The sequence below is a fragment of the Zingiber officinale genome, chromosome 4B, assembly GCF_018446385.1.
Source record: "Zingiber officinale cultivar Zhangliang chromosome 4B, Zo_v1.1, whole genome shotgun sequence".
Classification (NCBI taxonomy): Eukaryota; Viridiplantae; Streptophyta; class Magnoliopsida; order Zingiberales; family Zingiberaceae; genus Zingiber; species Zingiber officinale.
Genome location: NC_055993.1, coordinates 3,248,317 through 3,320,405, shown reverse-complemented (window position 1 = coordinate 3,320,405; position 72,089 = coordinate 3,248,317). Strand labels below are relative to the sequence as shown.

At 41.2% G+C, this 72,089-nt stretch overlaps 2 protein-coding genes across 2 annotated transcripts; both read right to left on the bottom strand.

Moving 5' to 3' along the window:
- Window positions 1-39,126: 39,126 nt before the first annotated feature.
- LOC121977320 (flavonoid 3',5'-hydroxylase 1-like) lies at window positions 39,127-41,114 on the bottom strand. Its single transcript, XM_042529905.1, has 3 exons — window positions 40,380-41,114; window positions 40,108-40,296; window positions 39,127-39,984 (listed from the first exon to the last, which is right to left on the bottom strand). The coding sequence occupies exons 1-3, from the start codon at window positions 41,094-41,096 to the stop codon at window positions 39,346-39,348; spliced, it is 1,545 nt and encodes a 514-aa protein (XP_042385839.1). The 5' UTR covers window positions 41,097-41,114; the 3' UTR covers window positions 39,127-39,345.
- A 7,849-nt stretch (window positions 41,115-48,963) lies between these two features.
- On the bottom strand, window positions 48,964-52,612 carry LOC121974446 (hydroxyproline O-galactosyltransferase GALT3-like). The gene is made up of 7 exons (XM_042525510.1): window positions 51,840-52,612; window positions 51,480-51,715; window positions 51,125-51,400; window positions 50,799-50,927; window positions 49,780-49,956; window positions 49,575-49,682; window positions 48,964-49,477 (listed from the first exon to the last, which is right to left on the bottom strand). The coding sequence occupies exons 1-7, from the start codon at window positions 52,564-52,566 to the stop codon at window positions 49,271-49,273; spliced, it is 1,860 nt and encodes a 619-aa protein (XP_042381444.1). The 5' UTR covers window positions 52,567-52,612; the 3' UTR covers window positions 48,964-49,270.
- Between the last annotated feature and the right edge of the window lie 19,477 nt (window positions 52,613-72,089).

Here is a 72,089-nt window from a genome sequence, read left to right as displayed (position 1 = left end):
ACCTGGTTACAACCAAAAGGGTTGTTAATCCAGGGCAGTAAGAAGAGCGCAGTAGAAAAATCTCCTTTGCTGAAGGCGAAGAAGCCTTTTACACACTAACGACTCAGAACTATTGCTAGGAAGTTGTTACAGAGTTGAATGAATAATCGATATTGAATTCCTAGCTTCAGGGGCCTTTAAATAGCCTCTGGAAATCTGATCTCGAGGGTCCAGGGTGCCTCCAACAGGGGTCCAAGGCGCCTCCATCGAGTGGGTGGATAAAACTTTATCCAAAAGCTCAACGTTCAATTTTGTCGGGTCCGAGGCGCCTTCAATAGGGGTTGAAGGCACCCTCAAGCTGGAGGCGCCTCCATGCTGGCTGGCAGCTTTCCCAACTTGGTTGCTTCTTTGCTTCATCTTCTGAAGTCTCGTTCTTATGGGTGATTCTGGCCAACCGAAATAGGGCTCACCCGAACCCAATTTTCGGCCTTCTCCTCGAGCAGGCTTCCGTCTGGCTTCTCGTCCCTCGAACGCCGTACACGTTCTTCTCGTCCACCGGAGTACTCTTTGTTGGTGCAACCTTAGGTCAAGGTTGACCTGGTTGACCTGACTCGAGTTGACCTGACTCGAGTTGTATTTTGATGTTTGACTTAGGAAGATTGTCGGTGCAACCTTAGGTCAAGGTTGACCTAGTTGAGTTGTATTTTGATGTTTGACACTCGTGGAAGAGTTGTATTCTTGATAAGGGACAAGAATAGATGTTTGGGAGATTATTGGTGCAACCGTAGGTCAAGGTTGACCTGGTTGACCTGATTCGGGAAAAAGTCCAAGTATGGAGACTTGGCACTGGAAAAGTCCAAGCAGGGAGCTTGGCACGCGAAAAGTCCAAGTATGGAGACTTGGCACGGGAAAAGTCCAAGTATGGAGACTTGGCATCGAAAAGTCCAAGTATGGAGACTTGCACGGAAAAGTCCTAACTGGGATGTTAGGCGGTGTGGAAAGTCCCGGTGAGTGAAGCTGGGAAAGTCCTAACGGGATGTTAGGCGGTTGGAAAGTCCTGGTGAGTGAAGAAGAAAGTCCTAACTGCGATGTTAGGCGGTGAAAACCCTAGTGAGTGAAGCTAGGTGAAAGTCCCGTGAGTGAAGCCGGAAGGAAAATCCAGATGGATCAAGGGTGATCGGACATCCGGTGATGAGAAGTCCAAGTAGGTCATGGGTGACCGATACTTGGTACGGAGAGAAAAGTCTAAGTGGGTAAAAGGGATTGACCGGACACTTAGCGGGGAGTCCTAGCAGGTCAAGGAAGTGACCGGATGCTAGGCGCAATGTACCAACAGGTCAAGATTGACCAGATGTTGGTTTGGACTTGGTTTGGGCGAAAACCATGAGCTAGATCGATCTGGTGATCGATCCAGTGATACCGAGAATATTCTGATCGGTCTGGTGACCGATCAGTAACACATCAGTAGCATACTGTGTTAACTGATCGGTCTGGTGACCGATCAGGAGTCGATCAGGAGGGGCTGATCGGTCTGGGGACCGATCAGCACAAAGCCTGATCGGTCCCCGGACCGATCAGGGACGGAACAGAAGCGAAGGAGGAGGGAATGGATCGGTCTGTGGACCGATCCACATGGAGCCTGATCGGTCCACAGACCGATCCAGGCACTAGCCGTTGCGACGCAACGGCTAGATTTCTTCTGTGTTTCTTCGTTTTCTTCGCAGGTTATAAAAGGAGGGCTGCTGCTGCGAGCCTCCTTCTCTTCTTCTTCCTTCTTCCTGTTCTTGGAGCTGCTGCTGTGCTCTTGAGCTTTGTTGAGTTCCGAAGCTTCGTGTGAGCTTCTTCGACTGGGTTCCTGCTGTTGTAGGCGTCTCGTGAAGTTGCTGCTTCAACCAGTCGACGAGAAGGCAAGCGTGTTTGTTTTTACATTCATATTGTCTTGTGCTTCTTTGTATTTTGTGTACTTCTATCGCAAGAGTTATTGTGGCGAGGTTTCTCCACCCACAAGGAGTATATATTAGCCGGTTCTCCGGGGACTCATCCACCGACGGATTGATAGGCTTCGTCCACCTTACGGACACGCCGAGGAGTAGGAGTTTCATCTCCGAACTGTTAGAGTGTATACCTAAAAGAACAAATAGATTAAGTTTTGGATCAAACGTGTTAAGTTCCGCAGGCGATCCAAAATTTAATTTAAAAGAACACATGGTAGCTAAGTAATTTGATTGTTCTCTTTGGTTAACCTAAAGTTATTTTAGGAAATTAAATATTAGCTTTCCATAAAAGGTTTTGTCTAGTCGGTGGTGGTTGCTCCCATATCCAAGAAGGTCATGTGCCTCGCCACGTCAGTACTGGGAACCAATTATGGAAATTAATATTTAATGGAATTAATAACTTAAGGTGACTTGGGTCGAACGTGTTAAGTTCCGCAGGAGATCCAAGTCAAAACCTAAAAGAACAAATAGATTAAGTTTTGGATCAAACGTGTTAAGTTCCGCAGGCGATCCAAAATTTAATTTAAAAGAACACATGGTAGCTAGGAAAAGGTTCAGACCTTTGTACAAAATTTTTGTACAGTGGAACCTATAGGTTTTCCGAGTAGCAACCAACAATTGGTATCAGAGCTAGGGTTTTGCCTCTGTGTATTTAGTATTAGTTTAATTATGCACATGTCATACATAATTTAGGCAGGATAGTAGTAGGATGTGCTAACTTTGTGGATGCAGGATCCAACTATTATGGCTTATAGTTATTATGTGTGTGATTGGACCCTTGGACATGTCAAGGGCATTTTATTGTGTGTGCATGATTGTATTATAAAATACACAGAGCTGTATTTAGTTTTATTAGGATTTTATTTTTGATCTAGATACATGTACATTCCTTTTATGGAATATAGGATCAAAATGTAAAATTCTATTTATGTCGCCGATCGAATCTTGCAAAGCGTGGAACCTTCTATGGACCAGAGGCGCAGCGGAACTAGGAGCAAGATGGATGCGACAGCTAGACCCAGTGGCGGTGGCCAAATATGGCAGCAGCTTGGGATGACAACACACGGAAGACAACTAGAGATAAAAGCCATAATAGTTGAAAATTAGATTTTCTATTTATTGCTTTTATATTGTGTTGTGTGTGCATGTTAGTTTACAAGTTTAGTAGGCTAGTATAGTTAAAATTCCTCATTTATAAATAACTAAGTGGGAGAGGGATTTTTAAGTAAATCCCATGGTCTCCATTACTGGTTTGTAAGTGATGCAAACAAGCTTGCGCGTTGGCTCTGAGTGCCTTCCTCCATAACGGATGAGCTTGTTTGTGGATCACTAGAACAGACTTCCATTTTTGGATGACTATAGGAAGTTAATTAAGAGCGTGTGATCTTCCCCAACGGAAGGGGCATAATCTTATTAATGGACTTAGTGTCAAGAAATGGTATACACTTAGACACATCTAATAGTATCCTCCCCATCGGAGTCACTGCTATTATTTGTGTGACCAAATGAAACCAACTATTAATTTGTCATAAAACTAGGTTGACAAGATAATAAAATTAAAGGGTTAAAACCCACTTACAAATGATTGCTTTTGTATACGTCCACACTAACGTGGCATACAAAATTAACAGTGTTTGAGATAATTTTATTTGTCATAAAGATACGTTGACAAGATAGTTAATGGGTAAAACCCTCCTTTTACAAATGTTGAATTTGTATACGTCCACACTAACGTGGCATGCAAAATTCACGGTGTTTGAGGTGTTGGTAAATTTAAATAATATTGTTTGAGGAATCAATGTTATTTTAAATTCAAAGAGTTTTGACCAAATATTTGATCAAAGATAGATCAACTATTAATTTTATTCGTCATAAAGTAAAGTTGACGAGATAATAAAATTAATGAATAAAATCTCCTCTTCGATTTTGTATACACAAAATTCATGGAGATTTTAAGGAGTTGATCTTGACCAAATGTTTTTGTGATTCTTAGGATGTTTGTCAATCCCTAGTAGTCATACTATAGAAAAAGACTTAGTAGTCCCAATTGTAATGATTGGAAATAGGACTTGGACATTAAGGTAGACTGTCTTCTTAGAACTAAGAACAATTTAGGTGTATTTAATTCATTAGTTGAAACATGTCTAGTGGTGTTATCTACCAGAACCTGGAGTGTAGATACAAGATGTCATTAATCATGTCTGCAATTCATTGCAGGGTTCCAGGAAACCCGACAACTAAATGAAAGGTAAATCACCATCCACATGGGCACTACTGTAAAAGTGGTAACTGTTGCAGTGGGAGATGTTTATCCTTTGATAAGAATAAAATATGGATTTTAAGTAATTGTCTTTACGTACCAAGTTTAAAAAGAACCTGATTTCAGTTTCTAAACTATTATAGATATTATGTCTATTTTGATAACAAAGTTGTTATCAAGAAAAATAGACAAGTTATCGATTCTGGTATGTTGGTTGACAATTTATAATCCAATAACTCCCACGATGTAATAAATGGAAATTATAACACATCTTCTAACTTTAAGAGGAAGCAACCTTCGGAGATGAACCAATTATATCTTTGGCATCTAAAGCTAGGTTATATTAACTTAAGTAGGATTCATTGGTAGCTGATGAACTTTTGGGTTCATTAGTAGTGGAAATCTTTCCAACCTACGAGTCTTACTTGGAAGGAAAAATAACCAAGAAGCTTTTAAGTCAAAGGGGTATGGAGCCAAAGATATGATGGAATTGGTTCATTCTGATTTGTGTGATCCTATGACTATCCAGGCAAGAGGTAGTATCGAATATTTCATCTATTTTATAGATAACTATTCAAGATACAAATACATTTACTTAATGTGCCGCAAGACTAAGTACTTTGATTAGTTCAAAGAGTACAAGGCTGATGCGGAGAAATGTTAAAGTAAAAGTATTAAGTCACTATGGTAAGATCGTAGTGGCAAGTACCTCTTAGGATAATTTGGGAGTCACTTATCAGAAGTCGGGACTCAATCCCAACTAACTGCACCTGGTACACCCCAACAGAATGGTGTAGTAGAAAGAAGGTATAGGGCTCTTATGGAATAATTAGATCGATGATGAGTTATTACCAAATTTGTTTTAAGGATATACACTAGAAACAGAAGTGAACATAATACCTTCTAAAGTCAGAACTCTCTACTCCCATAGAATTGCAGAATGGGCATAAGCCTAGTATATTCGGATTTGGGTGGTCTAGCACATAAGAGACACTGATAAGTTGGGCAGGAGTTCACTTGTTTGTGAGTTATCCTAGAGAAACAAAAGTAGGTTTATAGTCTTAAAAATCAGAAGGTCATTATCAATGACCGATTTTTAGAATAGGACTATGTAATAAACCACATGCCCATAAGTAAATTTGTTCTTAAGGAAATAATAAAGGACATGTCTAATCTAGTACCAACTGTACAAGATGAAATATCACAAGAAACTGCAACACGTATCATAAAAGATACACAATTACAGATAGTGCCTCTTTGTAGTGGGAGGGTTGTCAAGCAACCTAAGAGATTCATGTTTTGGGAGAGTCTTTGGACTTGATCCCAAATGAACATGAGCCTGATCCCGGACATATGATGAAGCACTCCAAGATAAAGATTCAGCATCTTGGCAAAGAGTAATGAATAAAGAATTAGAATATATATATTCTAATAAAATCTGAAGCTTGTAGAACCACCAAATGGTGTAAAATCCTTTGGGTGTAAAAGGTCTATAATAGGAAAAGAGGATAGACAGGAAGGTGGAAACTTTCAAAGCAAGGCTTGATGAAAAAGGAAACTTTTTCACTGGTAGCCATGTTTAAGTCTATCCAGATTCTTTTATCTATTTGGCAAGTGGATGTCAAGACAGCATTCCTTAATGGAAGTCTTGAAGATAGCATCCACATAAAGCAAACCAGAAGGGTTCATTATAAAGGGCTAAGAGCATCTTGTGTGAAAGCTCAATCAGTCTATGGACTGAGGCAAAGCTTCAAGGTCTTGGAACATCCAGTTTATCAAAGTAATCCAGATCTTTGGATTTATTGAGTAAACGGATAAGTCTTGTGTATACAAATGGTGTGATGGAAACGTGGTGGTGTTTCTTGTACTATACGTAGATAACAATTTTGGTAGTTGGAAACAATATCAAAATGTTGTCAGAAGTAAGGGTATGGTTGTCCGAATAATTCGATATAAAGGACTTGGGAGAATGTATATATTTTTGTGATCAAAGTAATAAGGGATCGCAAGAAAAATATATATAGATATATCCCGAGTTTAATATATGAAAAAAAATCCTTACTCGTTTTTAGCATGCAAAACTCCTAGAAAGGTTTCTTACCTTTTAAGAATGGAGTGTTTTTATCTAAAGAGATGTCTTCGATGACATCAAAGGAGATTGAGGACATGTAGGTAGTTCTTTATGCTTCGGCAGTTAGACAACCTAATGTATGCTATGCACGAGATCAGAAATCTGTTTTGCCAAGGGCATAGTTAGCAGATATCAAAGTAATCCTAGACAAGGACATTGGACTGCAGTAAAGCATATAAGTACCTTAGAGGCACTAGAGATTATATGCTAGTTTACAAGGCAGTTATTTTGGTCCCTGTGGGTTGCATGGATTTTAACTTCCAATCGGATAGGGACAATATTAAGTCAACCTCGGGGTTTTGTGTTTACTTTAGGAGGTAAAGTCATAACTATGGAAGAGTGATAAGCATAGGTGTTTATCTGGACTCCACCATAGAAGCTTAGTATATGGCAAGCCTCTAAGATAGCCATAAAAGCTGAATGACTCAATAACCTCAAGATAGATTTAGATATGATTTCTGGTTTGTCCAAAGATTATTACAATTTATTGTAATAATGTTGGTGCAGTAACAAACTCGAAGAAACCATAAGTCTATAAGGCAAGTAAACACAATAGAGCGCAAGTACCACCCAATACGAGAAATCGTATAAACGAGGAGAAGTTGTTGCCGCCTAGATTGCATCGATGATAACCTAAGGTCCTTAAGGCAAGAGCTTTTGAAAGGCATGGGAATCGGATGTATGGCAGATATGGCAGCTTAGTCTTTTAGTATAAGTGGGAGATTGTTAGAGTGTATACTAAAAGCCTAGCTTTTGGTATAAATATTTATCTAGAAATAAGAATCACATTGGTCAAAAGTCTACATTTATGATAAATGTAGTTGCTCAATTAATTTATATTGTAGATAACATGGTGTGTGGTGTCACACACAGAAGATCATGTTATTGGTTCCTTATAAATTATAAACAGTAGCTCACGACCAAGATGGAAAGGAACAAACCATTGGAAGGTCGTAGTGTAATTAGGTATTAGTATATCTTAACTATATAATTACACTAGTACACTTAGAGTGTATTGAGTAGGACCATTTGAGGTCGTTCCTTTTATACTGACTTTATGAAGGAACAAAGACCTCAGTTATTATGGAAGTGTGTGCTCTTAATCCTAATATAATAACAAGCACATATATTTGATATTTATTTCTTTAATTTATCAATGGGTGAGATTTAGTTCGATGAATCAATAAGCCCGATAAATTGGGAAATGATATCACTTATAGTGTGTGTTGTTGATTATAGAAGGAAACTGTGTCCTAGTAATCTAGGTTGAGAATGTCCCCAAGAGGAGCTCATAAGGATTGTCATGTTAAACCCTGCAGGTGGACTTAGTCCGACATGACGATGAAGTTGAGTGGTACTACTCTTGGAGCTAGATATTAATTAAGTGAGTTGTCAGTAACTTACTTAATTAGTGGACATTTGTTATCTTAAACACAGGGAGACTAACACACTCATAATAAGAAGGAGCCCAAAATGTAATTTGGGATTGGTGCGGTAGTTCAATAATAGTTCTCTAGTGGAATGAATTATTATTGATAAAATTAAGTTGTGTGTTCGGGACGGGATGCTTAATTTTATCGGAGACCAAAACCAATTCCTCCTCTCGGTCCCTATCGTAGCCTCTAGTATATAGAGATTTATACCCACCGCATACCCACCTTCTTACCCATCCAATGGGGCCGGCCAAGCTAGCTTGGAACCTAAGCTAGGGCCGGCCAAGACCAAGTGGATGAGTTAAGTTGGTGGCCGGCCAAAGCTTGGGTCCCAAGCTTAGGTGGCTGGCCACTAGAATATTAAAAAGGATTTTTATTAAAATTATTTCTTATGTGGATATCATGTTTTTAAAAGAGAGTTTAAAAATTAAAAATTTCCTTTTATAGCTTTCTACAAAAGATTAAGAGAAGAGATTAATCTCTTTCCTTATTTGTAGTTTAAAAGGATGGTTTTAATTTTTAGTAAAAACTTTCCTTATTTGTAAATCATCTATATGTTTAAAAGAGAGTTTAAAATTTGAAATCTTTCCTTATTTGTTGATTAAAGGAGGATTTTAAATTTTAAGAAAACTTTCCTTTTTAAACATGTTCATGATTTAAAAGAAAGTTTAAAAATTAAATATTCTCTTTTATAAGTTTCTATAAGAGATTAAGAAAAGATTTGATATCTTTCCTTATTTGTAGATTAAAAGAGATTTTAATTTTTAGAGATAACTTTCTTTTTATCCACATGTTTAAAAGAAAGATTTTAATTTATTAAATTTCCTTTTTCATAAACCAATCATGAAGGGATAAAAATTATTGAGAAATTTTTATAAATTTCTGGAAGCAAATAAGGAAGTTTTAATTGGTGTTTAAAATTTTATTTGCTTGGAAATTCTATGGTGTGGCCGGCCAAATAAATTGGAGAAGAAAAATTATTTTTAATTAAATAATTTTTTCCTTTTCATGGCAAAAGAATTAAGGAAGTTTTTATTAAATTTTCCTTATTTGCCAAGACCAAGGATTATAAAAGAGGGGGTAGAGGAGGCTTCATAGTGAACAATCTATTTTTCTCTCCCTCTTTTCTTCTTCTTGTGGCCGGCCCTAGCCTTTCTCCTTTCTTCTCTTTTGGTGGCCGAACCATACTTCTCTTGGAGCTCTTGTTGGTGGCCGGACCTAGGAAGGAGAAGAAGAAGAGGAGGAAGCCTCATCTTGAAGATCCCTTGGAGTATTGGTGGTGATCAAGTTCTTCTTCCTTGGAGGTGGTTCTTCTTGTGGCCGAACCTTGCTTGGAGAAGAAGAAGGTGCGTGGTGGTTCTCGTCTCGGAAGATCGTCGCCCACACGACGTCCGGGATAAGAAGAGGAATACGGTAGAAGATCAAGAGGTTTTTCTAAAAGGTATAACTAGTAATTTTTCTTTCCGCATCATACTAGTTATTTTTGGAAATAATACTAAATACAAGAGGCTTACGTTCTAGTGTTTCGAATATGGTTTTTCGAAATTGTGTTCTTTTGTTTCTTTCTTTTCCTTGTGATTTGATTGTTCTCTTTGGTTAACCTAAAGTTATTTTAGGAAATTAAATATTAGCTTTCCATAAAAGGTTTTGTCTAGTCGGTGGTGGTTGCTCCCATATCCAAGAAGGCCATGTGCCTCGCCACGTCAGTACTGGGAACCAATTATGGAAATTAATATTTAATGGAATTAATAACTTAAGGTGACTTGGGTCGAACGTGTTAAGTTCCGCAGGAGATCCAAGTCAAAACCTAAAAGAACAAATAGATTAAGTTTTGGATCAAACGTGTTAAGTTCCGCAGGCGATCCAAAATTTAATTTAAAAGAACACATGGTAGCTAGGAAAAGGTTCAGACCTTTGTACAAAATTTTTGTACAGTGGAACCTCTAGGTTTTCCGAGTAGCAACCAACACGAACCTCGTTACATCGCTGCGTCTAAGGTTTGATTTCTCCATTTACGTTTCTGTTGTTATTTTTCCGCTGCGCTAACCTGATTTGTAGAAAGAAACGAGCGATTTGGGGCGGCTATTCACACCCCCCCTCTCTAGCCGAGTACGTAGGATCCTAACAAGTGGTATCAGAGCGAGGCCGCTCTTCGACGGATCAACACCCGGGGGAGCACGAGCTAGAGATGGATCTCTATGGAGAAGATATCACGATTCAACCCTTCTACGAGTCTCACGACAACTTCACGTATTGGAGGGTAAGGATGATGTATTTTCTTAGGACTAATATGTTAAATTGGTTTTGTGTACAAGAAGGGTTTTCCCCTCCGATGGATGAGGAAGGAAAACCTATCAAGAAGAAGGAGTGGACGAAAGAGCAAATCCGACAATCCGAAATCAATGACGAGGTAACAAAAATTATTGAATTTGCGTTACCTAATAATGTTTTGTGCAAGATAGATAGGTACAACAACGCCAAGGAATTGTGGGACAACTTGGCCAAGTTTCATGAGGAGAGCTCCACTTCAAGCCATGAAGAGGAGCCTAGTGAGCCAAGTAGCTCACATCATGGAGGGAGCGAATTGAGAGTTGAGGGCTACTCAACATCCAAGGAAGAAGAGGAGGAGAGTTCCTCTTGTTCAAGTTCGGAGCAAGAAGAAGAAGTTTCCACCTTCGGAAGGGTTGAAGAAGAAAGCTCATCTCCACCCTCAACCCTAGGTAACTCAAGCAATTTAAGTTCAATGAAATTACACATTATGTGCTTTGAGTGTAGGGAACATGGACATTACAAGAGTAAGTGTCCAAAGAGGGTAAGAAAGACTCCACCGGCGCCAAAGGTCAAGGAAGCCGGAGTCCCGAAACGCAAGGGCAAGGAGCACATCGTGTGCTTCCAATGCAAGCAAAGGGGACACTATAGGAGCCATTGTCCGAGGGGGAGGCAACCTCACAAGGGCAAGAGACCGGGCACAACGATAGGGGGAGCTAAGGCAAACCCTAAGGTAACCTCTAAGGTTCATTATTGCAATTCTAATAAAACTCATGCTAGTAGTTTTGTTGCAATTGTTAATAATGATAAGCATGTTAACTTTAGGAACCAATACATGTGCTTAGGAGCTAAACATGTTAGCCTAGGTAAGGATAACACTAGAAATATCAACCCTAGGATTAACGCTTCTAAAGTTAAGGAAAACCTAGGTAGAAATCCCAAGAAGACTAGACACATGCCTAGGAATATCTCAAGAGAAAATGACAAATTAAAACTTGAGGTATTAGAGAGAGAAAATCAAGTCTTGAGGTCAAGACTTGATAGTTTAGAAAAGGCTCTTAAAAACATGGAGAAGTCATCTCTAGGGTTTAAGAGTCAAAAACTCAAGTCCAAGGACAAGAAAGGTTTGGGTCACAAACCTAAGTCCCAAATGGTCAAGCCCACTTACCACAATGTTCCATTCGATTATGGAACAAAACCTAGGGCTAGGAATACCATTACCAAGGTTACAAGGGGAGTCACCCCTATAGTTGACCTTGATGAGACCCAAATGACCAAGGCTTTAAAGCCTAAGAGGGTCATTAGGAGGGTTGCTAGGGAAGTTATCCCTAGTGAATATTTAGTGAACCCAATGAGCTCTAATAGGTATTGGGTTCCTAGGAGCATCTTCTCTACCCCATAAATGGGTTAGAGAGTGTCAACTCCGATTAGAAGGGTAGTTAACCCAACTTTGAGGAAATTGACACTCAAGGAGCATTTTCAAGGTTTTGAGAACTTTTGAAAATGAAATGGAATTATCATTTACTCCTTTGAAGAGTTAAATGTGCCTAAAGATTGGAAATTTCATTTTTAATCTCAATTGGCACAATTTGGGAAAATCTAGAGAACTCTCGAGGAAAAATGAAACATGCCAAGTTTTGAGGATAAATTTGATCTTTAAGTGGCATGAATTAATTTAGAGTTCAAGAAGTGTCAAAATTAGGATTTTGGCATTTTGGGGCAATCTAGGATTAAATTTGAAGTTAGCCAAGTGGTTAAGGACACTTAGACAGGTAATCTAGGTATTTATGCTAAATCTTGCCATGATTGTTTGCCCTCACATGTCATGACATCATGTTTAATTTTATTATTATTTGAAATGTCATGATAATGCTTAGGCTAGTTTTTATGTCATGTTTATTTAAGTTTCAAACTTTATGCCATGACATCATGACATTGGCACATGTTTTCATTTATGATACCATTTTATGCCATGTCATCATCTCTTGCATTAATAATCAATTGAATTGATTTAAGGATGAAAAACACATTTTGATATTGAGATCAAATTTGTGTTTAGAAAATGCATGAGACCTTAGTCTAAGATACCTAAACCCATATCTCACATCAAAATTGCCATGGATGTGTTTGATACACTTTAGATGTGTGTGAGATATTAGGTTCATGAATTAGGATCAAGGTGCATAGTTCTTGTACCTAGATGAGCCTAATTCAAGAAATGGAGGATCATAGGGAAAGCTTGTGTACAAGTCATGTACATTTAGCCCTAAGATTATGGTCCTAAATTAAAAGGTTTAAAATCATTTTGAAATTGATTTGGAAAACCTTGATGAAGCCATCTTAGTGATTGCATTCATCATTGAACATTGTGATACAAAGTTGAGTTAAACTTGAACTATTTCAAAGTTTTTGAACTTTGTATCAAGATTGAAAAATGGAAGTTATTTTCATAGAAAACTATTTTTCCATGATAGTATATGTTATGAGGAATGTATCCTCAAAATTTCACAATTTTTCGAATTTTCTGGAATTTTCTAGGAGTTTCTGAATTTCGGGAAGGAAATTTCAGAAATTTGCCTATCAGAGTCCTGATCGGTCTGTGGACCGATCCAGTGAAGCATGGATCGGTCTGCAGACCGATCCAGTAAGAACCAGAGAGCTTGGTGCGATCTGGTGAAGGCCTGATCGGTCTGGGGACCGATCCATGGGGTTTCTGATCGGTCTGGGGACCGATCAGTGATTTTCAGCTGTTGGTCTGAAATTTCAGCTGGAAGTTGGGTTTTGTGGATTTCTAAAGGTTTGGAACTCACAAAGACATTGTTGGTGCAATGGTCAAGGGGGAGTTAACCTTTAGGGGGAGTTTTACCTAATTGTCAAGGGGGAGTTGACTGTTAGGGGGAGTTTTTACTCCTTAAGACTTTTAAGGATTAGTGATATGGGATTATCACTAATAGTGATATGAGTTTAGTATCAAGGGGGAAATTAAGAGTTTCAATGAAAAGTATGGGACTTTCATTAGGAAGAAACTCTTGACCTTGATACCCCTCTTTTTCTTTTTGATGTGTGTCAAAAAGGGGAGAGTGTTCATTGGAGAATTATTGGAGAACCCAAGTTAGGCTATCGGATTAACCTAAGCTAGGGGAAGAATGTCAAGGAATGTTCAAGGAAGAACATTGAAATTCTTTTTGATGTGTGTCAAAAAGGGGGAGAATTATTGGAGAACCCAAGTTAGGTTATCGGGTTAACCTAAGGGGAGAATGTCCAGAGAATGTTCAAGGAAAGAACATTGGACATTGGAAGATGGTTGGAAAACCTAAGTTAGGTTGTCGGGTTAACCTAACTTGATTATGGGTTTTGTCAAACATCAAAAAGGGGGAGATTGTTGGTGCAACCTTAGGTCAAGGTTGACCTGACTCGAGTTGACCTGACTCAAGTTGTATTTTGATGTTTGACTTAGGAAGATTATCGGTGCAACCTTAGGTCAAGGTTGACCTAGTTGAGTTGTATTTTGATGTTTGACACTCGTGGAAGAGTTGTATTCTTGATAAGGGACAAGAATAGATGTTTGGGAGATTATTGGTGCAACCGTAGGTCAAGGTTGACCTAGTTGACCTGATTCGGGAAAAAGTCCAAGTATGGAGACTTGGCACGGGAAAAGTCCAAGTATGGAGAATTGGCACTGGAAAAGTCCAAGTATGGAGACTTGGCACGGGAAAAGTCCAAGTATGGAGACTTGGCACTGGAAAAGTCCAAGTATGGAGACTTGGCACGGAAAAGTCCTAACTGGGATGTTAGGCAGTGTGGAAAGTCCTGGTGAGTGAAGCCAGGCAGTGGTAAAGTCCTAACTGGGATGTTAGGGTGTTGGAAAGTCCTGGTGAGTGAAGCCAGGCAGTAAGAAAGTCCTAACTGGGATGTTAGGCAGTGTGAAAACCCTAGTGAGTGAAGCTAGGTGAAAGTCCTGGTGAGTGAAGCCGGCAGGAAAATCCGGATGGATCAAGGGTGATCGGACATCCGGTGATGGGAAGTCCAAGTAGGTCATAGGAGTGACCGATACTTGGCACAAGGAGAAAAGTCTAAGTGGGTCAAAGGGATTGATCGACACTTGGCGGAGTCCTAGCAGTCAAGGAGTGACCGGATGCTAAGCGCAATGTACCAACAGTCAAGATTGACCGATGTTGGTTTGGATTTGGTTTGGGCGAAAACCATGAGCCGGATCGATCCGTGATCGATCCGGATACCGAGAATATTCTCGATCGGTGTGACCGATCGAATACATCGTAGCATATCAGGTTAACTCGATCGGTCCGGTGACCGATCGGTCGATCGAAGCCGAACAGAGCGAGGCGCGAGAGGGCTGATCGGTCCGGGACCGATCAGGAGATCCTGATCGGTCCCCGGACCGATCAGAGGTTCTGATCGGTCCATGGACCCATCAGGGAAAGGAGGAGGAATGGATCGGTTTGTGGACCGATCCATGAAGCCTGATCGGTCCACAGATCGTTCTAGTCGTTGCGACGCAACGGCTAGATTTCTTCCGTGTTTCTTCGCTTTCTTCGCAGTTATAAAGGCTGCTGCTGCGAGCCTACTTCTTCTTCCTCCTTCTTCCGCTTCTTTGAGCCGCCGTGTCTTGAGCTTTGTTGAGTTCAAGCTGGGGTCTTCAACAGTTGCTGCTGTATGGCTCGTGAAGTTGCTGCTTCAACCAGTCGACGAGAAGGCAAGCGTGTTTGTTTTTACATTCATATTGTCTTGTGCTTCTTTGTATTTTGTGTACTTCTATCGCAAGAGTTATTGTGGCGAGGTTTCTCCACCCACAAGGAGTATATATTAGCCGGTTCTCCGGGGACTCATCCACCGACGGATTGATAGGCTTCGTCCACCTTACGGACACGCCGAGGAGTAGGAGTTTCATCTCCGAACCTCGTTACATCGCTGCGTCTAAGGTTTGATTTCTCCATTTATGTTTCTGTTGTTATTTTTCCGCTGCGCTAACCTGATTTGTAGAAAGAAACGAGCGATTTGGGGCGGCTATTCACACCCCCCCTCTCTAGCCGAGTACGTAGGATCCTAACACTCTTCCGCAGCTGTCTCGTCCTTCGGATGCACCGAGCCCGTCGGCTTCCTTCCCGTGCCGCCCTTCTCGCTAGCTACGTCTTCCGCTCGACTTCCTGCGCTCCTAAGTTCCTGCACACTCAGACACAGGGATCAAACATAAAGCAGGACCTAACCAACTTGGTTGATCACATCAAAACACCCACGGAGACCAACAGTTTTAAGATCTTATTTATATATAGTTGACTTATGTACGAACATGATTTACGTGTGTCGAATGCCGAATTGATCGGGGTAAAATTTATTCAAGTTGAACAATTAATATTTTGTCACGAAAATCATTTTTTGATACTACTCAAGTATGGTAACAGAAGCATTATTTAAAAGTTAATGACGATTTTGTAACCTCCCGGATAGTAATAGTCCACCATTGATAGTTGGTGGTTGTCATAGGCATTGAATAATCATTACTTGGTCCTTTAACATAGTAGGGGAGTGTGCTCCTGTATAAGGAGACGAGATCTTGAGAAAGAAAATAAGCGAAGGCTATAACAAAGAAGAAAATCGTTATTCGATTGTGTTCCCCCTTGCTTTCATCCTCTCTATCGTACATCTTTTGCTCTGCAAAATACTTGTAATAGTATTTGGGTACTATCTTAGTTCGCGGCGACCACTAATACTTGGTGGAGATTAGAGGTTTATCGTTGGATCTTGAAAAACAAACGATCCACAATAACCTTGAAGCACCGCTGAATCTATTTTAAGAACACTACATCATACGCAAGCCTCAGCATCGTTATTCTCGATTTAAGTAGTCGGGTGATCTCATTCCCGACTTGACTGTGACATCGACTCAGGGTTACTTTCTGATCCTGTCCGAAAACATGAAGCTGGAAAGCTGGGAGGTGGCGGCTTCGCTGACCGAACGTGGACTTTACTCCGCTCTGCAAAACAAATGACGTTAGTGTTGGGCCAGGGAAGGGGTTCCCGACATTAGTCCTCCGACGCTCAAATCAGTCATCGGAATGTGGAGAAAAACGGAGCAACAGTAGCAATAGTAGAACTCAAGTATAATGTGTACCTCCACCGGTGATGAATTTCTCTTTATATAGAGCCCTAGTGGCCGACGCACACACTTCCTGAGGTATGGACACACTCTCCAATATGTTCTATGAAAGGACCTATCAGGAAAGTATCTTTGACACCATACCTTAACAGGGCATGCATATTCCTGATAAGACAGTAGAAGCTTCCGTCGTACAATCCGCCTGTCAACCATGTCTCATGTCAGTGGCACTACCTTCCAAAAGGATGTCGAGAGATACTACAGTGGTCTCGTTACTGGGCTGAGCAGGGTAGCCGCTCGGTCGGGACCCCGTTCCTTCCACGGCTAGGTCTCGTTGCTTGGTCGAGAGGGGTAACCGCTCAACTAGGACCTCTTTGCTCTGATGACCTAAGGTGGCTCTTTCGTGCGGTGATTCTGTAGTAATATGTCTTTACTCATTCGGACCGGTTATTCGGTCTCTCTCGATGTCCTGCTACTTCGTATTGAGCGTCGACTGTCTTACGTGTCATCCCGAGCTGGACAAGTGGTCTGCTTAGACATGTCTCCCGCTGGTCGAGCCCTGAGTGCCCGACCGGCCATTGCCATTGTCCTCTATTCGGCCCTCTAACATCCGGACGTTGACCACCTTAACTTTGACCTCCACCCTAACAATTGATCCCATATCAGGTAGGCCTCCCCCATCGCCGCATCACTTTCTAAGTACTCTGCATCTTTTGTTCTCTATTTGGTTGCACTCGGCAATGATTCAGGTGACTTGTGTTCTGACTCGGAATTCACTCAGGAGAACTCATCCCAACTCGCACTAGCATCTGCTCGCGTGATTTGCTTCCCGACTCGCGGTACTCAAAATCTACTCAGGAGAGTTCATCCTGACTCAACAGTACTTAGCAGTCAGACGGCTTAGTACTTGACAACTTGGATAAGTCGCTAATAAGCAATCAGGTGGCATCCTGATTCAAACTTGACACTCTGTTTTCCACTATGCTAAGACCACCAGAAGGTTGGCCGAACTGGCTGCACTGTTGGCGTCTTAAGAATATCCGCTTAAGTCTCTCCACAAATAAAACTAATTTAATTCTGAAATTTCAAATTTAATAATTTTCCTCTCTATCCCCCGTTACGAAAATTGTCCAAGATAGCGGTAAAAGACAGAATTTACTTATGAAATATTCTGTCTTAATAAAAAAATATATAATAATGATGAGTTTTTTTTTCTACAGTAGATCATTAATGATGAGGTTATTTCTGAGTGTAAATGAATCGAATCGAGTTAAATATGTAGAAAAATTTAAAGTTCGAATTCAACTAGAAATAGGTATATTTGAGTTCGAATTTGATTCGAAGTTTAAAAAATTTAAAATATTTGATTTGAGTTCGATTCGAGTTAGGGCTCGGATTCAAATTCGGCTCGAAATATTCGAACATGTTCATGAACTATTCGAATTATTGCTCGAAAATAAGTTCGAAAAGCTCGAAATTTATTTATTTAATATATATTTAACTGATATTAATAAATATTAAGGTTCCCGAGCGGCTCGAATAATATAATTTCGGCTCGAGTTCGGTTCGAAAAAAAGTTCAAGCATATTCGAGTTCGGCTCGAATTCGATAAATTCAAATATGAATTGAATATTTTTTGAACCGGTTTAAAAAACTTACGAGCCGACTCGATTCGTTTGCATCCCTAGACTTATATCTCTGCTAAACTTACTATTTTTTAATTCAAATGTTATTACTCTCTCAATGTCATGCAGAACTCCGAGAAATCTAAATGAAAATTTGTAAACAATACTGTAATAGCATTAGCAGACACCTCATTCCTATATGTATTTCTTTTGTCTTAACTTTGGCTTTACGAATCCTTGACATAGACATGCTAGAACTTTTTTCAACAAAATGCAAAGACAGACAAACAAACAAACAAGCGAAATAAAGAACGACCAAAAGATATGAAATGCTAAAAGATAGCATTTACAGTATGATGCAAAAAATGAGGGACAACAAAGGTAGGTGAAGCATTATTATGATCACCAATCTATAAATATGAAAGAGCTTCTCTTCCCATGGCAGCAGGATGATTAGACCCTCTAATAATTAATTAAGAGATTTAAGGATTGAATTTTAACTGCGATGTATAGAAGATTGTTTTTCAATGAAAAGCGGGTTTAAAAAATATTGATCATCCGAATGAGTCTTCATGAATATTTCTTGATTTATTCTGATGATCGATAAAAAATTTTCGTAGAATCAAGTCGGTCATCTCCACGAATACTTAGATTTAAAAAAAAAAAAAACCTTTCCGACGCATAGTTCCTAATGAATATATGTAACACGAATTGTCACCACCTCGCATATATCAATCTAATAGAACAAAGTATTCGGTTTCCTAATAAGAGCGGTTAATGGCTATGTCATCAATAAAATGTTATATGATTAAGCAGTAAAGTTTGCTAAACTACTACTTTAAAATCATCAATTTATGATGATTTTCTAATTAGTAGCTAATAGAATTTAACGACCCTTTCGGTTAGGGACAAAAATAAAATTGATCATTAATTTTTAGCATTAAAATTTTAAATTCAGTCGTTAAATTTTAGAAATTAAACCAACACGAGTCATATCCGCCTCCCAAGTGGCATGTGGCTGCGAGGATAAGACCGTTGTTTAAGAAGTCTTTATCTGGCTAAAGGGCTTTCATGCGGGTTCATTTAATCAATTTAGTTCATCTGTTCCCAAATTTTTTTATCCCCGTATCTTCTATCGATCGGACGGATCAGATTACATCTTAAGACATCATGACATCTTTAAAATGTGTACAATATCCTCGTGATATACAAGACATCCTTGAGATATAATCTGATCCATCCGATCGATAAAAAAATACGAGGAAAAAATTTGGAGACAGAGAATCCGAACTCTTATCCAAACAGCACAAGGAAAAACGAAATCACCTACGTCTTAAAATTATAGGAGCCTTCCAGATGTTACAATCCTCCAGATGTAGACAGGGCACCCCAACTTCACCGGTATTTAAACCATTGGTGATTGAGAAATGTATTTTGTCTCCCACCATCGCCCCAAACCTTAGGACATGAACTTTTGAAGTTTTTATTTATATAAGGTATTTAGATCTTAAAATTTAGACGAATTGACTCATATTTTGCCAACTAAGTTAATCGGTAAGTGCTCACGAGTATTCATCTGGAGCGGCCAACAACTTTAGGTTTGTGATCCTATTCAAGAAAAATGTCTTATGATACGATGTAATTGAGATGTGAATCTTATGTGTCTGATTAATTGCTAGAGTGCTATCGTTGCACCAAAGCCCCTGGAACATGAACTTCCAAATTAGCCTTTGATGCAAAATATGACAACTCTCACACTGAAGGCCTTTTTATCATTGGTCCTATGATGAGATGAAAGGAGATAAATAAGGTATTGAACAACCCTTTTAGTGGGAGAATTATTTGTCACAACCATGACTCGTACTCTTGCCCATTGATATAAGTCTGTCACTTGAGTATTGACAATGGATAAAATAATGATTATTCTACAAATTGATGAGAATGTGATGTTTGAGGAGAAAATAAGAAGAGATACAGCAGAGCCAGAAGCACTTGTCCTTATTGAAGTTCGAGGCGGTTGGGGGCCAACACGAGATAAAGGCCTAACCTTGGAACCCTGTATGATACCAAGCCAATCAATGCTGGTTGCATTTGTTGGAGCAGTAGAAGAGGATGCCACAAAAGAACTCGCCGCTGGTGGAGGAGGAGGAGACCTAGCGTCCCCGAGCTAATCATCACTTCCTGCGTCTCTCTCTCTCTCTCTCTCTCTCTCTCTCTCTCTCTCTCTCGTGTTGGATCAAAAAAATAAAGAGTGCTACCTTGTCCGCAGCAAAAAGATCTATCTAGTCCGCAGCAAACGGCTCGCGGTAAGGACACGCCAAATCCGTTGATAGCTGACCACTTGCTAAAAGTGGGGCGACGACACTTTGCAGGATGACATCCTTGGTATGGTACCTTGTGGAGCTTAGCGGACTCATTACCAGAGATGGACTGCATACCACAGCAGACGGATGCACTTACGGGTGGTTGCTGCGGATGAGAGTCACCATAGAGATGGACTGTGCAGGATAGCAGACGGATGCATTTATGGGCAGTTGCTGCGGGTGATAGGATGTCAGTGGATGCGGTGGAGGATGAGCTGTGGCCAGGGCCAGATACTATCTGATGCAGCTACTGGTGGACCTTGAGTGGTTGGGATGCATGATGTGGCCACTGCTGAGATGCTTTTGCATATTGCTGGGATTGATGAGATTGCCGACATAGTGCTGGGCCAGATACTATCTAGCTTCAGTGACTGATACATTGGAGCGCGGGCTGATGATTGTATTTACTGGATGGTATAGTGAGCATGGGTGACTGGATGCATTTTGAGAGGATGGTACAGTGAGAGTACATTGCATGTACATTGGCTTCTTCGAGGCCATACCTCAGATAGCCACCTGGATCTGACACTTCGTCAGAACCGATTGGATATCCTAGGACATGTAGATTGTACACTTTTCTTTGATGATATATAATTTACCCTTCATCAAAAAAAAAAAATAAAAAATAAAAAAAAAAATAAAGAGTGCCCCCAGGGGCTGGATCAGTTGGTAAGTTGGTGGTATGTTTGCAGCATGGAGCGACGGTTCGAGTGTCGCCAGTAGCAATGTGGGATAATATTCCCGTCTGCTGGCTTAAAGCCTCGAACAACCATCAACTTGCCAACCCAGCATTCACCCTGATTTACCTTCCTCCTACAATACCATGGGGCAGGCGTAGGGGGCCGCTGGGCGGCGGAACCCTCCTTTTGCAGCAAAAAAATAAAGAGTTATTTCTATTACTTCGTATACTTCCTCACCATCTTCTAAACTAGGTCATTAATCGTCCCAATCTCATCTTCAATTTGAAATCATGATTCCTCTTTAATTATAACATCTTCTACAACTTATAGCGTGTCAGGTTCATCAACTTTTTCTGTGTCAAATTCTTCTTCCAAATCATCTCGGGCGTCGAAACTATCATCCTCCGTGGCAAAACCTAATCATCCCTATAACAAAATTTGAGTTTAACCAAAAGGAAGAAAGTGACCTTTCATTTTCTTCCAATCCTTAATCTTGGCCTTACCTTATCGGTCTCATAATCATCACAAGTGCTCCCACTATACTGATGCTAGACCTATAAGTTTGAAGACAACCAACACCACAAAAATAATCAGCTTTAGCGATCGAAAATTCGGTCGTTAAACGGTCGCTAATACTCTTTAACGACCGATCAACGACGAAAAATAAAAGTCGGCATTTTTTCCGTCGCAGGGTGGTTTAGCGACTGACTTATTATTTCGGTCGTTAATTTACCTACTGAATTTTAATCAGTCGCTAATTTTAACGACCGAACATATAAATCCAGTCGTAAAATAATCAAGAGGAATTTTTTACGTAGCAGGAAATTAGCGACCGAAATATATTTCGGACGCTAATAAATGAACTGGAAATGTAGGCTCAGTAAAAAAATAGCGATCGAAATTTAAATTTCGGTCGTTAAATAGCGACCGACATTTATATTTCGATCATTAAATAGAGACCGAAATTTAAATTTCGGTTGTTAAATAGCGACCGACATTTATATTTCGGTCGTTAAATAGCGATCGAAGGTTATATTTCGGTCGCTATTTAATGATCGCTATTTAGTTTCAGTCGCGGCAGGGACTATTTTCCCATCGTAATTAGCGACCGAATTTATATTTCGGTCGCTAATCCCTGCACAAATAAGAGCAGATCACCCATTTTTATGATTGTATCCTATTTACAACAAAATATCACACAAACAATACAACTAATATCATGCACGATACAAACATATCCAACTTCACAATCAACAATGACAACACAAACATTATCATAAACTTTAACATCAACCAATATTACAAACATATCCACACAATAGAAATGTCAAACCATAAAGAGTACGAACCATAAAGAGTACGATACAAATCAAATCCAGTTAATACAAAACAAATCCAGTTGATACAAACCAAATGCAATAAAGTAGACAATATCCAAATATTGGTGATAAACATGTCAATGTGCTCAAAAGTAAAATAACAACTTGTTAGTATGTGTACTTATGTGCCAAGACACTCCTTATATATTTTGTGGATAATTATTTAATAAAGGCAAGTATTTATCATTAATTATTTATTTTTCTGTACGTATATAATTAATGATAAAGTTCCACAGATTAAATATGAGTATATTAATATGAAAATAGTCCTTGATCGGACAGATATCTAGAGGGGACATGGATATCTAGATCAACGCTGAGTATGACTAGGTCGAGATAGACCGGAGGGATGAATATTCAAGTTGTACTTAGGGGTGCCTTGAGTTTAGAGGTACACTGGACACGATCATCTCAAGAGGAGACCACATATTAAGCATCATTGGTTATTCCTCTTATGAACGAGTGTAACTGATCTTTTGACTTGATACCTTCATTTATTCTATGCGTAGAGTTATGTGCTTTGAAGCCGTTAAAGCAGTCTTTAATTGGATTGTGATTAATACGGTATATAGTTGGGTGTATGACAAAGCGTAGAGAGAATAGTGTTGAGTCAATAGAAGATTAATCGCTCTCTTGGATTAGGAGTTAACATCCTGGTCGCTTGATAGAGATATTAGTGACTCGAAATCCATGACCATTGGAGAAATGATTTATCATTCAAGAGAAGTTTATTATATCTTGGAAATCAAGTAAAATAATTAATTTGGTAATGATGTATAGTGTACCGAATTAATTGGGATGTAGGCTTAGATGAAGAGATTGAATTACACAGTAATCGGATCATGGTGGTTTACAGTTTATGACTGATATTAATTTTATCGCGTTGGGTGGCTAAAAACTGTTGCTAGACGGTTACCTTAGTCTGTGTATGGATTTACACTGCCTTTGTGTATAAAATCTAGAGGGTCGCACGCATAACACGTAGACATGAACAATGATAGCGAAAGATAGCTAGTCGAGATCAAGATCAAATATGGATTTATTTGATACAAAGAAGAAAGAATTCGAATAACCATAATCATGATGATTAATGGAGAATTCGAAGAGTCATCATAATAATAATTAATGAAGAATTTGAAGAGTTATCATAATGAAGGTTATAAATGAAGAATTTATGGAGTTTATAACTCTTCATCTTCCTAATTAATGAAGATCATAAATGATGAATTTATTGAGAACTTAACTCTTCGTATTCCTTGGAGGCTATAAGTAGTCATCCTCGGAAAAGATGCAAAAGTAGAATTGATTCTATCCGAGTTTCCCTCGTCAACTTATTGTTCGTTCGGAAGAGATCGTAGTGCTTCAAGGCTTTGTCGATCCAAGTGGCTAGCACCTAATGGATCATATCAAGTTCGTGATCTAGTGCGCGTGGATATCGCTAGAGGAGTCACACGTGAGGCTCTTATCTGTCTGTGATATTATTCACACCTATCGAATACTTGATGTATGTTTTATATTATTTTGTGTAAAACTATATGTACCACGAAAGATCCATGATTCAATATATATCTTCCGCTGCGCTCCGAACGCAACACAACCTTCCTTATCCAATCCTGCATCAAATAAAATATAATATATTATTAATTAAAACAAGAACAGGATACAATATTAGAATAATGGGCAAAAAATAATAGATAAAACAAGCAAAGGAAGAGATGTTTAACAAAATATGGATCATGAAATACATGTTGCATATATATAGAGATTAACTCTTACCTGCAATATATATGCACTTGATACGAGTCAAGTTAACTCTAAATCCAAAATTCTTTAAGAATTTTTTTAATAACGGAATCTAAAATTTGAATAGAAACTTACTGGTAGTGAAGAGGACAGAGTAGTTCAGATGGGCGATACGTCACTTTGTATCTCATTTTACTGCTGGAGTGATGGTAAATCGACAAAAAAAAATCACAAATTAAATTTTATATTGGTTTCAAGGTAAATGACATGTTAAAAAACACTAGTGCTACGATCCTTACCTGATCAAGCCTAGCACATCTCATCATTTCTATTTATCAGGATGATTTGGGTCTTGAGTTTCTTGTGAATTAAAATGATGCGGTGTTGGAAAAGCGGAAGGACTCATTACTTAATAGCGATCAAAGAATTCTCGCATTTGTCGCTCAATGGCTGCCTTAACCCTATCATCCATCGATCGCTCAGATTTCTCTACTGCCGCCTTGAATCGATCATTCATCAATCGCTCAGACTGCTCTACTGCAGACTTGACCCGATCATCTATTGACGCCTCTACTGCTGTGATCCAATCCCTCAAATCTTGATTTTTTTGGCGTAAGCCTTGAATACCAGTGGATGAAGAATTGGGTCGACCCCTGACCCTAGGAGCCATCTCACAATCATATGCAACTCGTGCTTGAGAGCCAAGGTCATAGAGCGAATGAATATATATTTTCGGTCGTTAAATAGTGATTGAATATATGTTTTCGGTCGTTAAATAGTGATTGAATATATGTTGATCCGGCGGTAAGAATGGGGGGCCCACCTTCTGAAGGGTCCCAGCCTAAGGACGAATGGAGGGCTGGCCAAGCGGGTAATGGTCCGAGCGGAGCTAGAGATAACCCATCCATGGGCTTGGGTTTCCGACGCCAAGGCAGGAGGATCGAAGGGCCGAGCGGGTGGTCCGTTCGGCCAAGATAAGGGCGAGGGTACAAAGGTGGTCGAGCGGCCTATGCGCTCGGCTCGGGATATGGGACATCAACAGAAGCATGTCTGATGATTAGGCCGTACACAAGATCGCAAGATGGAGGATCTCGCCGTCACATCATGGAGAGGTGGATACAGTAACGGTATGGCCTTAGGGATGTCCTTCTGACAGACCCATACCTGGGCATGATCGAAAGTAGGTGATCGCTTCGATTGGCGTGCTCAGGCTTCTTCAATAGGTCTATATAAGGCCCCCATTTCTTCACCGGAGGTACGCGCATCTAGATCTCTGAAGCCACTTCCTTTGTTATTCCTCGCCTGACTTGAGCGTCGGAGGGCCGTCGCCGGGACACCCCTCCCGGCTTGGTTTTGTTGCAGGTTCGCCGGAGCACTCGAGAGATAACCCAGCCAGAGTTGACCCAGCCGGCAGGGATCAATTTGGCGCCGTCTGTGGGAACGCACCTGCATCCGAGCAGAGGCAATGGACGAGGCTGGAAGACTACACACCGTGGCACTCTCACAAGAAGAGTTGGACGCTATAGTCGAGGTACGAAGGCCCCGAGCCGTTCGGCCGGAGGTATATTGAACGAGCCACGCGCTCGAGGGACGAAGGCCCCGAGCTGTTCGGCCGGAGGTATATTGAACGAGCCACGCGCTCGAGGGACGAAGGCCCCGAGCCGTTCGGCCGGAGGTATATTGAACGAGCCACGCGCTCGAGGGACGAAGGCCCCGAGCCGTTCGGCCGGAGGTATATTGAACAAGCCACGCGCTCGAGGTACGAAGGCCCCGAGCCGTTCGGACCGGAGGTATATTGAACGAGCCACGCGCTCGAACGAAGGTCCCGAGCCGTTCGGCCAGAGGTATATTGAACGAGCCACGCGCTCGAGATACGAAGGCCCCGAGCCGTTCGGCCGGAGGTATATTGAACGAGCCACGCGCTCGAGGTACGGAGGCCCCGAGCCGTTCGGCCGGAGGTATATTGAACGAGCCACGCGCTCGAGGTACGAAGGCCCCGAGCCGTTCGGCCGGAGGTATATTGAACGAGCCACGCACTCGAACGAAGGCCCCGAGCCGTTCGGCCGGAGGTATATTGAACGAGCCACGCACTCGAACGAAGGCCCCGAGCCGTTCGGCCGGAGGTATATTGAACGAGCCACGCGCTCGAGGTACGAAGGCCCCGAGCCGTTCGGCCGGAGGTATATTGAACGAGCCACGCGCTCGAACGAAGGCCAAGGCCACTCGGCCCGGTAAGGAGTTAGCCTTGGAAGACCGACGAGCTCCGTCGTTAAAGATCGAGAGCCGCGCCGACCGGCTATAAATATCCGCGCCGACGAGCTCCGTCGTTAAAGATCGAGAGACGGTCCGGCGTCTATAAACCCTCCGGCCGGGAAACCGGGAGACGAGCCGGCATCTATAAATCCCCGAGCAAAAGACCGACGAGCTCCGTCGTTAAAGATCGAGAGCCGCGCCGACCGGCTATAAATATCCGCGCCGACGAGCTCCGTCGTTAAAGATCGAGAGCCGCGCCGACCGGCTATAAATATCCGCGCCGACGAGCTCCGTCGTTAAAGATCGAGAGACGGTCCGGCGTCTATAAATCTCCGTGCCGAAGAGCTCCGTCTATAAATCCCCGAGCAAAAGACCGACGAGCTCCGTCGTTAAAGATCGAGAGCCGCGCCGACCGACTATAAATATCCGCGCCGACGAGCTCCGTCGTTAAAGATCGAGAGCCGCGCCGACCGGCTATAAATATCCGCGGCGACGAGCTCCGTCGTTAAAGATCGAGAGCCGCGCCGACCGTCTATAAACCTCCGCGCGGCGAGCCGCGTCTATAAATCCCGAGCGAAGACCGACGAGCTCCGTCGTTAAAGATCGAGCCGCGACCGGCTATAAATATCCGCGCCGACGAGCTCCGTCGTTAAAGATCGAGAGACGGTCCGGCGTCTATAAACCCTCCGGCCGGGAAACCGGGAGACGAGCCGGCGTCTATAAATCCCCGAGCAGAAGACCGACGAGCTCCGTCGTTAAAGATCGAGAGCCGCGCCGACCGGCTATAAATATCCGCGCCGACGAGCTCCGTCGTTAAAGATCGAGAGTCGGTCCGGCGACTACAAATACCCCGGGCGGACGAACGAGTACAAGAGTAAGAAACCGCGGAAACCAAAGGTACCAAAACATTTAGGCCCACTCGGGGAGCAGGTGTTAGTCTTTCAAAACTTGCCAGATACAAGCAAGTAGGCCCTCCCGCTCGGACTTTCTTTAATGGGTTAAGTTAAACAGCCGCTTGACGAAGAACACTTGGAGCATGAATGACTCTGAGCATAAGCGTTAAGCAAACAGAAGAATATTATGAGTAATAACCAGGAAGACGCAAGCAAATATAAATTGCATTAGAGGGAAAGCATGCCGAAACGGCAAGTACAAAGAATTGTACTGGACATGAAAAACACAAAAACAAGGCAGACAACACTCCTCACTCGGGGTCTTCAAAGTTAAAAAAGGCGTCCGGGATGTCGTCTATCATAACAGCCAGATCCGAAGGGGGAATGCTTAGGTCAGCAGGAAGGTGCCCCCTTTTCTTCAAGTACACCATGGTGACCTTGACCGCCTCGGCGAAAGTTGAGGAGACGTTGCCGCCGAATTTTGCGCCGAACCGCTCCGAGCGGAGGTATTCTTGGCGCGCTGCTGCTAGGCGGTTCGGCTCTCCCTCCTTATATTTTTTGAGTGCCGCTCGGGAAGCGGTTAAGGTATCTTGGATTGCCTTCAAGTCCACCTCGGCCTTTGTGCGTTCTGCCGAACGGTCCTCTCGCTCGGCGTTCAGCTGGGCCTCCAGATCCTTGGATCGCTGATCTAGCGCACGGACATCTACTTTCATCTTGTCCAAATCAGCTACCGCTCGCTTCTTCCGGGCAGTAGCGCTTTTGGCATCCGCTTCGCACTTCTTGACTTGGCCCTCTAGCCGAGCCACCTCTGTAGCCAGGTCGGCAGCCTTCTTCTGTTCGGCCTCGAGGGCTTGTTTCTCCCGCTCGGCTGTGGGACCTCCTGACACTTGGAGTTTTTCCAGGAGATCCTCCAACTCGGCTAGCTGATGGCTAGTGGCGATTTGCTCAGCCCAACGCTGTAAAGGAAATAATGAAATCAGGAACCAAACAGTAGCATGGCACGGGAAGAAAAATGAATTTACCTGAGTGGCCTGTTGCATGTTGTTGTCGCCGAGCTGCTTGGGCGTCATGAGGGCCACTTGAATCTGCGCGTCCTCAAAAAGCTTGGCGAGCGGACCCGTCAAGGTTACTTCGTGAACGGGGCTCGATGGCCGATTGGCGGACAATAGATATTCCTCCGATGGGAATCGGAGGGTGGTCTTGATGGTCGGGTGGCCGGCCGGTGCTTCTTCAGCCGCGGTCGCCTGACGCGAGGATTCCCCTATGGTGGAAGTTTCGCCCAACCGTCGTAAGCGACGACGAGTCCGTGGAGGAGAGCCAGAGGGCTGTGCGGTGGGCGGTGAAGTTACGCCGATCGGCGCTTGTGGTTCCCCCTCTTGGGTCGGCGGAAGGCTGGAGTCTCTTCGACGTTTTCGCCGAACCTCCAGTGGTGGATCCCCGACCTGGGGGACGCCCAGCTCGGCGGGGGCCGAGGAAACAGGATCCGCCTCAACCTCCGTTGAAGCAGATGGGGCAGCCCCCCCTCTCCTGCATCTGCCGGGCGGCTGGGGATGAGACCCCGCTCGGCGAGTTCTCTTTTGGTGGCCGCCTCAATTTCCACGGTTTTCAACTTCAGATGGTCAGTAGCCTTGGAGCGCCACATGACTTCAGCTGCAGTGAAAGAAATTAAAATCAGTTAGACAAAAAAGGCGAAAGGAGTAAAGAGTCCTTACTCATGCGGTAGGGAAGATTGGCCCGAACGGGAGACAACCCAAAAATGTACAACACCCCCTTGAGAAGCAACTGGTCGATCTTGTATCGCTGACCGGACAAGCAGTTGGCCGCATGAAGATAGGCCGGATCGCTTCTGAATTTGCCGAGCTCCGGCTGGGTAGGCACAACAGTCTGCCATTTGGTTCTGAATGCTGGCCGCTCGAAAAATCGTATGTAGAAGAAAAACTCCTTCCAGTGCTTGTTGGAGGTCGGCATGTTATCAAAAAATCTGAAGCCTATTCTACTTTGGAAGATAAAGGTGCCCAACTCGGATTGTTTGGGGTAGAAGAAGAAGTGGAATATTTTGGGGTCAAGAGGGATACTGTGCAGCTTAAAGAGGACGACCACCCCGCTCAGCAGCCTAAAAGAATTCGGCACCAGCTGGCCGAGCGGGATGCGGAAATAATTACAAACCTCCAAAATAAATGGGTGGGTAGGAAACCTAAGGCCGCCCTGGAATTGGTCTAAAAAGAAACAAATGGTTCCGATCGGCGGGTCATGTGGCCGGTCGGTCGGGTCGGCTATAATTATTTCATGGTCATCAGGGATCCCATACGTCCGAACAAGACGCCGAGCGCTCTCCTCGTCAAATCTACTCTCCATGGTCATACGGCGGGGGCGGAGGTGCTCGCCATGACTAAAGCCCCAAGAAGAGGAAAGAAGGAAGCCGAAAGACACTCGGAAACAGAGGACTGATGAAAGTTCGCAAGCAAGGGGACGAAAGGAGTTCCCCGCGAAAGGGAAAGGCCGAAAGGAAGGGAGAAGCTTACTGAGGGAAGATGGACATAAAGGATCACCAGAGAGCCGAAGACCACCAAGAGGCGAGAGCTGGGACAGCCGGAATGATGCAGCAGCAGCGGGCACCTTCGACGGAGAATGCGTGATGAAACAGAGAATGCGGCGTAAAAGGCGAAGACGAGGGCTTTATACGAACGAAGCTGGTCGGCCTCGTCCGTCGGATGCAGGTCACGGAAGACGAAGTCATCATCTAACCGTCCGTTTCGAAATAACCGGCGTCCCATCGTACGGATCATCACCGCCACGCGAGAAGAGCCACGTGGCGCTCTGTCACCAGGCGCAATTAATGCGCCCATATCGCGCATGCTTCGACTTGATGAAAAGGATTTGCACGATGTTCGAGAAGATTTAGACAAGCGAACATCCACGTTGAACGCCAAGACATCCAAAACGAAGAGCCGAGCGGCTGAATGGGGCGTAAGGGCCGAACGGCTCAAGGGATATTATAAGCGACGGCAAGGCGACGACCGCTCCGTTCGGACACATAGTCTAGTCAGTCGGACTCGCTGCCTCCTTCGACTAGACTTGAAGGAGAGGCAAGTGATCCGGCGGTAAGAATGGGGGGCCCACCTTCTGAAGGGTCCCATGGAGGGCTGGCCAAGCGGGTAATGGTCCGAGCAGAGCTAGAGATAACCCATCCATGGGCTTGGGTTTCCGACGCCAAGGCAGGAGGATCGAAGGGCCGAGCGGGTGGTCCGTTCGGCCAAGATAAGGGCGAGGGTACAAAGGTGGTCGAGCGGCCTATGCGCTCGGCTCGGGATATGGGACATCAACGGAAGCATGTCTGATGATTAGGCCGTACACAAGATCGCACGATGGAGGATCTCGCCGTCACATCATGGAGAGGTGGATACAGTAACGGTATGGCCTTAGGGATGTCCTTCTGACAGACCCATACCTAGGCATGATCGAAAGCAGGTGATCGCTTCGATTGGCGTGCTCAGGCTTCTTCAATAGGTCTATATAAGGCCCCCATTTCTTCACCGGAGGTACGCGCATCTAGATCTCTGAAGCCACTTCCTTTGTTATTCCTCGCCTGACTTGAGCGTCGGAGGGCCGTCGCCGGGACACCCCTCCCGGCTCGGTTTTGTTGCAGGTTCGCCGGAGCACTCGAGGATCCAGCAGGGAGCGCCACGTCCCCAGCGTCCGTTGACTCCTGATTCGGACAGGATCATATGTTTTCGGTCGTTATTTTGTGACCGGATTTAAATTCGGTAGTTAAAAAAGTAGAAAATTAAAAGTTATACCCACAATTAAATTACAAAATTCATTTATTAATTTATTTTATGAATAACATTATCAGCGAAATTCACTTAATAATTTAGAAAGTAAAATAATTTATTTGCATCGTTAAATTGGAGATCAATATTAATTCAATTTCAATCGATATATACAGTACTTTGACCGATTAGCCATAAATAATCTTGTTAAATCATAAATTAAGTTAAACTTTAAAAGATAAATATAATGATAGATAATTATTCAACGCATTTGAATACCATTATTTATAAATTATCTACAGTAATTAATTTTTATCTCCTAATTTAGAGAAAAGAATTGAAATTCATTCGTGAAAGAGGGTTGAAAGCTTTAGACATTAGCGATCGGAATTTAAATTCGATCACAAATTAACGACCGAAATTAAATTCGGTCGCTAATTTGTGACTGAATTTAAATTCTGGTCGCTAAATAGCTACCGAATTTAAATTTCGGTCGTAATAATTAACCCCTAAACGCCTTCGCAGCTACTACGCTCTTTGTTTGGGACCGAAAAATTAAAGCAGTTGCTAATTTTGTTAGACACAAACAATCTGTTGCCGGAGATTTTAGGCACTTAGCTAAATTTAAAATTACACAGAATTTAAATTCAACTTACAGTTGAGTTGACCTGAGCAGATGATCTCAGGCTGCCAGCAGGGACTAGTTTTTATCCAAGTTCCAACCTCAGAGTGACTGAGTGAGCAGAGCGTCCGAGCAGTGAGGCCGGTCGGACGAGGTAGACAGGCCAAGCAGGAGAGGCCGGTCGGACGAAGCAGACTGGCCGAGCAGTGCAGACAGGTCGGGCTTTCAGAGAGGTCGGCCGGGTCAAGCAGACAGACCGGGCGGCAAACAGGCTAGTCAAGGCAGACAGGTTGCCCGGGTCGAGCAGAAAGGTCGGATGGTTCGAGCAGACAGGTCGGGCTGTCAAAGAGAGATTGGCCGACCGGGCTAGCTGACAGGTCGGGAGAAGAACCCTGGCGGGCAGAGAAGTCTGACGGTCAGATGAAGAGACCGACCGGGCGAGCTGGCCGAGGCCTGCGAGTCACAATTTCCTTGAAACAAATTTGCCCACCTCCGGCTTGTTGGTGCAATATTCCCCAGGTCAAGGTTGACCGTGTTGACTGAGCTTGAATTGAGTCAAGCTCGAGTCTTGATGTTGTGGTTTCGATGTTTGGCAATACATGTAGTCAATACATGAAGATTGCAGGTGCAATTGTTCATGTGTGAAAGAGAGTCAAGTAGGTCAAGGTTGACTGGATACTTGACGGGAAAATCCTGGTGAGTGAAGCCAGGTGAAAGTCCTAACTGGTAAGTTAGGCAGAAAGAAAGTTCTAGTGAGTGAAGCTAGGCAGAAGGAAATCCTGGTGAGTGAAGTCAGGTGAAAGCCCTAATGAGTGAAGCTAGGCAGAAGAAAATCCTGGTGAGTGAAGCCGGGTGAAAGACCTAGTGAATGAAGCTAGGCAATTGGAAGTCCTGGTGAGTGAAGCCAAGCAGACATGAAGTCCTAGTGAGTGAAGTTAGGCAGAAGGGAAGTCCTGGTGAGTGAAGCCAGGCAAGGAAAACCCAGATGGATCAAGGATGATCGGACATCTGGTGTTGGGAAGTCCAAGTAGATCAAAGGGATTGATTGGATACTTGGCACAAGGAAAATCCTGATGGATCAAGGATGATCGGACATCTGGTGTTGGGAAGTCCAAATAGGTCAAAGGGATTGACTGGATACTTGGCACAAGAAAAATCCAGATGGATCAAGGATGATCGGACATCTGGTATTGGGAAGTCCAAGTAGGTCAAAGGGATTGACCGGATACTTGGCACGAGGAAATCCAGATAAGTCAAGGTTGACCAGACATCTGGTGGAAGTTCAAGTGGGTCAAAGGGATTGACCGAACGCTTGGTAAGGGAGTCTTAGTAGGTCAAGGGTGACCAGATGCTAGACACGATAAACCAACAGGTCATGGTTGACCGGATGTTGGTTTAAGGGACTTTAGACTTGATTTTGGGAGAAATCATGAGCTGGATCGATCAACCGATCGATTGGCTCATGCCCAATCGATCGGTTGATCGATTGGGCGAGTCTTCACGACAAGCCTCCTCCCAATCGATCAGTGGATCGATTGGGAGAAGTGCGCGATCACACAGAATAGCTCTGGATCGATCGACCGATCGATCCAGACCAATTGATCAGTGGATCGATTGGGAGGCGCGACTTCGCGTGATAAGCCCTGGATCGATCGGTCGATCGATCCAGGCAAATCCCGAGAGCACAGAGGCACTCTGGATCGATCGGTAGATCGATCCAAAGCCTTCCCGATCGATTGGGAGTAATCCAATCGATCGGGATTCGACCGTTGGCGTCGTATTTAGCTGCTGGCGAGCTGTTCTCTCGGCAGAACTTCCACGGCTTTCATCTCTAATCCTTACAGCGACTCCAACCACTTCTCCACAGTTCTCACGCCAGATCTTGAGGGTTCTTGGAGGCATTTCCAAGTCAAGAGGCGGATCTACAGCAAGAAGAAGAAATCTAGGGCTAGGGTTCTCTTGTGCAAACTTGTAAGCTTTTGCTTGTATTTTGTTCCCTTTCCCTTTCTTCTTGTAGTGTGAACTTGTAGGGCTTCTCCGCCTTCGGTAGTTATCGTAAAGGAGTGTTTTATTTAGTGGAGGGTGCGTGAGTGTGTGGATCCTTGGATTAGTCACCTCTTGTGAGGTGGATACCAAGTAAATCCTCTTGTTAGCGTTGTGTATTTTGTTTCTTTGTATTTTCTGCTGCATATCTTGAAGAAACAAGCAACGAAGAGCACAACGAGCGCACCGAGCTATTCACCCCCCCTCTAGCTACATAATCGGTCCCAACACGGTTGTGCTTCGAGGCTTACAAGGGTCGTCTGTTTCCCAGGATACAACGGTTGACCGTGGACTCTGTTGGTGTGGTTAGCACTAACGGTCTAACCCAAGTTTTGATGAATGACAAAATAGGTTAAGTTAGTTTCGTTGTTATCTAATACTCTGACCGAGTGTGCAGGAGAAGTCCAGACAGGTCGACGGGCTAACCTGATGTCTGGCACGAAGCCCAGCTAGGTCGACGGGTCGACCGGATAGTTGGCACGAAGTCCAAACGGGTTGACAAGCTGACCGAACGTTTGGCACGAAGTCCAGCTAGGTCGACGGACTGACCGGATAGCTGGCACGAAGTCCAGATGGGTCGAACGGCTGACTTGACGTCTGGCAGGTAAGTAAAGGTAAATCACTGGAGAGGAGTGACTGTGAGGACGCATTCCCGGGAAGGGAACTTAGGCGCCGATCCGACTTAGATCCATTTCGGAACTCTAAGTCGAGATCTTGACTAGATTCCAGTCTCGGAGAGACGGAATCTAATTAATACTCTTTCTGTTAAACTATGAACTGTGCTATTAATTTGTTTTGCAGGAGATATAAGTATCTCGGACAAACGTTTTCTTGCAGGAAGGAAGCTGCTGGAAATTAAGGTCCGAGCGTCCGGAGGCAAAGTTTTATCCTGTACTTAGATTTGTAATAAGTTTCAAATTGCTAATTGCCCATCGAAAGCACCTTGTGTGCGGGCCTTAGAGTAGGAGTCGACACAGACTCCGAACCAAGTAAATCGAACTGTGTTAGCATTGCTCTTTACTTTTCGCTTATACATTTTCCGCTACGTAATTTCTTGATAAAGTTTAAAATCGATATTCACCCCCTCCCCCCCTCTATCGACTTTCATGATCCAACAGACTCCACCAAGCATTGATGGTCACGGCGAACTGAGTGACACCCGATTGCTACCACGGGCACTCCACCGAGCAGGAGGAAAATGGAGAACCTTTGCTTTGCTTGCTGCCTTCTACCTATGATCGGAGCCTCCTTATATAGGAGATTGGATCAATGGCAGAGTTAATGATCTTAATGGTCATTAAGAGTCGAGCAGTGAAACGACCACAAATGTTGGTTGTTCCACTTGGGCAAATTTTGCCCTGGTCGATCCGGCATTCGTGTGCGCAGGTCACGCTCGCACACGAGTCAACTTGGTTCAGTGCAATCCTAAAATGGAGAACCTTTGCTTTGCTTGCTGCCTTCTACCTATGATCGGAGCCTCCTTATATAGGAGATTGGATCAATGGCAGAGTTAATGATCTTAATGGTCATTAAGAGTCGAGCAGTGAAACGACCACAAATGTTGGTTGTTCCACTTGGGCAAATTTTGCCCTGGTCGATCCGGCATTCGTGTGCGCAGGTCACGCTCGCACACGAGTCAACTTGGTTCAGTGCAATCCTAAAATGGAGAACCTTTGCTTTGCTTGCTGCCTTCTACCTATGATCGGAGCCTCCTTATATAGGAGATTGGATCAATGGCAGAGTTAATGATCTTAATGGTCATTAAGAGTCGAGCAGTGAAACGACCACAAATGTTGGTTGTTCCACTTGGGCAAATTTTGCCCTGGTCGATCCGGCATTCGTGTGCGCAGGTCACGCTCGCACACGAGTCAACTTGGTTCAGTGCAATCCTAAAATGGAGAACCTTTGCTTTGCTTGCTGCCTTCTACCTATGATCGGAGCCTCCTTATATAGGAGATTGGATCAATGGCAGAGTTAATGATCTTAATGGTCATTAAGAGTCGAGCAGTGAAACGACCACAAATGTTGGTTGTTCCACTTGGGCAAATTTTGCCCTGGTCGATCCGGCATTCGTGTGCGCAGGTCACGCTCGCACACGAGTCAACTTGGTTCAGTGCAATCCTAAAATGGAGAACCTTTGCTTTGCTTGCTGCCTTCTACCTATGATCGGAGCCTCCTTATATAGGAGATTGGATCAATGGCAGAGTTAATGATCTTAATGGTCATTAAGAGTCGAGCAGTGAAACGACCACAAATGTTGGTTGTTCCACTTGGGCAAATTTTGCCCTGGTCGATCCGGCATTCGTGTGCGCAGGTCACGCTCGCACACGAGTCAACTTGGTTCAGTGCAATCCTAAAATGGAGAACCTTTGCTTTGCTTGCTGCCTTCTACCTATGATCGGAGCCTCCTTATATAGGAGATTGGATCAATGGCAGAGTTAATGATCTTAATGGTCATTAAGAGTCGAGCAGTGAAACGACCACAAATGTTGGTTGTTCCACTTGGGCAAATTTTGCCCTGGTCGATCCGGCATTCGTGTGCGCAGGTCACGCTCGCACACGAGTCAACTTGGTTCAGTGCAATCCTAAAATGGAGAACCTTTGCTTTGCTTGCTGCCTTCTACCTATGATCGGAGCCTCCTTATATAGGAGATTGGATCAATGGCAGAGTTAATGATCTTAATGGTCATTAAGAGTCGAGCAGTGAAACGACCACAAATGTTGGTTGTTCCACTTGGGCAAATTTTGCCCTGGTCGATCCGGCATTCGTGTGCGCAGGTCACGCTCGCACACGAGTCAACTTGGTTCAGTGCAATCCTAAAATGGAGAACCTTTGCTTTGCTTGCTGCCTTCTACCTATGATCGGAGCCTCCTTATATAGGAGATTGGATCAATGGCAGAGTTAATGATCTTAATGGTCATTAAGAGTCGAGCAGTGAAACGACCACAAATGTTGGTTGTTCCACTTGGGCAAATTTTGCCCTGGTCGATCCGGCATTCGTGTGCGCAGGTCACGCTCGCACACGAGTCAACTTGGTTCAGTGCAATCCTAAAATGGAGAACCTTTGCTTTGCTTGCTGCCTTCTACCTATGATCGGAGCCTCCTTATATAGGAGATTGGATCAATGGCAGAGTTAATGATCTTAATGGTCATTAAGAGTCGAGCAGTGAAACGACCACAAATGTTGGTTGTTCCACTTGGGCAAATTTTGCCCTGGTCGATCCGGCATTCGTGTGCGCAGGTCACGCTCGCACACGAGTCAACTTGGTTCAGTGCAATCCTAAAATGGAGAACCTTTGCTTTGCTTGCTGCCTTCTACCTATGATCGGAGCCTCCTTATATAGGAGATTGGATCAATGGCAGAGTTAATGATCTTAATGGTCATTAAGAGTCGAGCAGTGAAACGACCACAAATGTTGGTTGTTCCACTTGGGCAAATTTTGCCCTGGTCGATCCGGCATTCGTGTGCGCAGGTCACGCTCGCACACGAGTCAACTTGGTTCAGTGCAATCCTAAAATGGAGAACCTTTGCTTTGCTTGCTGCCTTCTACCTATGATCGGAGCCTCCTTATATAGGAGATTGGATCAATGGCAGAGTTAATGATCTTAATGGTCATTAAGAGTCGAGCAGTGAAACGACCACAAATGTTGGTTGTTCCACTTGGGCAAATTTTGCCCTGGTCGATCCGGCATTCGTGTGCGTAGGTCACGCTCGCACACGAGTCAACTTGGTTCAGTGCAATCCTAAAATGGAGAACCTTTGCTTTGCTTGCTGCCTTCTACCTATGATCGGAGCCTCCTTATATAGGAGATTGGATCAATGGCAGAGTTAATGATCTTAATGGTCATTAAGAGTCGAGCAGTGAAACGACCACAAATGTTGGTTGTTCCACTTGGGCAAATTTTGCCCTGGTCGATCCGGCATTCGTGTGCGCAGGTCACGCTCGCACACGAGTCAACTTGGTTCAGTGCAATCCTGACCTTGGATTTGCACCCCTCCCTTGCGCACCACGCGTGAGAGAGTCTCTCCTCATGCATTTGTTCACATCCTCAATGTATGTGAATCAATATAAACCAACAAAAATACCTTGAAACTTTTAATGTGGGACTAAAGTTCCATTCACAATGGAGCCTCTTTCCTCTTCCATTTCTTCTCCATTCACTTATTCAACAAATTTTACGTTTCAAATTTAGTTTGTCGTTTCGTTGCTAGTTTAATTAACAACCGAAATAATGGTGGTCGTTAAATTAATGACCAAATATAATTCGGTCTCTAAATTTGGGATCGACTTTATTGCGATCGTTATAATAACGACTGAAATAATTTCAGTCGCTAAATCTGTCGTTATTATAGTATTTCCTTGTAGTGCAATTTTACTTTCACCTGATTAAGAACTTCTTCATAATAGAAAATCTTCTCCACTTCGTTGATCCAATCAGCAAAGCTCTCTATTGGTAACGTATTAGAATATACAGGCAAATTATTCCGAAAACTCAGGCCTCCATAATGCTCCTTCCTACCATGATGTTCTTGGTATGTAATCCGTTGGTGATAAGGGTTCTCGGATGTAGACTTAGATCCATGATCTAAGATCTCATAATTTTTAAGATTTTGTGTTGTCGTCGCTACACGCTAGGCTAAATCTATGACTTACCTTTGTAAATCATTAATCTCATTTTGTGCGATATGATCACGATACGAGGCTTCTTCAATCGAATGCTATTTGGCACAACTACAATCATGACTACGATGACTTTATATTGGATATGATGCTTGACTTTCTTAATCAAAACTTGTTAGCTGTGACAAGAAGGGAGTGTTTGAGGAGAAGGTAAGAAGAAATAACTATTGTCCTCAAATTTTTTCAAAAAAAAAATAATAAATATTATTTAATAACCTAGGATAATTTTTCAAATAATTAAATATATATTTATATAGACTTCATATCCAATTGAAAGAAATAAATCTTAATATATATATTTGAAATAAAAGAAATTCTAAAAAAATATATATTTATTAATTGACACTCAATTCTAAAATTTTTAAACTTATTCAAATTTAAAAAATATATAAAAATATAAATTACCAAAAATATTTAAAACACAAAAATATCTTAAATGCTAAAATAATAATAATAAAAAAAATGGATCCTCTGCATTAAGTATCAACTCAACTACGTCCTGCCCTGCGGTACAAGCTTTCAAAGCCTTTAAACTCAATTTACTATTAAATTGAGTATTGAATGAGTTGAGAAAAAAAAACATTCCAAGCATCACTTTTAGGGGGTATGTCTTTTAATTAATTAGTCTCAACGATTTAATGTCTAGTGCACAAATTGGCTGCACGGATATTTAATTAATTAATATTACAACCACGCAATCGAATAATCTCTTCATTAATCAAATAATTAATATAGGGCTAAAAACAATAGTACATTGTTTTTTAAAAAAAAGATTTCAATAATTAGACGCCTCCTTTCATTTTCTATCCGACGAGAAATGGGCCGACAAAGAAAAAGAAATATGGTGAACGGTCATTTCGCTAACTTTTAATAATAGCTTACAATTTTATTTTATTTTATTTTTCTTCCAAATAACCCGACTCCATTTACAGTGTCGGACCACATATAACACGATCCATTTCTTAATGGATCAAGACCCGGACTTTAACACCTTTATTGTCTATCCAACAATAAAATTATCTATCGATTCTACCTGACGTCCGTCCTGACCTGATGTATTATTATTATTATTATTATTATTATTAACGGTCGCCGGAATTCTGCTCCGTGTTCAAACATACGCCGCCGGAGACAAGCGCGGGCGGGCGAAGGCCTTGAGGGGCACGGCCTTAGGGAGCACCAGGCCCGGCTTTGCCTCCATGTCGATCTCCTCCTCCCCCTCCGGCAGCTTCCAGTCGAAGGCGTGGGCCAGCGTGCCCACCAGGTACTGCACGAACAGCATCCCCAGCAGCTTGGCGGCGCACGACCGCCGTCCCGCCCCGAAGGGGATGAACCCGAAGTTGCCGTCGTTGCCCAGAGGGTCGTACCGCGCGCCTTTCCCGCCGGGGAGGAACCGGTCGGGGTCGAAGGTCAGCGGGTTCTCCCACACGGCGGGGTCGCGGCCGATGGCCCACACGTTGACCAGAAGCCGCGTGTGCTTGGGGATGAAGAACCCGCCCACCTCGCAGTCCTCGTGGCTGAAGTGGGGCAGCATCAGCGGCGTCGACGGGTGCAGGCGCAGCGCCTCCTTGCACACCGCCTGCAGGTAAGGCAGATTGGGGATGTCGGACTCCTCGAGCAGGCGGTCGCGCCCCACCACCGCCTCCGTCTCGGCCTGCAGGCGACGGAGGATCGCCGGGTTCGTCAGCATCTCTGCGAGGGTCCATTCCACTATGGTCGATGACGTGTCAGTGCCAGCTGTCAACAAGTCCTGCAAGATCCAGATTATTATTCCTTTCCATCAATTTTTTTAATCTTTAACAAATTTTTTGTGTTGAGCCAAAAAAAAAAAAGAAGTCAATTAGTCTCTTCTCTTCTTAGGAAGAAGACTTACGAAAATGAGGGCTCTGACGTTGATGTCGGAGATGGTGGTGCCGTCCTCCGACACCTTGTTGGCCATCACTTTGTCGATGAAGTCCGGGGCGCCACGGCGACTCTCCCTTGTTCTTTGGTGCTCCTCGAACAACCCCGTCACCAGGGCATCAAATCTCTTGTGCACGCTGAGCATCTTCGCTTGAATACCCTACGCATCATGGAGTGGATTGGATTGGGGATACAATTTCAATGCGATTTAGTGCGATCCCACGGATTGTTATCGATAGGTACCTGCAGGTCCATCCACGCAATCGAGGGGAAAAAGTTGCCGACGTTGAACTGCGCGCCGCCGGTGAGCAGGTCGGAGAGCACGTCCTTGAACTTGTTGGACTCGTCACCGTGGTCGTCGAAGACCCTGCCGCCGACGGAGATAATCCCAATTACGTTGGCGAGGGTGTAGAGGAGCAGGTTGAAGATGGGGACCGGCTGGCCGGCGTCGTGGAGGCGGCGGAGGGCGTCGACGAGGCGGCGGAACTCTGCGCGGCGCGTGGGGGCCCAGTCGGCGAGGGCCCTGCCTCCGAGCAGGTGGAGGCTGCACATCTTGCGCATGTGCTTCCACGTCGGGGTGGCGTCGGACATGACCAGGTTCTGGCGCTGGTAGCTGACGTCGCGGGCGCTGATGGGGTCGGGGCGGTGGGCGAACTGCGCGTCGGCGGTCTTGAGGAAGGCGCGGGCGGAGGAGGCGTCGGAGGCGACGACGCAGAGGTGGGAGCCGAGGCGGAGCGACATGATGGGGCCGTAGCGGGCGGCGAGCCGGGCGAGGTTCGAGTGAGCGCTTGCGCCGACGAGGGGGAGGGCCCCGAGCACGGGCACGCCGCGAGGCCCAGGCGGAAGCGGGAGGCGCGACCGGGGCTTGCGGAGGAGCCACCGGCTGAGGAGGAGGTGAAGGACGATCAAGAGGGCGGCTGCGCCGCCCCAGAGGGAGGAGTCGATGCGGGTGGCAGCCATTGCTCAATCACTGCCGTTGCGAAGGCATTAGCTATAGCCATATAAATAGACGCCCAGATAGATAATGAAAAATGGGATAGGTACTTTAAATATTCCAAATAAAATATATAAAATTGGGTTTTTGAGGTTAATTTCTTAATCATGATTTCAACATTCAACTTTTCTAGAAAAAAAAAGAGTTGATAAGTGTCAACATTAGCAAACAATTTAGCATTAGAGTCTTACACGTAGCTTTCGTAAGGTTATTTCATTAAGTGACGGATCCAGGAATTTAAGTATGTAGAAATAATTTTTACATTAAATAAAGGACGGTATCTTTTATATTCATCGATGAAATCTCATAATATTAGGAGTTTCATTGTCGATAAAGAGGGGCGACCGCAGATGCTTCTCCCTAGATCCACCCCTGTTTTTGAGTATCATTTCTCCAACTATAATTATGCACTGGCTTTTGGTATATAACTTCAACTATTGTTGTTGTTGTTTCTTTTAAGATGTTTATAACTATGATTGTTATTTAATTTTTCTTAATATAAATTATTAGAAGTTTTTTAATTTGGATTTTTTCGATTAATTGAGTTAATATGTATAGAGTCTTTTAATACCTTTATTATTAATTAAATTTTAATGATTTAATTAAGCTTAAATTTTAATTAACAATATATATGTTTATCTTCACACTTTAAATAATATTGCAATTTTATTTCTCAGTTGCAATAAATATGAATAAAGCTGGGATGTCCAGTAAGTTAATAAATAAATTTATAATTAATAAATATTTTGATAGAGTCGAAAAGTTCATGACAAATTATAATGACGAATAAATTTTATAGTTGAAAATTCATTGATGGATTCTATATGTACCAGAGCTATCAGTTTAAAGGCACTAAAGTAGTAGATATATCTTTTTTTTTAAAGACATTAACAATCGTGCTTAGAAAGTTTTTAAAGTTTTATATTTATGTCAATTGACAAGAACTCATAACTAATAATAGAGGTCTCATAGCCATGAATATTCAACATAAATACCTTTCATGCACTAGCCTCTTCTATGGCATGTTAACTTTACAAAAATCTAAATCTTCTAAGTCCATCAATAAATTTTAGCCAAAATTTATTGATGAATTTAGGATGCTCTCTAATTAGATACATTCCAAGTCACGTAAGCTTATGCAATGCCTAGGAGTTCTCATGTGCCCTGAGCTATTAGCTTGAATGATTTAGTGATGGCAACGGGGCGGGTTCAAACTCGACCCTGTAATAAATCCGTCCCGACGGGGCGGGTTTAGGCCTGTCTAAACGGGCCTAAGTCGGGTCCGAGGCGGGTCTTGGGTTTAATCAGACTCACTCCGGACCCATATATATATAAATAAATATATAGTTAATTAATATAATTATAATTTTTCTTATATTTAATAATTAATATTTTAATTAAAATTTTATTTTATAATATTTTAATATTAAAATAAATATATTTTAAAATATGACGAGTCTAGCAGGTCTAACCCGGACCCTCCCCGCCGGGTTCACGGGGCAGGACGGGGCGAGTCCAAAAGGAGGCGGGGAGGATTTCGAATTTGTCCAAATCCATCCTAATCCGGACCCGTTGTCATCCCTAAATGCATTAATAGCAATGCTCAGAAGATTTTTTTTTAAGTTTTAGACATTTTGTCAATTTGACATACACCCATAATTTATAGTAAGGATCTCATAACCAAAAAAGAGACAATATAAATAACTTCCTTACACTATCCTCTTTGATTATATGATAACTTTATAGAAATTTAAATTCTCTAGGTCCATCAATAAATTTTAGTTAAAACTCATCTATAAACTTAAGATACTTTAATTGAACATATTCTAAGTCAAATAGGTTCATGCAATGCCTTAGAATCCTCATGTGCCCTGAGCTATCAGCATGGATGTATTAGTAGCAGTACTCATAATATTTTTAAAGTTTCAGACTTTATACCAATTGGCATGGGCCCAATTGGTACGGTGATGCCGATAGAGTTGGATTTTGAAAATCAACATCATGATGATATTGGATTTTGAAAATCAACACCACGATGATGTTTCAAAATCTAACACCATAGTTGGGCTTATTTTGAATAATTTGGTTTGATTTCAATTTTAAAATTTTTAATTCGGTTAAATCGAATAAATCAATATTATCAACTTCGGTGTTGTTATATTTCAAATAAACAATACAATTATGGTGTTGTATCAAAATACATCATCTTCACCACTTTATCATTGGTGAAAAGTTCAGTTGAAGTTAGGTTACTTTCCAAAATCTACCAACTTTTATATGCATGTTTGAGGGTAAAATAAAAGTCTAGCTCGTGCCCTTATCTAAGAAGGTCGCTCGACTAAAATTGAATAAGCTCTCGTGACTCTCTTCTAGAGTATGTAAGATCGCTCTGGATGGGCCGCTAAGATGAAGACTTCACCTTTTGCCACTAGAGGGTGAAATAATAACTCTCTCAATACTTACTTGTTTGGAACTTTTTCTTCTTTTGCATAAAAGATGAGTTTGTTGGTATAATTTGTACTAATAATCAAACTCAGATTTTGATGTATGACAAAGATTAAAATAATACTTATGATCTAATCTATTTACCAAGTGTACAGAACTAAAAGACTTAATGGAACTTGACACCAGGCTGAAGTCCAATTAGGTTTGGAGGACTTGATAACTGGCATATGAAACCAGATAGGTTGATATCTAGAAAGAAGTCTAGTTAGGTCTGCGAGACCTGACAATATTAGTTGAAGTCCATACGAGGCATCTAGCAGGAAAACTTAGTGGGTCAAGAGATCGAGGTTAAGTAAGTTTGTAAAGGGTAAGTAAGGTAAGCAACTGAAGGAGAGATCTAGTGACGATGCGTTCTCGGTTGAGGGAACAGTGGGCATCGGTCTGACATAGGGTTTTAGAAAAATCCAAAGTCAAGACCAGACAATCCTGAGCTGTCAAAATATTTATTTTTTCATATTATATTTGTTGTGCCAACTCTGTGGTGCAATAAATTGAAAGTTGAAAAAAGGGCTTTCAGGCGCCCGGGAAGGGTCTAAGTGCCTAGAGGTCCGAGTGCCCGAGTGAATCCAAGCGCCTAAATTGGCTCGAACCCAGCTACTCACTCTGATTGACTGCCGCACTCTGATTGGCTGGCGCACGTCAGCTTCTAGGTATCCGGGGTGGTCCAGACCCCAAGGAGTGGATAAAAGCTACTAGATATAGTTTTGTCGAGGTGTAGCAATGTCAGCAATCCAGACTCCCAAGAGTGGTCCAGGCGCTCGAAGGTGGATAATTCTGCAATGAAGCATGATCGGATAGGCCTTAGTCCAAGCACCCGAGAATGGTCTAAGCGCCAGAAATGCCTATAAAAACAGTTTCGATTAATAGCTTCAAACAATCAATTGCTATAACTTTCATACTCAATTACTGCTCAAAAAAGCTCTCTACGACGCTGAAACACCACTCCGACAACTACGCCCAAACTTAACACAAAGTCATCGGTATATTTGTATTACTTACTTGCACTTTAATTTTTTATATCGTTGTAATTATTCGAGCTTATAGTGGATTATCCAATGAAAGCATTCAGTGAGTGCGAGCCTTGGAGTAAGAATCATCGAATGCTCTGAGCCAAATAAAAAAAACTTATGTTAGTTATGTTCTTTTTGTGTAATTCTTTCCCATTGCTTTTTCTCGTATTTTTATGAAAAGGTGAAAAAATGACTCGCGCTATTTAACTCCCTCCCTCTAGCACTTTACAATCATACAGACTTTACTTTAAGTTTATGTCCCTCCTTTTAAGGTTTTAAACTGCAACATTACACTTTTGTATTCATAAATAATGGGATGAATTTACATGTAAATCTTATCAGTTCAACCATATAGAATATTATTATATTGTACTGATTTGATTATTATTTGGAACATATATGTGTTATAATAGTATTTTACAAATATAATTGTACATCGATATAAGATGATTAGAATATACTAAAAATCATTGATGATAAGTATTTTCATTATATGTTGTTAAATAATCAATGTTGTTACTAATCCATATTCATATAGTTTTTTTTTTTATTTTAAAATATTAAAGATTTTTTTCATATACTTTTACTTGGAATGGTCATGTATCAACGTACATCACTCAAAAATTTAAAGAATCAATGTGCTTCTTATGATACATGAAATCATATAGATCAAGACATTACAGAATTTTATTATAGTGAACTTTTTTGTTTTTGTAAGAATTTGAATATTATTGATAATATATAATATCCCCTTATACTAATTTTTTCTCAATATTATTCTAGAAAAAATATATTTGAGAGCTAAGATACGAGGTCAAATTTAAAGTAGCATGAAACTTGTATTATCAAAAATAATACAAGGAATTATTGCAAAAGATGAGAAAGAAGAAGATAAAGTCATCTCATCTTATATACCAAATGAGGTTTGAAATGCTTGGAATAAATTTCCATGGTAGAAAAATGGCAATAAAATTCAGACATTCCTCGAAATAATAAAAATATTTATCGCTACAAGTAGTTCTTATAATTATCAATGAATTTATTTTAATTTATAAATAAATGTTTTTGTCCACAAACATACTTTACAATGACCAGCCGATTGCTGAGAATTATTTCACAATAGGTATAGATGAAAAGATGATACTTTTGTCGATGCTCGATCACAAGCCATAGATGTAAATATCTAAACTTTATTTTCTCACATTTAGCAATGACTACTATAGAGGGAGGAGAGCTACAAATCCCATCACACAATATTATAAATGATATGTATTATGTGGTTATTGGTGGAGGCAACAAAAAAATAAAACTCTCTATACAGCATTCACTTTTAGGCAAAGGATGTATTTGATTGACTATTGTGTATTATTAGGTTCAAAAGTCGTTCGAGTTCTTCATCTAAGTGTAATTGTTAAGAGCAGAGAATTAAGAATAAGAGCTCGGATCACGATAATAAAATAGTCGATGGAAGATCAGATCTAGGTGGCAATAGACTATCAAGTTAAGATGGCAGTAGACTAATAGATGCAAGATTTCATGTTTCATTTTATGTTGTCTTATTCATTAAGTCATCCTTTTGAGCTTCATGATTTTTCAAGTCGACATGGTGATTCCGAGACACTAGAGCTATTGATTAATATAGGTTATATATCTTGTGTTTTGATCATAAATATTTTTGAATAAATAATTATATTTAAAATGGATGGTTTCGATGTGTTACTAAAAATTAAATTGATTGGTGTTATATTGTAATGGTATAGATTAGGATGTTTTACTAATATTATTGTGATGGGTGTAATATTTAATTATATATATATCGTAAAAAATAAAGAGGATTTAAAATTTCTGTTACTGATTAATTATTAACTACTGTCATGCTAATTTAAAAATCGAATTTAAATTCAATTTTGCAACTGAATTTAAACATTAGTATGTTAATTTAGCGACCAATTTAGCAATCCAATTTAAATTTGATCACTAAATATTAAACATTAATACGTTAATATATTGACCCAATTTAAAATTTAAGTTGTTAAAATTTAATGATTGAGTTTATTTTGTTCGCTAAATTAATGATTATATTGAAATTTCAATCGTTAATAGGGACCAAAATCAGAGCAACCAACTAAATGGGTTGCTAAATTCTTTTAGTGACCGATTAGCAACGTATTCGACCATTGTAAATTAATGATTTTCTTGAAGTGGTTTATAAACACTTGTAAAGCGATTTCATATCCTCATCTTCGATAATTGATGACATTAAGATGACATTAAGTCGATAATGATATTTAAGGAATTAACCACCACATAAGGAGTCGTCTCAACCGGACCAATTGCTCTTGAGTTATCACCGTACTCATGCTCATTAATCAAACAAAAACAATATCGCAAACAATAGTAATTTACGACAGACACCGTGTGTAGAACAAATTGCAAAAGAAAAATCCAAGAAAATCTTTGTCCTCCTTGTGCAGTTGGATATTGTGTCTATCAGCACGATTCAAAAATTTTATTAATTAATAATTTTCATTACTCAGTCAACTTAAATTATTTATTATGATTTTATTTAGCCATTCTTGTCCGTCACTTTTTTTTTATTCATTTAAACCAATCTTAGAATGAATTAGTTGACACGCGCTCAAGAATTGAGGATTTGGTGAAATCCGATCGACTTTCTTTTCATTTCAACTCTCTTGGCTACAAGTAATTTCTAGATATATATCATTATCCATAGGTTTCGAGTAGCATAAATTAAATACTTCTCGGTGAAAGAGAAACAATGTTCAAACTCGATCTAGAAGCACCTTTTGACTTGAAACAAGCTACTTGTTCCAAATTTTTTTCTTACTGCATTCTTAATTAATAAGTAAACCCTAAACCTCGACGTGGATTATGCTGGTTCAATAAATTGCAAACGCTAAGATCTTAGTTGATGCTTATTTTGGTAGTTGAAAAAGAAAGATTTTGACCAGCACATAAGGGGGAAAAAAAAATGTAAATCCTATTCTTTATTTAGGTATGGAATTATTTTTAAATTATAGACGACTAATTAATTTGAATTGAATTTGATCTGTCCGATAGTCAGTCGAGATAATGAAAGTTGGGGATGTGGCATTCCGCTTGACCGTGTGTTGACTCCTCGTGATTTTACAACCACAACTGTGTTAGTGCCGAACCAAGGAAGGGGTCCCCGGCGATGGTCCTTCGACGCTCAAGTCAGTCACCGATGATGTGTGGGAGCAAAGCAAAGTAGCGAGCAGTAGCAAAACAATAGATTATCACATACCTCCGCTGAAGCTTGGACCCCCTTTTATATAGGACTCCTGTAGCGCGCGTGCATATTTCCCAAGGCGTACACACTTCTCGAAACTTTCCCTGAAAAGATATATCAGTAAAGTGTCCCTGATACAATACCTTAATGAGTCGAGCATATCTCTGAAGTGATAGTGGAAGCTTCTGCCGTATGATCTTCTGTCTGAACCGGCCACCGACCATACCGCCTATCAGCGACGCATGCTTCCAAAAAGATAATGTCCAACTAGCGGTGTCTTTTATTAGGCCGAGCGGGATAGCTGCTCGAAGGATAACCGCTTGGCTCGAGTTCTTACTTTCTGCTCGGATGAGTGTATTATTTGGCCGAGCGGCAAAGTCGCTCGGCCGCTTTTCTGTTTGTGTAGGTTGGTCGTAAATCCGTTCTGTTCTTATAGCTCTATATAAGATCGAGCGGGCCCGCTCGGCGTGCCCTTGCAGATACCTAACAGTCTTTCTGAGCGTCCGAACCTTAGAACCTTGCCGAGCTATTATGATGTCGGATCGAATCTTCCTTATCCCGATCGGACGAGCGTGCAATCCAATTGGCCAGTGGTACAGGGACGTTTGACCATCTGTATCAGAATTAATTCTCCACCTTCAGGGTTTACATTTCATCGAGTTGAGCACGTAGAGATGCATGGGGAAAAATAATACAATTATATGGAACTAAATTGGATTTGGTTCAAACCACTTCGACAAATTTAACATTGAATCGAACCAAATGTGTATGATGGATAATGTGATTTTAATTGGGTTTGATGGAGTTTTTAATTGGGTCGAGTGATACATTGAGAAATAAGTGGTGCAATAAAACCTAAATCCTAAATCCACAATTAATCGATTCAACCAATCACATTCCCCGTCCCTACCTAACCCCATCAATTTATTATTTGGATGTCCACTTAAAATATTAAGGAATGAAGGACAAATTTCTCTATTAGATTTTTCATCCCACCAAATGCTAAAAAATAATATTAAAATAAAATAATTTCACAAAATAAACAAATTTTGAAGTATTATTTTCTTTTATTTGAAATGGCCTAAGATAAAATTTGGCAAAGCCTATCACTTGATAACATCTGTGGTAGAGTTTAATTCACTCATAATACAAATACAATGTAAATTACATCAAACATCTTATAATACACATAAGTGCACAACAAACTTACAGGAAATAAAAAATGATCATGTTGGTCATTCTTTATCTTTCGGCTTTAGCCGCGCCCGAGTTGTTCTCCCATGGTTGCTCCAATGTTCATAACCTTCATCGTTTTCTAGCAACAAAAATGGCGCAGCATGGATGAATGAAGAAGCTATTCACAACATATGGCCTCTTGTTCTTTCTGTAGCTTCTCCCATAGGCACAGTAGCAATCTTGGCATTTGATAGTGAGCAAGAATATAGTTGGGTTCACAGCCATCGTTGTGAAATCGATCGTCGTTCACATAGTTTACCTCATGCGCACTCCTGTTGTATTCTTGAATCCAGATTCCCATTGCCACATCTTCCAGCTTGAACAGCTGAAAAGCATGTATTCGAGGATGTTAAACATAAATGGCATAGTTGCACTAAGGAAACAATATTGGTACAGGTGATGCAATAAAGGATTCTTATTACTCGGAGATATCTCTCTTGGTGACCCTGAACAATGAACTTGGCAATGTCCCTGGATATGATGTATCCAGGACCATGAGCCCATGGTGGGTAAAATTCATCAGGCCATTCCTGCAGAATGTGATTCCAAAAATATCAATAATCCACTCAATATCATACTAGTTAATCCTAACCTCAATTAAGTAGGAGTTGTCTCGAGTAGTTCTACCTCAGGACTTATAAACCATTTACTATCCTCATCTCTGTGAGGTGATGATTCAAAGGATATCTGACCGTACAAGAGTGCCTTGGAAGCAGTTCTCTTTAGATTAGAGAGGATTTCATCAATTCTTACAAAGGCATCATCATCTGTTTTCATGATATACTTAGCAGGCAGAATTTTGGCCTGCGAATTAAGAAAGGAAGATAAGCTACTACGATGCAGAGAACTGAAATTTATCTTCTATTATCTATATCTCATTGCACATAAAGATCATGAAGCAAGCTGTCAAGAAAAGAATACAGTAATAACATGTATCAGATGAGAACCCAAAAATCAAGAATTATTGCAAATACTTTGACCTTTTGAAGAGGTTGTATGAGTCACAGATTACAGGATGTCCAGTATGAGCAACGCTCGTGTTACTTTGTATGAGACTTAATCTCATACATTAAGTCACTAGGTTTCTTTATAACTAGGACTATTTACATCATGAAAAATTCTTTAAGCATTCTGTCATGTGTATCGACTTTTTGACCAATGATTTCAAAGACATTGTAACTGTTCTATAAGATCTGCTGGATGTTGAGCAAGTAATTATCTATTCAATCATAAAAAAGGGATAACAAAAACAACCAAGATATATTTATCATGGGGATAAATGGAAAGATAACTGATTGATATTGCATTGAGCCAATGAACTAAACTTTCTAAACTATTGATGAATTAAACAATATAGAAAACGAAATTGTCAACTAAGCAAGTAACTTGTCAACATGACTCATCTTCATATGGGGCAAAACATTTAAACCACATAATTGTGTAGACATAGTCTTCATAATTGGAAAGAGGAACTGCATGTCAACATGAGTCATCTTTCAATTGATCTTTGTCTTTGGAACACTCGCTCGAGAGACAAGATAGGGGACATTTGATCTCAGATTCATGTGTCTCATCTTGTATTGCAAAAAGAAACAAAATGCAGCTAAAAAAGGCAAACATTTAAACATGCAAGGGAATTTCTCTACCCCAAGGATACAAGTGGCAACTGTTTTCAATGTGATTAGGCTGTAATAGTCCACAAAAGGCATCATCTGGATGTCATTGTAAGTTTGAGCTTCTCTCCATAGTTCCAAGTTGACTTGCTTGTTCTTGTGCTACATCTCATGGTGAAACATAGGTTAATTCATCAGTCCCTAAGCAGCAAAATATGATCATACATGATAAATGAGTAACTTTGACAATAGAGCTCCAACTGAATCAACACAAATCATTCAGACCTACTGTCTGCGCTCTATTTAAGTTCAGTTTAAATGCACTCTATTTAAGTTCAGTTTAAATGTATATGACTTACAAAACCAATTAAAAATCTCACAGCAACAGAACCCGATCGAACAGCTTCATATTGCATCCAAGACCTTCTCAAAGCCATTCTCTGCTTGAAGTTGTTTGCAGTAGAGAAAACCCCAACCAACATCAAAAGCCTTTTCTTGGGCAGTGGTGGAGCTCTGAGGATTTCCATATCGACTAAATCAGGATCCTCGGAGATAGGCAAACCGTTCATCAGCAATGAGTGAAGATTCAAATCACCACCCACCCTGACTTCACTGATCAACCACGGCTCAAGACTCTGCAAATAAGCCACTCGTTACTTATAATTACAGCCGATACATAATCTCGGCTGGTGGATGAGTATGTTTGGTTACTACCTCCCTGTAAGCAAATGAAGTTTCATGTCTCCCGTTGACGGTCATATGGAGTCCTTCCATCCCAGCCCATAATGTGGCAGTAAATGGAAGCCCCTCAATAAATGGAAAACCAGAACTTAACTGTGAGCTCCTTTTTGATGGCTCATGAGGCTTGCTATTGTTTGACAAACTCCCATTTGAAGTCTTGGATATCATGCTTTCGGCTAACTGCTCATTGCACCGAACGAGCCCATCGACTGTGCTGAATTCAACAAGTATCAGGTTTCATTGCGATGAATTGAATGACACACATGAATCCTCCCCCCAAAAGAAAATTTCACCCTTAAATGTCAACGAGTCGCCGTTATTCAAAGAAGCTACCTTTAGGGTTGCTTTCGATGGAGCCGAATCCGTAAGATGGGCAGAACTCCCACACGCCCCAACCTTTATCCGGCGTCCTCGAGTTCTGCGCAAGAGCAGGCCCGTCTTCGCCGAAGCTAACATTGTAATGCAGCACAAAAGGTTGAGCATCGGGGAGACCAGATCCAGCGAGCTGAATCCAAAATCGGCCACTGCCATTGACCCCAACGGGAGATCCAACCAGTGTCACCGCAGAGTCCTCCACAAACCCACACGGGATCGTGACGGAGCTCCCGCTTCCGCTGATGGAAAAAGGACAGCTCCTCTTCTCGAGCTGGGCAGCATCAGGGAGCACAAAAGAGGCCTCTTTGCCATCGATCCTCTCGCCCAGAGAGACACCCAGCTCCTTCCACGCAATAGATGCCTCCAACACACCGTCTGCAGTACCAGGGAGCGCGTCGGATCTGAGGAGGAGAGCGCGCATATGAGCCCACACGGCCATACTCGAGTTAAAAGTGCCGAGTTGAGGCGGCAAGGCGGTGAAATTGCGGGCAGGGAAGAGATCGTCGAGGCCAGGGATCCGGTGAGAGTGGAGGAGAGCAGAAAGCACAGGCGGAGAAGCAGCGGGGAGGGAGGGGGACAGATGCTGAGGGGAAGCGGCGTAGGTGGAGGCGAGGAGAAGGGCGTGGCGGGTTATGAGAAGTAGGGCGAGGGCAAGGATGACGACGCCGCCGGTCCATCGCCTCATCTTCCCCGCCGGCCGGCGGCGATGCTGAGGAATTAAAAGGTAACTGAGCTGAAACAACAAGCTGTTCCAATAAAATAATTAAATTTTTTATTTTTTATTTAATTAAAGAAAATTATTATTATTATTTTATTAATTTAAAACCGAAAAACGGAAAAGTATAATCGAAAATATCAAATTTTAGTGTGTCTTTGGCGCAATACACAAAGTACGTCCTTTTTAGTTTTAAAAAAGCCATTCTTCTTACAAAATTATCATAAATTTAAGAGTTTCCATAATAACTAAAAAATTGACAATAAATAAATTCCTTAACCCGAATAATAATAAATCTATATATTTTGGCAAATGGAGTTGAAAGGAATGAATTCCTCGTATTCGAATACTCTATTCCTTGTATTCGAATATTTTATTCCTTGTATTCGAACAAAGACGGGAAGTATTACGATGAAGACCGGAAGTGTGTTTGTGGTTAGGGCGTTTTTTTTTGTCTTTTTTATATAATGAAGATGTCTCTGCAATATAAATTCTATTTTTTCTATATTAAGAGGTAAGGGTGGAGGACAGATTTAAGATTGAATAAATGAGAAAGGATGGTATGATGTTATAATTGTAATGAGAAAGGACACATCAAGGATGATTGTCTAAAATTGAAGAAAAGGAACAAGGAAAAGTTCCAAAGACTGACGTCCTATAAACGCAAGAGTCTGAAGGCTACATGGGATGAATCATCATCCTTCGAATCTGAAGTCGAAGCTTTCTCGGGATTATCACTGATGGTCAACCATCAAGTTGAAGAAGATGAGACTAGCTCAAAAATGAGCATAGATGAAGGAGAGGATCATCAGAAGAAGAAAACTACAATAAAAGGGGAACATCAGAAAAAGAGGTAAGTCAGGTATGTGCGCTAACCTCTAAATAGACTTTTCGCTTTAACAAAGTACTTATTAAAGACTTAGTCAAATCAGAAAAAGAAATTGTTGATTTAAAAATACTGTTAGATAATTTGAACTCGGAAAATGAAAAGTTAAAATCGGAAATTGAAAAATGATTATGCATGCTTAAATAAATTTCAAAAAACAAAACTTAAAATTTATGGTAAATTAAATTGGTATATTAAAAAACATCAGGGACAACTTAGAAAAATTTTCAAAAGTTATGTACCTCCTGAATACTTGATTAATCCAGTAGGAAGGAACCTATACTAGATTCTAAAATCTTTTCTAGATTAAATTTTTTGTAAGTTAGCGCTTTCAGCAAGAAAAATTAAACAGTTAATTTCTTTATGAGGTTTTGTCTAAGAAAGTGGTTATTGCTCCAATAACCAAGAAGGTTTAGTGTCTCGCCACTGCCTGGAAGCCAAAATATTTAATTAACATACTGATAAAGCATGAAAATAGAAATTAGATAATGCTTTAATAATTTTTTTTTTACATTTTTATTAAAAATTTCACAAAAATATTTTGTTTAAATTGCCTAAAGGTTAGAGTTCTTTGTTAACTTAGAATTTATTTTGAAAAATTCCTATCCCATTTTTGCTGTGATCAAGGGGGAGAGATAAGAACAAGTTTAGGGAGAGTTAATATTTTTTAAAATTGGTACTTAAATAATTTTTTGGATAGGAACAAGTTAATATTTTTTCTTAGAAAATTAAAAATTCTATTATTGCAATCTTTATGCTGAAAATATTAGTTTAGTAATTTCGTTAAATTACTTCTTGTCTATGTTTTTCCTAACTTGAACTTGGGTTGATGCACATCAAAAAGGGGGAGATTGTTTTGATGTGATCAACCAAGTTAGGTTAGGTCCTGTTTGGTTTTGATCCCTGTGCCTAAGTCTGCAGGAGTTTAGGATCGCAGGAAGTCGAGCGGAAGATGCAGCTAGCGAGAAGGACGGCACGGGAAGGGAGTCGGCGGGCTCGGTGCGTCCGAAGGATGAAAGAGCTACGGAAGAGTACACCGGTGGACGAGAAGAATGTGCACGACGTTCGAGGGACAAGGAACCGGAGCGAAAGCCTGCTCAAGGAGAAGGCCGGAAATTGGGTTCGGGTGAGCCCTATTTCGATTGGCCGCAATCACCCAATCAAACGGAACTTCCGAAACTGAAAAGAAGATGAAGAAATGTTGTAAAATCAGCTGGAGGCACCCTCAACGGTCGTTGGAGGCGTCTCCACCCTCACCAGAGTGAGGGAGCCCTTAACTGCATTGAGGGCACTCTCAATGTCCTTGGAGGCACCCTCAACTGGGTTAAACAGACCGTTTGCGAGGGGATAAAGTTTTATCTGTTTATCCCCTTGGAGGCGCCCTCAAACCCTTTGGAGGCGCCCTCAACCCCGAGATAGGATTTCCAAGAGCTATATAAAGGCCCCTGGAGCTAAGAAATAATAATTCAACTCTTGTACTAACTTCTTAGCAACGCTTAAGAACTTTCAGTGTGTAAAAGGCTTCTCTGCCTTCAACGAAGGAGATTCTGACTGAGCTGTTCAACCGACTTGGATTAACAACCACCTAGGTTGTAACCAAGTCAAATACCTGAGTATTCTCTCTTTCTTTTCTGCTATTTTATTTGTTATTATTTTACTGTTGCTATTTTAAGAGTTGAAAGCACGAGGAGGGTATATTTTATTTTGTAGGCAATTCACCCTTCCCCTCTTGTCGGCCCCGCTGCACCAACAGGAAATATTCTACGCCGAGGAAATATTTGTTGGTGCAATATCCCTCAGGTCAAGGGTGACCTGGTTAACCAAGCTGAGTCTTGGTTAGGGTTTAGATGTTTGACAATAAGATATTGATTGAAGAAGAGTCAAGTAGGTCAAGGTTGACTGGATACTTGACTGGGAAGTCCTAACTGGCAAGCTAGGCAGAAGGAAATCCTGGTGAGTGAAGCCAGGTGAAAGTCCTAGTGAGTGAAGCTAGGCAGAAGGAAATCCTGGTGAGTGAAGCCAGGTGAAAGTCCTAGTGAGTGAAGCTAGGCAGAAGGAAATCCTGGTGAGTGAAGCCAGGTGAAAGTCCTAGTGAGTGAAGCTAGGCAGATGGAAAACCCTAGTGAGTGAAGCTAGGTGAAAACCCTAGTGAGTGAAGCTAGGTGAAAGTCCTGGTGAGTGAAGCCAGGCAAGGAAGGAAATCCAGATGGATCAAGGATGATCAGACATCTGGTGTTGGGAAGTCCAAGTAGGTCAAAGGGATTGTTGGATACTTGGCAAGAGGAAGTCCAGATGGGTCAAGGTTGACCAGACATTTGGTGGAAGTCCAAGTAGGTCAATGGAGTGACCGGATACTTGGCACGACGAGTAAAAGTCCAAGTGGGTCAAAGGGATTGACCGGACACTTGGTGGGGAGTCCTGGCAGGTCAAGGGAGTGACCAGATGCGAGGCATGATGTACCAACAGGTCAAGGTTGACCGGATGTTGGTTAGGGAGGTTTGGGACTTGGTTTTGGGCAAAAACCAAGTGCTGGATCGATCCGTGGATCGATCCAGGATGTGGATCGATCAGTGGATCGATCCAGATTCTTCCCAGCGAACAGAAAGCTTCTGGATCGATCCGTGGATCGATCCAGAGGTCCCGATCGATCAGCCGATTGATCGGGACGATGCTGCTTCGCGCGATAAGCGCTGGATCGATCCGTGGATCGATCCAGGCGCGTTTCCAGAGCACAGAGGCGCTCTGGATCGATCCGTGGATCGATCCAAAGCCTCCCCGATCGATTCGGAACATTTGAATCGATCGGGATCCGACCGTTGCGTCGTGTTTAAAGCCGCAGGCGAGCGTGGTCTTCGGCATCCCTTCACGAGCTCTTCTGAGATTCATTCCAGCTCCTCCACAGCTCTCTACAAGCACGTGATCGCCAGTTCTTGAAGGTTCTTGGAGGCTTTCCAAGTCAAGAGGCGGATCTATTGCAAGAGGAAGAAGTTAGGGTTAGGGTTTTTACTGCACATCTTGTAAGCTTTTGCTTAACTTGTATTTCCCTTTCTTCTTCTTGTATTGAGATTGTTGTAGGGCTTCTCCGCCTTTGGTAGTTACCATAAAGGAGTGTTATTCATAGTGGAGGGTGCGTGCGTGGTGTGGATCCTTGGATTAGTCATCTCCGTTGGAGGTGGATACCAAGTAAACTCCTAGTGTTAGCGTGTTTGTGTTTGTTTATGTATTTTCCGCTGCACATTCTTGAAGAAACAAGCAACACCGAGCAACGCGAACGCGACGAGCTATTCACCCCCCCTCTAGCTACTTTTGGTCCTAACAAGTGGTATCAGAGCGAGGTTGCTCTTCACCGGAATCATCGCCGGAAGGGTCAAGCAAAACAAGAAGAGCTAGAGGGTGAAGAAGTTGAAGCAAAATTGTCAAAGTCAAAGAAATTCAAGAAGCTCAACTTCAAGATGCAATTCCAAGATGGGCTTGGATTTGACACAAGGGTGGCTCCACCATACACATCGGCAAGCTTCGATTCTTGGAGATCAAGAATCGAAAATTTCCTTATGATGGAGATAGAGCAATGGTTTGCTCTAATGGAAGGCTTCGAGGCTCCAAGAAATTCCAAGGGCAAGCTTCTCAAGAAGAGCAAATGGAGCTCGGAGCAAATCCAAAGGTGCGAGGCCAATGACAAAGTGACCAAGCTTTTGGTCAATTTATTGCCAAGCACCATCCTTTGCAAAATTGGAGAATTTGAAGATGCAAAGGAATTATGGAGCAAATTAGCCAAGCTTCATGAAGAGATCCCCTCCACTGTACAAGAGCAAGAAGAATCTAGAGAGGGTGACTCTTTGGAGCAAGACCAAGAGGAGGACTCCGAGGTTGAGAGATGCTCAACCTCAGAAGAAGAGGAAATCCAAGAAGCTTCATCCTCAAGGGAATGCATCGAAGGGAACAAGGAGGGAGCATACTCCTTGTTTCAAGTTCAAGATGATGAAGCCTCCACCTCTAGGATTGAGGGGGAGCAATCCTTGGTGACGCCGGATCAAGAAGAAGGAGAAGCTTCTACATCCGGGCCAAGTGAAGAAGAAGAAGATGGTGTCACCTCCGAAATTCAAGAAATATCAAATGGAGGAGCAAGTGTCATCCCTACACAAGAAGGTATAAACATTTTAATTAATAATAAAAATCATATCATATGCTTTGAATGTAGGGAACATGGGCATTATAAAAGTAAATGCCCTAAATTGGCCAAGAAGAAGGGCCAAGTGGCACAAAAGGGCAAGGTTAAGCCAAAGGAGACCACTCCCGGAACAAAGAAGAGCAAGGAGCATATCATATGCTTCTCTTGCAATCAAAAGGGGCATTACCGGAGTCAATGCCTCAAGGGGAAGAAGATGGTCAAGGCTCAAGGAGGCATTAGTCAAGGGGGAGCCTCCAAGGTAAAAAGGAAGGTATCTTTTATTGAGCCTATTCCCTCGCATTATGGTAAAAAGCATGATAGTTCTAATTTTTATCATTTTAATGCAATTTATCATAAGAATAGGAAGCATGAGGGCATTAAGGAAAAGGATGTGGCCCTACATGCCAAATCTACTACCCCTAAGGCTAGAAAGGTAGATAGAGATTTGGGCAAGAACACTAAGGATAATAGATACAAGCCTAGAAACAAAAATGCTCATGGGTGTAATGAAAAATCAAAATCTAAGGATTTAATGATAGAAAATCAAGTCTTGAGGTCAAGACTTGACAAACTAGAAAAGACCCTAAAAAGGATGGAGAATATCCTTAAAGGGCAAAATGAACAAAATCTAGGTTTAGGACAACAAGGGTCATCCAAGGGCCATAGAGGTTTGGGATACAAACCTAAAATCAAAAAGGATGTACCTACTTACCATAGGGTTCCATATAGCTATGGAACCAACCCTAAGTCAAGAAGTCAAGTCAAGGATACAAGGGAAGTCATCCCTAGAAGTATCTTTGCAACAACAAATGTGACTAAGACTTCTAAGAAGTCTAAGAAAGTCACTAACAAGGTCACAAGGGAGGCTATCCCTAGAGTTGACCTAGAAAAAGTGACCAAGGCTTCTAAGAAGCCAAACGAGGTCACTAGAAAGGTATCTAGGGAAGTTATCCCTAGTGAATACTTAGAGCATCCAAGGAGCACCAATAGGTTTTGGGTTCCTAGGAGCATCTTCTCTACCCCATAGATGGGTTAGAGAGTGTCAACTCTAAGAAGAAGGGTAGTTAACCCAACTTTGAGGAAATTGACACTCAAGGAGCATTTTCAAGGTTATTGTTAACCTTTGAAAATGAAATGGAACTATTATTTACTCTTTGAAAGAGTAAAATGTGCCTAGTGGTGAAAAATTGATTTTAATCTTAAAAGGCACATATTGGGAAATTCATAAGAGCTACCAAGTTGGGATTTTGGTATGTTCTTAGGAAATTTAAGGCAATCCGGGCCTTAACCTTAAAGTGCTACTCTTGTGGAAAAATGAAATATGGCAACATTTGAGGAATATGCTTAATTTCGACTGGCATAAATTAATCAAGGGAATTAGAAATGCCAATTTAGGCTTTGACAGTTTCTTGAAGCACTTTAGGGCAATCTAGGTTTAAGTTGTAAGTTTAGCTAAGGTTTTAAGGATACTTAGATAGTTAATCTAGGTATACCTTATTTATGCTAAATCTTGCCATGATTGTTTGCCCATCATATGCCATGACATCATGTCTATTTTTGCATTCATGACTTATTATGAAAAATACAAAAATATCATGTCATGACATTCATACATCATGTAGTTATAGGATATTTTCTTTTGAAAATTATTTCCTTTTGATGTATGCCATAACATTATCATGCATTAGTTTAATTTCTTGTAATTAAGGATAAATGGCATTTAACAACACTTATTAACAAGTGACATCCTAGGTGGATGTCTAATATCTTTGAAATGCCTAGATAGATATGCATGATCCCTAGAATAGGGCAAAACCAAAATCTTACATCTCACAAGGACTATAAGATGACTTGTATGTGTTTTAGTGCACATTAGATACAAGTGAGATGTTAGGAAGATGAACAAAACTCAAAATGTTGATTTAGTGCATTCTTTTGAGTTTTAGGTTCATCAAAACACATAGTTATGTGTTTTTCCATCATTGGGAAAGCTAATGTACAAGTCATGTGCATTATGCCCAAGGAACATGATGGGATATTGGTTTTGAAAATGATTTTAAAATGTTTTTGGAAAACCTTGGTGAAGGCTATCTTTTGATAGTAATCACCATTGAATAGTTAGACACAAACTTGAAGAAAACACTAAAGTTTTTGCAAGTTTTCAAGTTTGTGTCAATCTTTGAAAATATGATGTATTTTCATAGAAAACTATTTTTCCTTGATAATATATGCCCTAAACAATGTCTACACGAAATTTCATAATTTTTGGATTTTGTAGAATTTTCTAGGGTTTCTTGAGTGAAATGGAATTTCAGCAACTATCGAGCTCGATCGATCCATGGATCGATTGGAGTGCTGAATCGATCCATGGATCGATTCGGAAGCAAATCTCACAGAATAGCTCTGGATCGATCAGCCGATCGATCAGTAGTCTGAATCGATCGGTGGATCGATTCGAGAAGGTTCAATCGATTGGAACCCAACTCAATCGATCCAATGCTTGATTTTGGGGAAAGCCTGATTTCAGTACTTTGAACCTATTTTAGTCTAGGTAACCATTCCAAACCCTTAAAATACATTTGTATACATAAAAGGGTGTTTTCGTGTTGAAAACAAGGATGGAATGGTAAAGGAAAGCTAAGTTGAAGTTTAGGTTGAGGTTTGTTTCAGATCTTGAACATTTGAACCTCAAAACTTGTAAAGCTGGGTTTCCTAGAGGTTGAGGGATTCCAAGTCATTGTTGGTGCAATGACGAAGTTACCACCATGTCTTTAGGGGGAGGGACTCTTTAAAGACATGAAAATTATTTTTCATGAACCTTGGAAGGTGGTTAACCTTCTGTTGTGAACTTGCTCAAGGTTGAGCATTTAAACTTGAAATGGGGATAAATGGGGAGTGGATATCCTCATCATTTCAAGTGGCAACTCAAGTGGTTGAAAATGCTCAAGGTTGGGTATTTGTCAACATTGAGGGAGAAGTTAAAGATAATGAAGGGTATGGGACCTTCAATATTGAGTTGATCACAATGAGTGAAATTGTGATCACGATGAGCAACTCTTCAGGGGGAGAGTCTTCAACAAATGGAGTTGTTGAAGTGTGCCCAAAATTGGAGCATAGGTTGATGTGTGTCCAAAGACGGTTTGATGTTTTTTTTAGGGGATTGATGTGTGCCAATAGGGGGAGAATGAAAGGAAGTAAGTTAGGTTTTCATTACCTAGAGGGAGTTTGCCCTCTTAGGGGGAGAATGAAAAGCTTAATTTATGGGTTCATTACCTAGTGGCATGAAGAAGGAGGCTATAGGATTAGCCTAACTTACATGTGGGATTGTAAGTGTTTTTGTGGTATTGTCAAACATCAAAAAGGGGGAGATTGTTGGTGCAATATCCCTCAGGTCAAGGGTGACCTGGTTAACCAAGCTGAGTCTTGGTTAGGGTTTAGATGTTTGACAATAAGATATTGATTGAAGAAGAGTCAAGTAGGTCAAGGTTGACTGGATACTTGACTGGGAAGTCCTAACTGGCAAGCTAGGCAGAAGGAAATCCTGGTGAGTGAAGCCAGGTGAAAGTCCTAGTGAGTGAAGCTAGGCAGAAGGAAATCCTGGTGAGTGAAGCCAGGTGAAAGTCCTAGTGAGTGAAGCTAGGCAGAAGGAAATCCTGGTGAGTGAAGCCAGGTGAAAGTCCTAGTGAGGGAAGCTAGGCAGATGGAAAACCCTAGTGAGTGAAGCTAGGTGAAAACCCTAGTGAGTGAAGCTAGGTGAAAGTCCTGGTGAGTGAAGCCAGGCAAGGAAGGAAATCCAGATGGATCAAGGATGATCAGACATCTGGTGTTGGGAAGTCCAAGTAGGTCAAAGGGATTGACTGGATACTTGGCAAGGAAGGAAGTCCAGATGGGTCAAGGTTGACCAGACATTTGGTGGAAGTCCAAGTAGGTCAATGGAGTGACCGGATACTTGGCACGACGAGTAAAAGTCCAAGTGGGTCAAAGGGATTGACCGGACACTTGGTGGGGAGTCCTGGCAGGTCAAGGGAGTGACCAGATGCGAGGCATGATGTACCAACAGGTCAAGGTTGACCGGATGTTGGTTAGGGAGGTTTGGGACTTGGTTTTGGGCAAAAACCAAGTGCTGGATCGATCCGTGGATCGATCCAGGATGTGGATCGATCAGTGGATCGATCCAGATTCTTCCCAGCGAACAGAAAGCTTCTGGATCGATCCGTGGATCGATCCAGAGGTCCCGATCGATCAGCCGATCGATCGGGACGATGCTGCTTCGCGCGATAAGCGCTGGATCGATCTGAGCACAGAGGCGCTCTGGATCGATCCGTGGATCGATCCAAAGCCTCCTCGATCGATTCGGAACATTTGAATCGATCGGGATCCGACCGTTGCGTCGTGTTTAAAGCCGCAGGCGAGCGTGGTCTTCGGCATCCCTTCACGAGCTCTTCTGAGATTCATTCCAGCTCCTCCACAGCTCTCTACAAACACGTGATCGCCAATTCTTGAAGGTTCTTGGAGGCTTTCCAAGTCAAGAGGCGGATCTATTGCAAGAGGAAGAAGTTAGGGTTAGGGTTTTTACTGCACATCTTGTAAGCTTTTGCTTAACTTGTATTTCCCTTTCTTCTTCTTGTATTGAGAGTGTTGTAGGGCTTCTCCGCCTTTGGTAGTTACCATAAAGGAGTGTTATTCATAGTGGAGGGTGCGTGCGTGGTGTGGATCCTTGGATTAGTCATCTCCGTTGGAGGTGGATACCAAGTAAACTCCTAGTGTTAGCGTGTTTGTGTTTGTTTATGTATTTTCCGCTGCGCATTCTTGAAGAAACAAGCAACACCGAGCAACGCGAACGCGACGAGCTATTCACCCCCCCTCTAGCTACTTTTGGTCCTAACAATATTAAAGACGATCTTTATCATCTTCAGCCCACCTATGCTAATGCGTTTGCTGGAGAACGCACTGATAAATTCTCTTGGCACGTACATCTTGGTCATCTGTCTTTACGTGTTGTTTAGAATATCATTAACCAGTATGATTTACCAATTTCTTTAGCCTCCTCTTCTCATTTATATGAAGCTTGCATGAAAATAAAATCTCATAAATTACCTTTTGTGTCTTCTTCTCGCACTTTTAATTTTCCTTTAAAAATTATTCACTCTGATGTGTGAGGTCCTGCTCCTATTCTATATAATCAAGATTTTCTTTATTATGTTATTTTTATTGACAATTTCAGCAAGTTGGATTTTTCCTAAGAAAATAAAGTATGATCTTTTTGATATTTTTTGTTGCTTTCAAAAATAAGTTGAGCGATATTTTAATCGTAAAATCCTCTCCATTAATTCTGATTGGGGTGGAGAGTATCAAGCGCTTCATCGTCATCTTACTTCCTCTGGTATTATCCATTGAGTCATTTGTCCCCACACTCCTGAACAAAATGGATCCATCAAGAGAAAATATCGTCATGTGATTGAAACTGCCTTAGTTCTTGTTAATCATGCCTCGATTCTACTTAAATTTTGGGATGATGTCGTTCAAACTGCAGTCTACCTTATCAATCGTTTACCCACTCCACTACTTTAAAATAAGTGTCCCTTGGAAAGACTTTATAATTATCTTCCAGATTACTCCTTTCGTATCTTTGGTTGCGCATGTTATCCTTGGCTACGACCTTACTCTAAGCACAAGTTAAACCCTCACTTTTTAAAATATGTTTTCCTTGGTTATAGTAATTTGCATCATGGGTATAGTTGCCTCCATATTTCGACCGATCGGATATATATTTCTCGACATGTTACTTTTAATGAATCTTTGTTTCCGTTTGCAGTTGCTACCTCAGATCCTCCTTCAGATAATCAAGTCAACTATCTAATATCACCAAGCAATATACTAGAAGCCCCACATATTGATTCATCAGAACATATGGAAAGTACAAGGGGGGATGGTATCTTGGGTCTTGCTCCATCTCCATAAGTTCCTGTAGACCCGGCGGCTAGTGGTGATCTACTCTCTAGTTCTGATTCTCATCCGTCTGACCACTCATCTCCGAGTAGCTCTGATGATAATATTCCTCAGCGAATGCTTCCTCTAAATGATATTTATGCACGATATCAATCAGTTTCCACTCGTTCTCCTCTTCCACGTGCTCTTCTTGCTTCTTCAAACTTTGTTGAACCTTCTAGTTTTACACAGGCAGTCAAAGATCCAAATTGCCGTGTTGCAATGGTTACAGAATTTGATGCTCTTCTTCGTAATGCAACCTGGAGCTTAGTCCCTCGTACCCCATCTATGAATATTTGTGGCTCTAAATGGGTTTACCGAATTAAATATCGTGCAGATGATTCTATTGAACGTTACAAAGTTCGCCTTGTTGCTAAAGACTTTAATCAACAGCTAGGTATTGACTTTAATGATACTTTTAGTACAGTCATCAAAATTACAACTATCAGATTGCTACTATCTATAGCTATAAACTCCAATTGGCCAATATGCCAATTAGATGTTTCCAATGCTTTCTTTCATAAACACCTTGAAGAAACTGTTTATATGGAGCAGCAACCTCTTGGATTCATCCACCCGTAATTTTCAACACATGTGTGTCAACTTCAGAAGTCTATATATGGTCTTCGACAAGCACCTCGTGCATAGTTTCATCGTCTATCTACCTGACTTCATACTCAAGGATTTTCTGGCTCAAAAACTGACTCTTTCCTATTCTACAAATATAATGAGGTTTTAATATTTGTTCTGATTTATGTAGATTATATATTAATAACTGGTAGTGATCAAAACAACTTTACTACATCTTCTTCATCAAGAGTTTCCTATTCGGGATCTTGGCAATGTTCTTTTTTTCCTTAGCATAGAGTTTCTCTCACATTCTGAAGGTTGTGTTCTCTCTCAGAGCAAATGCATTATTGGGCTCTTACAACGAGCTAAAATGGATGGTGCGCGTCCTATCTCCACACCAATCATTGAGGGTGGTTTCACTACACCTTCATCCTCCTCTTTGATGTCTAACCCCAGATCTTACCATAGTATTGTTGGTGTCCTACAATATGTTACAATTACACGACCCGATATTGATTTCGCTGTGAATCGTGTCTATCAATTTATGCATGCTCCTACTGAACATTATTGGGAAAGTGTTAAGATAATTCTTCAATATCTCAAAGGCACTATTCTACATGGTATTCTTTTATATCGTCAGTCTTCACGAGAGTTGATTACCAACAGTGATGCAGATTGGGTTGGATCTCCCAAAGATAGATGCTCTACTTGTGAATATGCTATATTTCTTGAGCGAAATCTTATTTTGTAGCTTTCAAAGAAGCAACCTACAGTATCTCACTCGAGTACTGAAGCTGAATATAAAGTTATCGCTAGCGCAATGTCAGAAATTATTTGGCTACAATCTCTTCTTTCAGAATTACATTTTTTCCCAATTGCTACGCCTAAAATATGGTGTGATAATATTGGAGCAACTTATCTTACAGCAAATCCTGTTTTTCATCCTCGTACCAAGCATGTAGAGATTGATTTTCATTTTGTTCGCGAGCGTGTGACGACTCGATAATTTTCGGTTTCTTATATATCTACGGAAGATCAAATTGCTGATATATTTATCCAGTCATTATCTAGATAACGTTTCACCAAGTTAGCACTCAAACTCAACGTTCAAGCACTCCCGTTGAGTTTGTCGGGGGTAATAACAATAATGGAAATAATCTCTAATTGATTTCAATCAATTGGGATTTATTATATTTGGCACACAATCAAGATAGACATGAATCAAATAGGAAAAATAAGATTTCCAAATCTATTATATTACTATGTTTACAATTATTATGATTATATGTCTTATTTAATCTTTATTATTATTATTTTGAATAATTTGTATAAATAAATCGCTTAATTTTAATAATAAGATAATAAAAAAACTTTATATTATTTCTTCTCTATACCTACGTAAGATCAGATCCTGCGAGCTGAATCCAAAATCGGCCACTGCCATTGACCCCAACGGGAGATCCAACCAGTGTCACCGCAGAGTCCTCCACAAACTAAAGTCGTATCTATATTTGACGGAGCCTAAAGTGCATTCTAAAAAGTGACCCTTTTACTACAATAAATAATGATAAAGTTTAATTTACAAAAATATATATACTAAATACATAAATAAATAAAAAATAATATATTATTATAAATACTACTTGTCTAGCTATTTTAGAGGTAAAAATATTTATAAAATCTGAATAATCCAATTGTCGAACTATTTCTTTCTCAATCTATAATATTGATAGCTCATTTAGTGTATCTTGTAACACTGAGGCCAATGCGGTGGCTGCAAGTAGTAGCAAGGCGACAAGTAGTAATCACCATGTAATTAGGTTGTCGTTCGCACAAGCGACCAGGGTAGTGTGCGACAGCCACTGCGCTATGCAATTAGGTCACACGAGCAATGGCTAACCACCAACTCGTGTTGCGTGAGATAGCCACTGCGAGATTCGACGTGATTAGGTCGCGCAAACGACCGTTGTTGCATGATTAGGATATAATTGGTGCTACGTGTTGCAAGACAAAGAAGATGGTCAAAGAAGAAGATTAGGACTACCTCTTGTTCAATGAATCTATGCATTGGTAGAAAACAACGCTGGAGAAGAAATCACATGGAAAGAAGAACAACACCAGAAAAGAAATTACATTCAAAGAAGAGTCATGCATCGGTGCGTGCCTCGAAGCCATGAGAATAGGTTTAGCGGCCATTTAGGGTCCATGTCTCTTATTTTGTTTTAGGTATAATTAAAAAAAATAGACCCTTCATTAGGCTGGGTCCTAAGGCGATTGCCTCTCTGACCACAAACCCACACGGGATCATGACGGAGCTCCCGCTTCCGCTGATGGAAAAAGGACAGCTCCTCTTCTCGAGCTGGGCAACATCAGGGAGCACAAAAGAGACCTCTTTGCCATCGATCCTCTCGCTCAGACAGACCCACAGCTCCTTCCACGCAATAGATGCCTCCAACACACCGTCTGTGGTACCAGGGAGCGCGTCGGAACTGACGAGGAGAGCACGCATATGAGCCCACACGGCCATACTCGAGTTCAAAGTGCCGAGCTGAGGCGGCAAGGCGGTGAAATTGCGGGCAGGGAAGGGATCGTCGAGGCCAGGGATCCGGTGAGAGTGGAGGAAAGCAGAAAGCACAGGCGGAGGAGCAGCGGGGAGGGAGGGGGACAGATGCTGAGGGGAAGCTGCGGAGGTGGAGGCGAGGAGAAGGGCGTGGCGGGTTATGAGAAGTAGTGCGAGGGCAAGGATGACGCCGCCGCCGGTCCATCGGGGAACTGAAACAACAAGCTGTTCCAATAAAATAATTAAGTTTTTATTTTTTTTATTTAATTTACGATTTAAATAAGAAAATTATTTTTATTTTTATTAATTTAAGACCGAAAGGCGGAAAAAGTATAATAAAAAATATCAAATTTTAGTAATATAATACAGTGAACATACTTTATTAAATAATTAATTTAATTTTTTATATCATAAAAAATCCTACTACTATAATTTTTTTTTCCTTATAAAAAAAATTAATTTACTAACATATTTGATGTTAGCCAAAAAAAAGTTACCAAAAATATACTTTTTAACATCGCTATCCCAAAATTTTTATAGAAGTTTTTAATGCTCATATTGTTACCAATTTTAAGTTGTAAGACCAAATATTATTCTAAATTTCTAATTAATTAATAAAAAAAATCTCAATTAAAGCTAAATCTCAAACTCTAATAATACAGCTAATCTCAAACTTTAGATATTGATATATCTATGAAAATTACTAATTTTATTTTGCACATCCAATTAGTCATAAAAGAGTACAGAGAAAAATTTATAATAAAAATAGTAAGATAATTTATTTTAATATTTTTTTCCTTTCAATACATTGTGTGGCATAAAAATAGAATTAAAGAGTTTCCATAATAACTAAAAATAATGACAATAAATAAATTCCTTGTATACGAATAATTATTTCACAATAATTAGCGGTTAGTTTTGGAAATATAGTTTCAATTCATAATCCATCGATATATTCACTGTATTTGGCCGGGGCCGGGGGCCTAGGGTGGTGGTTCCACCTTTTACCACTGTATTTGTTGCTCCTCTCACATAACAAATCTAATATTTTGTCAATGGAATTGAAAGGAATTGTGGCTCTATGTCTCATTATTTCCTTCTCCATCATTAATGGTATAATCCGGGCAATTATTTGTAGTTAATATCCTTTTTTTTTCCAATATATGATCATTGTCTTAATCTATTATCAGGTAGAGGAATACATGCTGAGATCGCAAGTGAAGAAAGCTCTAATGCGCAGATGAACAATGAGGTCACAACCAAGGAATGGAGGCGGATAGCCATAGGATCGGCTCCGCCCAAATGTCACAACAAGTGCAATGGTTGCAAGCCGTGCAAAGCGCAACTGATCATTGTACCACCGGCCGGTGGCAAGAGGAGGCTCTTGCAGGAGTATTATGATGAAGTATGGATGTGTATTTGTGGCTAGGTCCATATTTGGGTGTCTTTTTTATATAATAAAGATGTCCGGCAATATAAATTATCTGCATTTATATTTAAATTATGAAAAAGAAAAGATTTCGACTCGAATTTGATAATTTCAAATATCTATCGAATATATTTTTCTAGCGTTCTTGAATCTCGCCTATCTCGGCATCTCCTCTCCCATTCAGACTCTTGGCTATGGATATTGGGTTAAGCTCATTTGTAACCTTCCAGAAAGAAAATGGTGGCTTGCTTTATAACTGGTATTAATAACACTTTGTTTGTCTTAATTTTTTTTAATTGACATCATGTATTAGGCTTATGCCCATTAATTCTAGAGTAACTATCCAGTTTCATAAAAAAAAAATTACCAGTCACCAAAATAATTAGGAAACCTTTACAGCGGACTATCTATCAGTCCAGTATTCTTATGTCAATCTCTGAAAAATATAAGGACATGTGCAGTTGATTGCATTGATTGTGCAACATAGGTGGCCTTTGGCTTTGTTAATTAGGGCATTGATGCATAGCTATGGTTAAGAGGTAAGGGTGCAGGAAAGATTTAAGACCGAACAATAAGTTTAATATTGAACGTATATACGGACCGAACTGATTTAGTCAAAATAGAGCCACTAAAATATTTTTAAATTAATTGAACCGATCGAATTTTTCAATAACAAGTATAGATTGATTGTGTTACTTGGCACGATCGTGTTTCATATTCTAACATCTGATACGGCCAAGACATGTCACCCATGGTGGCGCGGTTTAATCCAGTTCAGCTAAAAAACTACTTTCCCTATATAATCATAAAGCTCGTTCTTCTATAAAAGTATAATTTGAAGCATTTAAAAAGTACAAAGAAACATTTGATTTTTTTAATTTGGAGAGATTACAACAGTGGGAAGCTTTATTGAGATCTTGTAAAAAAAATTTTAAAAAAAAACTTTCACTCGTAGGAGTTGTTATGATATTTATAGAGATGTTCATTATCGAGAGAAACAAAATCGACAATTAATATAGTGAATTTTGTGAAGAAAATAGATGAATATTCCAAATACTTGCATTGCATTGCAATGCTTATACAATCTTATTGACTATCTTTATTACCATCAAATGCATAACCAAGTTTATCCTAGTTAAAGTTCATTAAAACTTTTTTCCTATCAACAATGTCATAACCAAAACGGAATGAATTGACTAATTTATCTATTAGTATTTTTGGCAAAGACGAGTTAGCCATCATTTTTAGGATATGATCCCTTATGGGTATCCCCTTAGACATGGTGACTGTCATTAAGTTTCTTGTAGTCTCTTGCCTAGTAGTCTGATTCTGGTATTCGAAAATTTCCTTGAGATTGTACATCATATTATAGGCTGTAGGCATGAACTGATACTGATGTTGCAGCACATTTGACATAGAAGCCAAAATGTAACACCGCGTCATCTCATCTGCCTTGATCAATTTCTTATGATACGCAATTTTCTCTTCACTAGAATCACTATTAGGCTCATTAGGGCAGACCTCTAACAGTACAAACTTATAGCCTTCAGCAGTTAAGACAATGTCCAAGTTTTTTTCCAATCTATGTAATTTGGACCAGTAAGTTTGTTTTCTTTCAGAATAATAGCGAGAGGATTGAAAGTCATCCTAAGAATCATAAAATAGGTTTTGGTCAATACTTTAGAATTTAGAATAATATTGAGTCCTCAAATAATATTATTTAAATTCACCAACACCTCAAAACACCGTGAATTTTGTAAGTTACGTTAGTGTGGACGTATACAAATTCAAACATTTGTAAGAGGAGGTTTTACTCATTAATTTTATTCTTGTCATCCTAATTTTATGAAAAATAAAATTAATAGTTGGTATTCCTTTGATCACACAAATAATAGCAGTGACTCCGTTGGGGAGAATACTATTAAATGCGCCTAAGTGTATACCATTACTTGATACTTAGTCCATTAAATTGGATTGTGTCTCTTCAGTTGGAGAAAATCACACGCTCCTAAATAATTTCCTATAACCATCCATAAAGGAAGTTTGATCTAGTGATCCGCAAATAAACTCATCCGATGTGGAGGGAGGCACTCAGAGTCAACGCGCAAGTTTGTTTGCATCACTTGCAAACCAATAATTGAGACCGTGAAATTTATCTATAAATCACTCTCCCACTTAGTTATTTAAGATGAGGATTTTATTATGCAAGCACACATCACATGCACACACACATCATAGCAAATAAAAAGCAATAAATATGGGAAAATAATTTTCCAACTATTATGGTCTCTTCCATCACTATCCTCTATGTGCTGCCAACCCTAGCTGTTGCCATCTTTAGCCACCGCAATCGGGTCTAGTTGTCGCATCTATCTTACTTCTGTTTCCGCTACGCCTCTGGTCCTCAAATAGTACCACGCCTCGCAAGGATACGATCCATGACAAAAATAGAATTTTACATTTATCGATCCTATATTCTACGAAGGAATGTACATGTAATCTAGATCGAGCAAAAAGTAAAATCCTAAAACTAATACAGCTCCTGTTGTATTTAATACATATAATCATACACACACATAAAATACCCTCGACATGTCCGAGGGTCCAATCACAGACAAACACATTAGGGTCATAATAGTTGGATCTAGGATGTCTATGTTAGAGTTTATACTAAAAATCTAGCTTTTGTGAACATTTATTTTGAAATAAAAAATCACATTAGTAAAAAATATCTACATTTATGTTAAGTGTAGTTGTTTAATTAATTTATATCGTAAATAACATGGTGTGTGGTGTCACGCACAGAAGATCATGTTATCAGTTTTTTTATAAATTATAAACAGTTGCTCACGACTAAGATGGAAAGGAACAAACCGTCGGTAAAGTCGTAGTGTGATTAGGGATTATTTTATCTTGACTAATAAATTATACTAGTACACTCTAAGTGTATTGAGTAGTGTTAGGACCTTCGGACGCGGCTAGAGAGGGGGGGGGGTGTGAATAGCCGACCCCAAATTCACGTTTCTTCCTACAATTTTAGTTAGCGCAGCGGAAATAAAAGATAGAAACGAAACAGGAGAATATCAAACCTCAAACGCGAAGATATAACGAGGTTCAGAGATGATACTCCTACTCCTCGGCGTGTCCGTAAGGTGGACGAATCCTATCAATCCGTCGGTGGATGAGACCCCGGAAAATCGGCTAATAAAAACTCCTTCTGGGTGGAGAAACCTCACCACAATCTCTCTTGCAACAGCAAGATCGGAGTATAAAGATAAAGCAAGAAGCCAAGAACAATATGAATTTAAAAACACTAGTTTGCTTGCCTTCTCGTCGACTGGTGATGAAGCAACCACTTCACGGATGCCAACAACAGCAGCAACTGATCAGTTGGAGTCTAGCCGAGGGAAGCTCACACAGACCGATCAGGCCATAGGTGGATCATTCCACAGACCGATCAGGCCATAGGTGGATCGGTCCACAGACCGATCCCTCCTATTCCTTCTCCCAATCTGTTTGGTTACTGATCGGTCACCAGACCGATTAGATGACCCACAATGAGAATCAGTGTATCACTGGATCGGTCAGCAGACCGATCCAGATACCCATAGTATCACTGGATCGGTCAGCAGACCGATCCAATTTCCCAGCCTTAAACCCTAAAGCCTTCCTGATCTAGAGAACGAGCTACCGAGCCCTCTCTGACCTAGTTCGGAGAATGAGCTACTGAGCCCTCTCCGACTTCCACGTCCGGTCCAGAGAATGAGCTACCGAGCCCTCTCTGACCTAGTCCAGAGAACGAGCTACAAAGCCCTCTCCGACTTCCACGTCCGGTCCAGAGAACGAGCTACCGAGCTCTCTCGGACCTAATCCGGAGAACGAGCTACCGAGC

What these genes read in the sequence shown, in the direction of transcription:
- LOC121977320 (XM_042529905.1), bottom strand. Translation starts at nt 41,096, where the DNA reads ATGGCTGCCACCCGCATCGACTCCTCCCTCTGGGGCGGCGCAGCCGCC. An exon ending in TTGCGTGGATGGACCTGCAG is followed by an intron (nt 40,297 to 40,379) that starts GTACCTATCGAT and finishes CATGATGCGTAG; the next exon opens with GGTATTCAAGCGAAGATGCT. An exon ending in ACGTCAGAGCCCTCATTTTC is followed by an intron (nt 39,985 to 40,107) that starts GTAAGTCTTCTT and finishes TGGATCTTGCAG; the next exon opens with GACTTGTTGACAGCTGGCAC.
- LOC121974446 (XM_042525510.1), bottom strand. Translation starts at nt 52,566, where the DNA reads ATGAGGCGATGGACCGGCGGCGTCGTCATCCTTGCCCTCGCCCTACTT. An exon ending in TGAGATTTTTAATTGGTTTT is followed by an intron (nt 50,928 to 51,124) that starts GTAAGTCATATA and finishes CATGAGATGTAG; the next exon opens with CACAAGAACAAGCAAGTCAA. An exon ending in TTGCCACTTGTATCCTTGGG is followed by an intron (nt 49,957 to 50,798) that starts GTAGAGAAATTC and finishes CTTAATTCGCAG; the next exon opens with GCCAAAATTCTGCCTGCTAA.